The 72,089-nt window shown below is 30.8% G+C and overlaps 3 protein-coding genes across 5 annotated transcripts; 2 read left to right on the forward strand and 1 right to left on the reverse strand.

Moving 5' to 3' along the window:
- Nucleotides 1–7,037: 7,037 nt before the first annotated feature.
- On the forward strand, nt 7,038–14,648 carry SEX4 (dual specificity protein phosphatase (DsPTP1) family protein). The gene is made up of 14 exons (XM_039037270.2): nt 7,038–7,315; nt 7,402–7,471; nt 7,571–7,615; nt 7,902–8,019; nt 8,339–8,415; nt 8,502–8,578; nt 8,770–8,850; nt 10,450–10,582; nt 10,996–11,055; nt 11,748–11,804; nt 12,427–12,522; nt 13,821–13,880; nt 14,060–14,167; nt 14,266–14,648. Exons 1-14 carry the CDS (start codon nt 7,290–7,292, stop codon nt 14,398–14,400), a joined length of 1,143 nt encoding a protein of 380 aa, XP_038893198.1. The 5' UTR covers nt 7,038–7,289; the 3' UTR covers nt 14,401–14,648.
- A 1,187-nt stretch (nt 14,649–15,835) lies between these two features.
- On the reverse strand, nt 15,836–26,363 carry LOC120081305 (uncharacterized). Of its 3 annotated transcripts, none has more exons than XM_090315505.1 (15): nt 25,763–26,363; nt 24,296–24,382; nt 24,005–24,105; nt 23,800–23,850; nt 22,965–23,136; nt 22,499–22,813; nt 21,603–21,806; nt 20,957–21,466; nt 20,660–20,866; nt 19,887–20,075; nt 19,373–19,542; nt 18,760–18,915; nt 18,481–18,562; nt 16,201–16,614; nt 15,836–16,104 (listed from the first exon to the last, which is right to left on the reverse strand). In XM_090315505.1, exons 1-14 carry the CDS (start codon nt 26,213–26,215, stop codon nt 16,561–16,563), a joined length of 2,751 nt encoding a protein of 916 aa, XP_090171631.1. In that variant the 5' UTR covers nt 26,216–26,363; the 3' UTR covers nt 15,836–16,104; nt 16,201–16,560. The 3 variants fall into 3 exon arrangements, with proteins under 3 accessions (XP_090171631.1, XP_038891991.1, XP_038891990.1); XM_039036063.2 differs by having other exon boundaries at nt 15,836–16,092; nt 16,201–16,619; XM_039036062.2 differs by having other exon boundaries at nt 16,201–16,619.
- Nucleotides 26,364–58,038: 31,675 nt separating this feature from the next.
- Nucleotides 58,039–58,590, forward strand: LOC120081916 (uncharacterized). The gene has a single exon (XM_039037097.2). The coding sequence runs from the start codon at nt 58,155–58,157 to the stop codon at nt 58,536–58,538; it is 384 nt and encodes a 127-aa protein (XP_038893025.1). The 5' UTR covers nt 58,039–58,154; the 3' UTR covers nt 58,539–58,590.
- Nucleotides 58,591–72,089: the final 13,499 nt, after the last annotated feature.

Genomic DNA, 72,089 nt, shown 5'->3' on the forward strand with positions numbered 1-72,089 from the left:
CCCTATCAATTTCTAGAGTTTGCGAAGTTCCGAATCCTATAATATAGCCCTCCGATTGGTAAGGTCGCTCCAGGGCAGACATGCAGGCACATTATAGGAATCTCACGGTGCGACATACTTCCTTCTCCCACTTACTGTGAACAACTTCCCCTATTCACCTTGGTATTGACTCATGCAAACACTCTCCGAATGGAGTCCGCTCCCAGGGCGACCCAAAGCCAAGCATGAATATCACGGTGTGAACTCTTAGGGATGCTAGAGCTAAAAGTACATTACTTCTCTCCAGCTGAAGTGTTTTAGACGGTTAGGGTATAAAATACTTAGCTATACATTTCGCTAACTAAATATATCCTAAGTCTAGGTGATTCATCCGAGTATAACTTTTATACTGGATTTTTAACCTACGATGTCTAGGTGATAAACAAATTTTATTACCTCACACCGCTCACGCATGCTCATAAAACAGGTTTAACCTAACTCAGACGCTGGCTCGATCTCCAGGTAGTAGGTGTTCCGTGAACCGTCAACTTAAAAACCTTCAACCTGAGTCATCTTATCTAACTTTTTGCCAAGATCTTGCCAGGTGAGTTTTCTTGTAATTTCGGTTTTACAAGATATTGACCTATTTTCTATGAAAATTGGGATTGCTCGATGGTTAACCCTGAGTGAGCATGCATCTTATCTTTGTCATAGATTTTAGAAGTCTAGGTTATTTTATAACAATTATAAGATAAATTATAATTAACCCTAGAGCATTCATCTATAACATGCTTCCTTCAATCAAACATGCTTTAATATAACACTTATATTAAAATTAAGCATGCATAGTGTATATTTTATAACACTTATAACATATAACAAATGCATGTCACATGCTTTTCCTATGGTGGGGTTTTAAAACTATATGGCATACTATATGCACACATAATCAAACGACATTATACATCACATGCTTAATAGGTAAACAACACTAAAGTGGACCGATTTTGGCATTAAAAACAAATAAATAACTAATTTATTACATAAATCAGCAACCAGCTTCCCAGAACCGGCTTCAAACACTTTGAACCATCTGGAACCGCTCAGAAACCACTGAACTGGCCCAAAAACACCAAAAACCAAAAAACTAAGTTGAACCGGTCAAACCGACTCAACCAGGTCAAACAGACCGGTCCAGACCGTCTGAACCGGCTGGTCAACGTTCGCTGGTGCGGTCAACGGAAGTGCGGGCAGGTCGGCGAATGGAAAGCGGGTCGCAGAGGCAGGAGGCGCACGAGGCTTCTTCGAAGCGGATCGGAGCGCGAAACGGGCCGGACGGAAATTGCGAGCGCGCGGAAAACTGGATCGGTGGGCCGGGCCAGAGAGCTTCATCGACAACTGGCGAGCGCGGGGCTAATCCGAACCGGGTCGGAGCGCTGGTCGGGTCGGGTCTGAGAGTCATTCTCAGGTCTGGAGGCTAAATTCGGGTCTGTAAGCAATTTTTCTCCAAATTTGTTATTGTCCTCTCTCCCGGAATCAAGCAATTACAGCCTAATTTCAACTCTAATGACTCTAAAAAATTTACAGACCATTTTTCACACATTAATTCTCATAAACATGTGAGCAATTATAAATTTCCACAAGAAATTTAAAGAAAAACAATGCCAAAATCATAATAAATCCACTTTAGTTCATATTTCATTCAACACTTGAATAGAAAGGAGAAAACCACCCACCAAAAGTAATTGAGCGTAATTAAAGCATGCTCTGATACCACATGATGGAACACGAGACATACGCAGCGGAAAAAGACCTAATTACACTCTAATTGCTTTAAATCAAAAGGAAATTAGCATGTAAAATGAAGGGAAAACAGTAAATTAACTTACTTTTGAAGCTCCCGAAAATCGCTTTTCCTCGTTGAATCTCGACCCGAACTCTTCCGGACCACCACTAGAGTTGACCTACTATCCTCTGAACTCAGAATCAGGTTGTGGGACCCGGTGGATGAAGAAACCCGAGAGAGAGAAAGAGAAGCTCCCGAAAACCGCTTTTCCTCACTGAATCTCGACCCGAACTCTTCTGAACCACCACTAGAGTTGACCTACTATCCTCTGGACTCAGAACCGGGTTGTGGGACCCGGTGGATGAAGAAACCCGAGAGAGAGAAAGAGTTGGAAATAAAAGATAGATTTTGGGTTGGGTTTGGGTTTTCTTTTTTTTTTTTTGAACTTCACTCAAAGAAAATTGATTTTTCCAACCCAAATTTAGAAAAACAATTTTGGAAAAATGACCAAAAGTTTTTAATCCAAATTCAAAACCCAATTTATAGAAAAAAAAACCATGCAACAATTGCATGAACCAAATCCATAAAAACCCAACACCTATAATCCACTATCTAAGTGGACTTAATGTCACCACTATAAGCCAACACCTAGCCCACTATTTTGTTAGTGGAATTATCCAAGAAAAGTTTGGATTTTCCCACTAACTTTAGTCAAAGGGCAAAATAGTCATTTTGTCAAAGTCAAACTTTGACCAAAAAGTCAACATTTTGACTTTTTATTATTTTTTTTCGTGTTGACTAATTTTGACTTCCCGAGCATGAATCCGCATTCATTTTCTCGAAATTCAAATCACGTTTGAATATAAGGTCGGTCAAAGTTTGACTTTTCAAAGTCAAAAGTCAGCTCTTTGACTTTTTACATCTTTGACCATTTCCATTCTTTCCGAGCTTTCGAATATGAACGTATTCATATTCTTGATATTTAAATCACATTTAAATATTAAAACTATATCTCTAAACTGAAAAACCCGACTACTATATCACATATACTTGTCGGTTTCTCTCTCTTTACCTAATTCGAATAATTTGAATTATTTTATCATACTGTTCTAAGTTTATTCCATATGAGCTAGTAGGGAAATCTAATGGACCTATAGATCATGGGCTCCAACGATTCGAGATTAGCTGGCTAAACTCTTTAGACGGAGCTAATCAACATTCGTTAACTAACGGGTCATTCCACTATAGTCCCATAATTGCATTCCCCTCACTATAGATATATTTGTGTCCATTTGATATAACCATGATTAGTAAGCTAATCCTTCACAGGTTGTTCGTAAGCTCGTCTGGGTCATAAAAAACGTTTTACTCCCAAGACTACATCTTGTTCCTTAAGTTCCACTGATCCTCTAATGAACAATTGGTTTAAGGTCCAACCTATAAACCAAACCCCTTTAGGGCCAAGGAGAGGGTGGGGCCCCTTGTTCAAGACCTGGATTCAGTACTAAAGGGAACAACCTATCTTCTATCCCTATAACGGGTAGGAGTGAATTTTGTCTTGCACTCTATGTTCCCAACTATCCACCTGATCTTACCCCTGAAATGGGAGGCTTATTGGGCTAGCGATAATGAGCTACCCTTACCTATGCAGATCTAAGGATAATTCTGAGTGAACAGGAGTTCATAGTTAGCTCAGGATTAAGATTAAGTTACCTAGGTCATCAATTAACGAAATAGTTAGTTTTATACATAAAACGACATTTAGAACGTAAAAAGTGACTATTTCATGGTTCAGTCTTATGCAAACTCATTGTATAGGATGCCCCCACTCACATAACTCTATATGAACGATTTAGGATCACATCGTTTGTACTAACTACAAAGTAGGCCGCATCCATAGTGTCTCCAGAATAAGGCGCCCAACCTTATTCATATACTGTAGACCATTTTGACTATATATTTGAACTTGATCCATATTTATGTCACTACATAAAGTTCAAACTACATTAAATAGCCTCAGGACCTTAGTTTATTGGATTCAAGGTTACAATTTCAATAACAACTTTATCGAAAAATAAAACATAATATGTTTATTAATTTACAAACTACGAGTTTTAGGACAAAAAATCCAACAGGTTATGGTAACCGACAGGTTAAAGTTTTCATTTTATTATTCAATCGTGCATTCGTATCGGAAGCGCACAAAAGAATCCATGAAAGAGCGATCACAAGAGCCTATACGATAAAAGCTCGTTTGTCTAAACGATCGTCTACTTTATGCGTTCTCTAAACGATCGTATACATCTTTCCTAAACGATCGTGTAGCTCTATATGATAAGCATTTCTGCTAACGATAGCAGAGTTCATCTCCCACTTGCTTATCGTCTACACAACGTCTTTTCCTCCGTCCTCTACCAAACTCACCAGAGCCCACTCTTTGGATTTTTGATGCCGAGAATACTCGGGTTTCTCTCGTGGTGGTGTCGCCGCGACATTGTTCGTGTACGTTTGGATCGTGCTGTTGCGATCGACACACTCGTCGGGTGCTGGTAGATCGGTGGGAGGTTTTCTGCTACTTTGGGTTCACACATACGAAGACGATCTTCATTTGGTATGAACCTTTTCCTTGTGTTTTATTGTATTCTGAGCATGCCGATTATGAGTTTAATATGCATAACTGTTTGTATGGAATGTATATCGTTTATGTTTCGGTCACTATGAAATCGGAACGATATAAGCCCGCTCATGTAACTCTCGGTATGAGATCCTTCAATTAATGCACGCAAACATATACTATAACACTTATATTATATGATGCAAGAGCATGCTATAAAATTAAATAATGCAACTATATATTATAACATTTATAATATAAATAATGATGCATAATCTATAGTGGGATTTTTACTATATGGCATACATTATGAAATATATAAAATTAAAAATAAAGCATATATCAAATGCATAATTAAAAAAAAATTATTGGACCAGGATTGGACTATTTAAAAAAACAATTAATAACACTCATGTTAATTTAATTAATAAAAAAATAACTATCCATTACATAATTAATGGTCAACCGGTTCAAAAAAAGTGAACCAGGTCGAACTACACAAACCGGACCGCCAAACACCCGAACCGGCCAAGAATCGCTCAAACCAACTAAACTGGACACGAACCAGCCAGGGCATGAACTGAACTGGGCGTAAACTAGTTTATTCTTTCCGTCGTGCATCGTTGCAACACTATGACCTAATGTTGCAACACTACGGATAGAACACTCTGTTCGTCTAATCACAATGTTGCAACGTTAGGGCACAACATTGTAACACTACTGTATAGAAGCCACTGCACAGTTGCGATCTTCTACGATTCTCCTCCGATTAAGGCCTCGTCTTCTCCATAATTCGACTGGAATAGCCACGAACGACTCAACAAACATTAAATACAAACTATAGAAGAATAATTATACCCAAAACACGGATCCTTGCAAAAATAAAGGCTATAAAGACTACATCCAATCCCAAAATTATCCAAAATTGTAACCATGCATTCCATTCATTCATCGACTATGAATTAAATACATAATGCAAAAACTCACTAAGAATCTGTAAAATTAATTCCAAAAAATTGAAAAAATTTGGGCTAAAACCCCGCTCTGATACCAATTGAAAGAACCGGTGAAGGTCCTGAGCGGAAGCAAAGACCGGTCCTAAAATCCAATTTTTATAGAACATTCAATTTTACAGAAACATACAAAAATATTATGCATTAAATCAAAATTAAAGCATGCCAATTATAAAATTGAGAAAAGAGATAAGAAGATACTAACCATTGAAGATCGACTTTCTTCACGTGAATCCTTTTCTCCAAAATTGTCGCGAACTGCAACGTGCTTGAAACTCTAATTGGCCACCACCAATCAGAACCTCTTGTATTCTCTAGGATGAGAATCCAAGGAGTTGTGTGGGCTCTTGGTATTTTGGAAGAGAGAAAAATTGAGATTAAGAGGAAAAAGTTAATAGGGAAGCAAAGAGGAGAATTGTTCTTGTAGAGATAAAAAAAACTTCAGTGTTCGTCTCCGTAAAAAATTAAAAAAGAAGACGAAGGTAACCACCCATCTGCACACTCCCCACTTTCATGAACCACTAAGAGAGAAAAGAAAGGAGGGGACCTCATGGACCTGTAGATTGAAGCTCCGATGGTACCTGAATAATTAATAGTTTAATTAAATTATTCAACATCTATTAACTTTCGGACACTCCATTAAAGACCGACAATTGCACTCTTCGCACTACATATATATTTCTATGTCCATTGAATGTAACCAGTCAATAGTGCGATGACCCTTCACAAATTGCTTGTAAGTACAGCTAGGCCAAAATTACTATTTTGCCTATGTAGTTACATCTAACTCCTTAAGTATCACTGATCCCTCTAATGAAAATAAGTCATAGTCCAACTATAATCAAACCCTTCCCCGACTAGGAGAGAGTGTGACACCACATTGTTCAAGTCTCGGAATCAACCCTTAAGGGAGCAATTTATTTACTTACCCCGACGTCGGGGAATGAGTGAATTCCGTTTTGTGTAAATGTATTCCTAACTCCCCAATTAGACGAATCCCCAAAATGGTAGGCTTGTTGAGTCGGCGATCTGGTCACTCTCACCCATGCAAATACGAGGACCGCCTTCATAGGCAGAAGTTCACAACTCACTCAGGATTCAGGTCATGTCACCTATGATCATCCTAATTAAATGTAAGTCTCAATTAAGAATGACGTTATATAATGAGACTAGTCATGTCATGGTCCGGTCATATGCAAACTGAATACTCCCGCTCACATGTCTCCACATGAATGATCAGGATCATATCATTTATAGCACTTTACGACAATTGTAACATCTACAAAGCGGGTCGTACTCGAAGTGTCACCAGGCAGCCTTATCCATCTACTACAAATCATTTAGGTTATCACTTAAACATGATCCACTTGTATGTCTCTACATATATATTTAAGTTACCGATGATAACCTTGGATGTTAGTTTATTAGTTTGTGGGTTTAATGCTACTAAATGTCAAATAAAACATTTCATATTTTATTAAATAAATAAAATGTTTGTACAATATAATTACAAACTACGGAATCTTACGAGATTTAGAGCATCAACCCCAACCTCATGAACTGTTTTTTTAACCATTAAAGAAAAATGCTACCCGTTCTTGTACCATTGAAAAAAATTAAATTCGATTTTACCAAAAAAAAAACCGAAATAAATATAAATTGCCATTTTAATTTAAACATCATATAAATATCAACTCAAAGGAAAGATCCGAGTTGGGGAAGAATATCAATCACGGGAAGGCATATCCTCTGGGATTCACAAGAACGTGATCGAAACTATGCTGTGTTACTACTTAAAGTGAACGAAGGCATTGATCGAATTTCAAAGTTTCAATCCGTGCAGTATAGCTCTGCCAATTTGCTTCATCGTGCACCGGCGAAAGATCGCAATTCGGCCATGAACTGTCTTCAAAACCTTTCAATGTCAGTTATGAAACTGAAATCATCATCTCCTCCTTTCGATTCATTCAAATCTTTTCTTACAATCTTCTTTCCTCTCTGAATTTCAGATCATCTTCTTTTCCGTTCCGGAGCTTCAAATGCCGACAAAGAAAGCCTGAATTCCAGCTCTGTAACCTGGTACTCTCGTTCGCGCCACATTATATTTTTTGCACTTTATATTCAGTCTCACTGTGTTCTTTGCGTCGAACGTTAAACAAATTGTTTCGATTGATACAGGTGATAAGGAACTTTACCGATCTACATCGACGTTCTACCGTGAAGGTAGCTATTGAGGACTTGTGATTATGAGAATTCATGAAAGATTGTTTTATTACGATCAATTTGTTAGTTTTGTGTGAATGATTGCTTTCTCCAATCAGTTTGCCGATTGAAATTTTAGCTATGTTTGAGGCTTAGCATAGTTGTGAATTTTTATATGTTTGTATCATATCTCAATTTTGGAATGTAGAAAGTCTTTTCAGTGTTCAGTCATCTGTAGTTTTGGTGGCTTTAGGTCACTGGTTGTTATAAACAATAAATGTTTGAAATGATTACTTGTTGTCTATAGGCAGCGTCTGGCTCTACATCAAGTGCTGAAATGAGTGGCGCAGAAGTGGATGATGCCGAGGAAAAGGAGGAAAAATCCGAAATATATAGCCATAACATGACAGAAGCTATGGGTGCTGGTAAGAGCCATCATCTTACGACTCCACTTTGAACTGGGAAATAACTGCGATGCTGTGAATATTTAATAAATAAATTTATTCAGATTTCAGAAATCGTTTAGTGAGAAAGTAACTAGAAATTTATTGCCATTTAGAGAAGAAAATTGAATTTTCTATTATGTTCTGCTAAAAATTTGAATTCAGAGATGTGAATGTTTGCTGGTTGATTGGATAATGGATCTAATCTGCCAGTTTCTGTGACCATAAAGCTAGAGCTTCTTGCCAAGTCCTTTTTCATTAGTTATCTAATCTGATTCCCTTTTTGATCTTTATGGTACAGTATTGACATATAGACATGAGCTGGGAATGAACTACAACTTCATTCGTCCAGATTTAATTGTAGGATCATGCCTACAGGTGATAATTGTTTTTGACATTTTTCATTTTGTGCGTTTTTATGCACTAACTCCCTTACAATCTCATTCTAATCCGAAAAATCTCAGACTCCAGAGGATGTTGACAAGCTCCGCAGCATTGGAGTAAAAACAGTTTTCTGCTTGCAGCAAGATCCAGATTTGGAGTATCCAAATTTCATTTCTGTAAATATTTTCCTTAATGTTTCACGTAATAAAATTTCATTGACTCATTTACTCTTTTTCTTTTCTTATTTTGTTACTAAATAATTAATATTTGAGAAATTCCAATCTCTCACAAAAGTAGAGTTTCATCAATAAAGTGAAAACTGCTGAATTCCTTCACTGTACTGGAAAGATATTTTGGGGTTGACATTGGTGCTATAATAGCATATACAAAGACGTTTGATGATATTGAACATTTGCGAGCTCAGATAAGGTCAGTAGGTGTTTGTTATCTTGACCTATCATGTACTGTGATTCGATGGAAAGCTATAAATCTGTAAAGCATATAACTGCAATTGTGAACACTTCCTCGATAAGACTAGAGTATGATGCAACATCATGTTGATACATTTGAAAAGGTTAAGTACAGCAACAGGCAGTTATATTTGTATATTTGGAGACTACCAACCATTAGTCTGATAATTTTAACTGTAGATTAATTATATGTGAATTTTTTTTCACCTTACATGTTGGAGGAAACAAGATTTTCATATACTTCCTGTTTCCCCATTTACCACCATATACCTATACTCTTTAAGGGGCCGTTTGGTTGGAGGGAAAAGAGGGTGGGAATGGGAATGGGTTTACAAAGTCCATGTTTGGTTGGTGGGATTTGTTTATTTATCTTAGAAAAGGCAATTCCTAGGTATCTTTTACCCACACAAATGAAGGAATTGCATACCCATTGAGAAGTGTGGGTCTTCATTTCTTCTTCCGCTTCCTACCACGATTTTGCTTCTTTCCAGCCGTGAAATCGTATATAGTATTTTGTTACTCAGCGACCGTGTAACATTTGGTAAGCGATCGTGTAGCATTTGGTAAGTGATCGTATAACATTTGGTAGGCGATCGTATAGCATTTTGTTACTCAGCTATCGTGTAACAAAACTAAGCGATCGTGTAGCTGAGCTCAGCGATCATGTAGCATTTGGTAAGCGATCGTATAGCATTTGGTAGACGATCGTATAGCATTGAGTAGGCGATCCTATAGCATTTTGTTACTCAGCGATCGTGTAGCAAACCCAAGTGATCGTGTAGCATTTGGTAAGCGATCGTATAGCATTGGGTAGGCGATCGTATAGCATTTTGTTACTCAGCGATCGTGTAGCAAAGCTAAGCGATCGTGTAGCATTTGGTAAGCGATCGTATAGCATTGGGTAGGCGATCATATAGCATTTTGTTACTCAGCGATCGTGTAGATAATTTAAGTGATCGTATAGTATTTTGTAAACGATCGTTTGGACTTGTTTTCACAATCTCATTTTTTTTTTTTTAATTCTCACATACTATTCCCACACATACTATTTCCAGACATTGTTTTCCTATGCACAACCAAACATAATCATCCTTGATTCCCAGTAATTTTATTCCCAGACATATAATTTCCAGACATCCTTAATTCCTGGACATTGAGAAAACCTCAATCCAAACGGCCCCTAAGGTATTTATTGTTTGATCCTCGATCTCCTCTGTGAAGCAATTTCTAGTGTGTGTTTCCAATTAACTTATCACAAAGTTCAAATCAATTCCTCATCTAGCCTGAAAAATTTTCTTATATCATTTCATCAAACGCTTTGACTTGAATATTATCTTGGTTAAATGAAAGAAATATTAAAATCTGATCTACTTAGTACACTTGTGGAGAATTGATATCTTTAGTTAGACTCGGCTTTTTAACCGTTTCTACCTTATTATGCCAAGCAAAATTATTTACACTGCACCAGATGCAAACATGAGCATGCATACATGATTACATTCTTAAGCATGTGGGGATTTTACTTTCTACAATGGCCAGCTAAGGTTTGATGCAACAGGGATTTTGATGCATTCGACCTACGGCTAAGATTACCAGCCGTTGTAAGCAAATTACATAAAGCCATAAATCGAAATGGTGGAGTGACTTACATACACTGCACTGCTGGACTTGGAAGGGCTCCTGCTGTTGCGGTATGTGTATAAGCTTGCTTCTAAAAAATAAATTTCACTACTGTACAAATAATTTGTTTGGAATATAATGAATTTTAACCGAGTATAATAGTGCACGGAAGATAGAGATATCTCCTGAAAAAGGTGGTCCTGATTTTTGTTGCTGTCCCATACCTCGCTTCACTTAAGTTTTTTCTTTTTTGTGTAGATAAACGTACTTGTGCAGTTATTTTTGTCTTTAGTTTTTCGCTTGATTCTTTCATCCCCTATTTGGTTCGTCATGTTAATATTTTGGCTATTGTCTGATATTTCGACATTTTTTCTTTAAATTCCTAAGGATGTATTCTGCCGTGTAACTGGATACGCCTTAAAGCTTGAAATAAATTATGTCGATTAACTTCTTGCCAACTTTTGAAATATCTTATGAACTACAGATGGCGTATATGTACTGGGTTCAAGGCTACAAACTCAATGAGGCTCTAGAATTACTGCTGGTAACACCCATTATACTCGTTTAGTGCAGAAGTGTGAAAAACTTCTGTTGGTTAGATTAACTCTGCGTGTTCCTATTATAGTATTATTATCTATTTGAATTAGAAAAATAGGAGTTCAGAAACACTATACATTATAAAATTACATATTTTTTTGTTATATAAAAAGATTGCATTTTTTAATCAGAAAACGGAGCTCCGATTGAGAAAATAAAAGATTTCAAAAGGGGCATAAAACACACCTTACAAAAGGAGCCAAATACAATCTAAACTAAATATACAACCTAATTTAGTTTGGACCTGATAAACCTTTTTGTTTAATAATTGTATCAACCAAAGTGTCAACTAGTTTCTTAATTGTATCAACCAAAGTGTCAACTAGTTTCTTATTTTTTACAAGTCCTAATTTTTTAATATTGTACTATATCATGATAAGGATAACTGAACAAAACATTTTTGTAGCATCCTAATCCCAAATACTTTGATAGTCCTTTTTCCTTGTCCGCAGCAGATAAAAATGTTATGATGCGATAACATCCTCCCGTTCTCATTCATTACAGAGTAGTGAATGCAATAGTTTATTTAATCTGTCATGACTTGTGACTTAGAATGCTAGGAGGAAGTGTATTGATCTCAAACTATAGGCTCCTAAATTTCTAATGTTGCTGAATGTGCTTGGATTTGCTTTCTTGCAGAGCAAACGCTCATGCTTCCCAAAGATAAATGCTATTAAAAGTGCAACTGCTGACATTGTAAGTATTTATATTTTATGATTTATTTAAATAATTGTTTTGGTCCCTTGGGTTATTTTTATCCCGAATCTTAAGATGCATTGCTTTTCTAATTGAGCTCGGTGGTTAGTTCTTTGGCTGACTATGTAACTTGTCCTGTAATTTTAATTTTGACATATTTTTCAACATATTAATTAAGCCATGGGGGCGCGTTAATTGGTTCAATTGAAAACCTACACAAACAAGGAGAGGAGTTATCAATTTCTGTTAATTTTTTCCCCATCTAAGAGGTCTGAGGAGATCAGTTACTGTGAAGTAGCTCGGGTTTTACAGTAGTGAAGGGAAGAGGCTGATTATGAACTTAAGTTTTATTCCTTGCAAGTTATGACTTCTGCCTTCTAGGTTTATTGGTTTAACGTGATACTGGTATAGTTGTGGTTACCGCAACAGGCAGCACCGAAATAAACTGGAGATGATTTATGATTTATGAATTATGAAGTGTATATATACACACACATATATATATATGCATGCATGTATGTAAATCCATTGCAACATGAAGTCTGAGAAAGGCTGACGTCATATTTTATCTTCTTGCTTTATTGTGTTACAAAAGTGATTCCCCGGTGTATTCTACTTGAAGCTTTCAGGATTTAAAAAGAAGCCTGTCACTTTATCATGGGAAGATGATCAATGCTCAACTGTAGAAGTATCTGGACTTGATATTGGATGGGGCCAGGTAATAACTTTCTTTCTTTCTTTCCGAATAATCTTCTTTATGTTTATCACTTCCTTGAATGTTTGATTTAGTTTTGGAAAATAGTATACGTGTAACACATGTCCTCTGATACTTTTCTTTCTAATGGTTTTCAAAAAATTCGGATTTCTCTCTGATACTTTTCTTTAATCGATCAATAGATATTTGGATGCCCTTAATAGTCCCTAAGTATGCATTTGTGGCAGGAAGTAGTTGGCATTATGATTTCCTCGGGAAAGAAAATAAATTTTATTGGAGAAATGAAATGTAGAATAGAACCTAGATGATTTTCATTTGTCAATAACTACATGTAACTCTGACAAGTACTTGGAAGCTTGATGAGTTTTTTAAATTTTAGGTTTTAATTCTTTAATCCTTTAAAGCTCTAGATAAGATAGAAAATATCAGTGCTGATTTTTAATGGAACTTTTCTTTTCATGCCGTTGGTCGATAGATGTTGTAGTTCAGAACCTGTTTATATCCTACAAAGAATTTGAACCATCTTTCGACATTTTTGTCTGTGGATGGTATGAAATTGTAGAGTTATTTTGATAATTTGGTAAGCTTATAAACCCTACTCTCAAGTTCCAACTAGTTCCTTTGCAAAAAAAAAGCTCCAACTAGTTATTGTTTTTTAAATTAGGCTATGAATTCAAAAGTTTCATTAGGTAAATATATAAACCATGACAAGAAAATGTGCAAAAAGCAAGTACAATTTTCAAAAACCAAATAATTATAAAACAGGCTCACATAAATCACTTTTTCTTTTGTAATCATTGTAGTTAAGGTTCATCTTTGTTCTAGTATCCTATAGATTATGATATTAGTAAGCATTACTGGTCAATAAGTTGGCTTGTCAATACAGTTTATTTGCAGTCAACATGACCTAATTGTATTGGAATAGGTTCAACTTTCGAACCTTTTGTCCTTAACTGTACTGTCTCTTTGCAAAATGCAAAATGCATGATAATTCTGAAGCAAAAGAACTAAAAATTGTTAAAGTCTTCTAAGATCAAAAGATGTGCCGTCTTCGGTTAGAATGTGATGGTAGTAGAATGTTGATTGCGATTGTGTATTAATGCTGAAATACTGAAATAGAAATAGTTTAGAATCATTATTAAAAATAAGCTGAACGATTCAATATCTCCTTTCTGTTGCTTTGCTCGATTGCGCAATCTAATTAATTAGAGACCAAAAATGTTTAGTTTGTGCATACTTATGAATTTTAGAATTATCGACAAGTTGTATTTATTGTTTTATCTGTGGAACTTTTCTTCCAGAGGATTCCATTAAAATTCGACGAGGCACGAGGTGCGTGGATTCTCAATAGGGAGCTGGCGGTATGACAATTATAATTAATTATTTCATTGCTCTAATTTGAAAATTTATGATACAACATAAGTTGGAATTTGTAATTAGTGTTACGTGTTACGTGTTACGTGTTATTCCTTTTCAACAAAAATAAATCTAGTGTGAATTTAAGAATTATGATGGGATTTGTTTGGTTTTGATATAACAGGAAGGACGATATGAATACAAGTATATTATTGATGGTATATGGACGTGCAATGAAAACGAGCCAATCACTCCACCCAACCTAGATGGCCACGTTAATAATTTCATTGAAGTAACAATTAGATAATTTCAGTCTTATAAATGAAATAATACCAACTTGATTTCTCAATTAATAATAAATAAATATTTTCATTTTCTTTTCGTGTTTAGGTTGTTGAAGATGAGGATCCAGGTAGTGATAGAGCAATTCTTCGGGGAAGGTTAACTGGAGATGAACCAGAACTCACGGCCGAAGAAAGAACCAAAATAAGACAATTTCTTGAAGCTTGCCCAGATGAAAATTGAATGAAGATATGTTTGCATTGCAAGCATTGTCTAGATTGTATAGTATTTTAATTTAATCTATTCTGAAAAATATAACATATGGAAAATTAATAAGAGTAGTGTCAATAAAGACCAAGAAATAAAATGGATTTAATACTGTTGCACGATCACCACTGTGATTCGTCACACAACATCGAGAATAATTTGATAACACTGGAGTTTATTCGTAACGTTATTGTTTATAAGTTTAAATCTGATTTTTCCTTGAACTTTCTATACCCTTTTATCTTGTTTTGATATCTAAATATTTAATCCAATCTAAAATATCATTGCTTTCGTTAATTCATTTGATAATTATTTAGATATTGTTTGATAACCATTTTATTTTTTGTTTTTAATTTTTTTTAAATGAAACCTATGAACACTACTTTCACCTCTAAATTTATTCCTTTATTATCTACTTTTCAACAATGATATAAAAAATTAAGCTAAATTTTACGAATTAAAAAAAGTACCTTTTTAAAAGTTATTTTTGTTTTTGAAATTTAACTAAGAATTCAATCATTGTACTTTAAAGATGCAAATCATGGTAAAAAAAATGTGAATAATATAGACTTAATTTTCAAATACAAAAAAACAAAATGATCATCAAACGAGACATAAATGATTATCAAATGGAATCTTAATTTTTAGTTTAATTTTTATAAACTTAAAAATTAAGTTTTAAAAAAGTGTTTTCGAGTTAAAAAAAATGTTTTAAACATTTAAAAAATCGATCCAAAAGGCTTCAAGTATTGCCAAATATCGATGTAAAAATTGCATTAACTCTTGCTTGATGGTTACAAGAAACTAATGATAAAGGAACAAATCGAAAAGAAACATAACAAAGTTTATTTGTCATTTGATACATTCAAATCTACATTCTCACTTCAACATGTAAATTCATGTAATTACTCGCATTACATTTTTCTTTCTAACATTTCCTTTCTACCTAATTTTACAAGAAAAACACAAATAAGTTCTATTATTCTATTTTTCAAAAACTTAAACTAAATATAGTTATCAAACAAACTCTGTCAATCAATAGAAATATTCTATTGTTTTTTTAAGGGAAAATATTCTAGTGTTAAACCATGGCAATTAGAATTTAATATTTATATTTAAAACAAAAAATTCCCAGATACCTAAAAAAAATGTTTTTTTTTTTTTTTAATAATTGTTCGGTGGAATTTTGGGATTAAATACTAGTCTTTCTCTACAAATTTCTTAGTTCTTTTTAAACACGCTTATTCGGTTTTTCTTTTAAGTTAATATATTATAGTAATTTTGGTTAAAAAAACGAACTTGAAAATAACTTACAATAGAAATAATTTTGATAAAACCTAGAGAGATTTTTTAAAGGACATGCAGCAAGCCAGAACCATTATCCTCTCATAAATTCTCGTAAGACTGGGTATAGAAAAATCTAGATGTTTGTGTATCCTTCATTAAGTTTCAGATTCTAAATTGGATGCAAAAAATGTCGATTACAGATATTATATACATCGTCCAAAGAATACATGTAATTGCTAATTGCTGATTGCTACTTTGTCAGAGTCGACGAATTATGGAAAAGAGGTTGAAAGAAAGTAACGTACTTGAATTGACGATTCTTCTGCCAAGCAACTTTCGATCAACTCATTCATATTCACAACATATTCCTCTATCTACGATCTGCAACAAACCCTTAGAAACAAGATAACCAAATATCTCGTCAATTTACGATAAGTAAATTAAGAAAAGAAAAGAGTTGAATTGAAGATAGCCCGAACAAAAACTGACCATTTTACTGCAAGAGATTATTTAGTTGCGTCTCCCATTCTCCAACTGGCTTTTGCTTGTGTTGATGATTAAGGATGTTGTCTACTAAATTTTTCTCTGTGGACATTCTTCCCCTTTTACCTTTTTTTCTCTTCCCTTTCATAAATTCCTTCCCAAAATACCTCTCCTGTTAATGGCCATAGCCATGACTTGTGTCTCAGGGGATCGTCATCGTCGGCAGCTTCAGCCAAATCTGCATCCATGGCTTTCAACAATGTGATGTTGAAGAATTTAGACCACATGAAGGCCTGACGTTCTTCAAGTGGATGCTGCTCTTGAAGTGAACCTGAACGTGGATTTAAGTAAACCATTCTCCGCCCACTATGGTACGCCCACACATTTATCAGGATTCCCAACACCCGGCAATAACACTGCCTTCTCTGCCGATTAAAACAAAAGGACGCAACTGCAAGCTCAGAATTCTAAATTTTTCAAGTGTTTTTTAAACCCCATCTGTCTTTTAAAAAGGTTTATTTAAAAATTTAGATAAAAGTGAAACTTCTTTTTAACTTGAATGGCAAATATAATTAGATTGATTTTTATTGCATTTACTTAAAATTATGAATTTTGTCAAATTTATTGTTCCCATTACCTCTACCTTTAAGGGTCAATATCAAAATTAATAATTTTTCAACTATAACAATAATAATAATGATAGTCATAACAGTAATGATAACGATGAGATGGAATTCTCAAGCACAATTGAGTTGAGGACTCTTTATTCATCAATCAGATTACATTATTTCATTATGGATTTGACAAAATTCATAATTTTAAGTAAATGCAATAAAAATCAATCTAATTCATCAATCAGATCCATGTGAGTAAAAATGCAAAACACAAGTAAACAATACCAAAAGTAATCAAATGGGGTCTCTTATTTTTTACTCTCATTGATCTATTACGTTTTCAGTGGGGTAAAAATGACCTAAGTGTAAACTATAATTTATGGATTGTGCCTATTTCATCTTTAAACTTTCTAGTGTTGGTAAGTTTCTAAACCTTTAATTTTGTATCTAATAGGTTCTTGATATATATATTTTTAAAAAAAAGAATGAATTGATAATTGAGTTTATTAGATATAAAGCTGAATTTTTGTCATGTTAATCCCATTTTATGATTAGAGGATACATAATTTTTTTTAAAAAAAAAGTGTACATACAAATTTGAATAAAAACCTATTAGACACAAAGAGAAGGTAAAGTATCTTTATTAGACATTTTTTAAAGTTTAAAAGCTTAAGAGGTGATTATTTTAAATGGTAAAATTGTTAAAAAAAAAAATTTAAGTTTAGAATGGAAGTTAGTGGAAGAATTGTCATAAATAACACCTTTACATTTTCACTTTACAAAACTAGCACCTTTCTTAAAAATTAGTTCAAGTAGCTTTTCTCGATCGATCTTGCACCGAGATTTAGTTTAAAAAATTAGCTTTTTCTAACTTATCAACTCTTTTGGGCCTTTCTCGGTATATTTCGAAGAGATTACACCGAAATTCTAGTAATTTTTCCAAAATATTATGTCATCTTCCTGCATCTTATATCAAATCCTATATATTTTCAAATTTTTTTTTCCAAAACCGATTATAATTATCAAATATTATATCAAAATTTTACGTGACTTTTTAATCTTTAGCCAATTTTGTAATTTCCATATCAATCCACCAATTATCCAAATACATTTTTTAGATTTTTTGATTTTTGGAAAGATTAAATTTTTCAAAAAAAAAAACAAAACATGAAAAATACATAAAATCTTAGTATGAATCTCGAGCAGATTAACACCGAGATCGGTGAATTCTCGAGCAGGTTAATACCAAGATTTTATACCTTACTTTTTTTTTTTTGCAAAATTTAATCTTTCTCAAAATTTAAAAATCAAAATGCAATCGTCCAAAAAATCTAATTGGTAAATTCATTTGAAAATTTAGAAATTCATAAATATAATATTCCGTAAAAATAACCAAATTTGGAGAAAATTTGAAAATATATAAGATTTGGTATAAGACTTGCATAGATTATCTAATATTTGGAAAAATTACTAAAATCCCGTCGTTTAATCTCTTCAAGATGTAGGGCCAATACCTAAATTTTTAACTAAATCTTGATGGTCGATCTCGTCCGAAATCTATGATAAAAACTAGTTTTAGCGATCTTACAAAATGCGGCGGGGGGGTCCCAAACTCACACCTCAAACTGCACCATAGAAGTAATCTCCTCAAGGATAGAAATAGGATACTTACCTCCAGCCCTGAGGAAGCCAGCAAACATTCGCTGACATTGCCAAGCTTCCCGTTCACGGCATCTATTGAATCAACAAACATCCTGCAGACGCTCAAATACGAACACTTCGGTCATTATTCAAGCCAAAACTACATCCCATTGTAACAGTGCTCAGGGTGGGGAAATTTGAAGAAAATAAAATTAGAGGCTATGTGAGAGTTATACGTTCTTTTTTTTTTTTTCTTCTTCTGAGAAGAGATAAATGGGGTTCTACGTCTGATATAATATAATATGCTTACCGGGAAAACACTATAAATTCCAAAAATGTAGGGGTAGGCATCACCCAGCTGTGCAGAGAAGACCAGAGACCGCCATCATCAGGCATTGGAGGAAGAGCTTCCGAATGTGATGGTGGTAGACCATACATCCGCCTAAAGGCATCTTTAAATGTAGAACTGGATGGATGGATGGATGTAATTTTAAGTGAGACCATCTTCAAATTGCATCCGTTAATGAAAAGTTCTAATATAAATATATATATATATATATATATATGACCAGATTTGGGACTTGATGTAGTATCAATTCAACTCTCTCTGTACATGGGATCGATTCAACTTTCTATATTTCCAATCATATAATACACAAAAGTATAAGGTCAAATTTTATTTAACTGGAATAGAAGAATTTTTTAGACCTTTATAGAGAATTTGAAGTTCTATGACTAGAACATTTATGCCAATTGGAATGTTTTGTTGTAAGCTCCTTCGATTTCTTTGGGGTTTTTTCATCTTTTTAAACCCCTTAAATGAGAACTATTTCAGTTTAAAAAAACAAAAACATGGAAGACTTGATCTATGAACATGAAACAGCTATATTATTACACTAGAATATGTTGAATAACTGATATACCAGCAATGTCCCCGATTGAAGACGTCACATGTGTACCAAAAGGGACCATCATCGCTGTCTATGACTCCAGAATCCACTTCCATGTACGCCCAGAAGTAAATAACTTCTCCTCTAGTATTCTCCTGAATTGCTTCTTCCAAAATCTTTCCAGCCTTTCTAGATAACGAGACCTGCTTTTTAACGGACTGGTTATGAATTGGAAGAATAGAAGTAAATAAATGAAAACAGACTCCTAAGCAGCATAGATATATTGGCATACAGCTTAAAACCCGTTCATTACATATCCTAAGATTGCTTACAGAAGATGATATATACATATATATGTGTGTGTATATATATATATATTCCTAATAGAATGGACGGCCGTTAAGTAAATGGGGTAAAAGTATTCCTTATCTAAGCCTCAACCTCCAAAAATGTCATGGATATCCATCATTTACATCTCTTACAGCCTTGCAGCCATCCAATAATATAACTAACTAAGCTTGAAATAATGTTAGCAAGAATGGATTACCTTCCTCCCATCAGCTTGCCACGATTGGAAACCAATCCAGGGTCTTCTGTGGATTGTATCAATCTTATTTGCTATAGCAAACATTCCTCCAATCTCACAGAGAATGTCCTGATAGAATCTGTTTTTCAAAAGGGGAAGCCGCTGGGGAGCATTGACATCATCTGATTTCAACCTCAGTGCTATCGTAGACTGGAGGGTACAGTGTAAATTACAAACAGTAAACAATGAAAAATCAGCATCTTGAAAGCAAGGAATACATTCATGATTCATCTTTGAGTATAACAAGTCAAGTTCGTAGGATATCCAATTGGTTCATAAAAAGTTTTAAGAATGGGACAAATATGAAGAGTGTAATGTTTAATGCCATTAAAATCAAAGTTTAAATTTAACTTTCTACTTGATGTTTTTTAAGGAAGCAATGGCTGGATATGTGGCAATGCTGTCTTGTTGTCCCTTTTACTTTCTCCTAGGTTTGATGACACAATCTAATTCTTCTTCTCTTTTTTTCCCCAAACAAGTCACTAGATGTTGGGATCAATAGATGCACGGGATATCACAACTAGGTTGACATATCCGTAACATCTAAATTTTAATCTTTCTTATATATGTTCAACATTCAAGACTGAGGATCTAGCAAGAGAGGATGATTGATGGACTAAAATCTATCATACATTGTCGCATGAATGACACAGAAGATAATAGCTAAGAAAAGAGAGACAAAATAAAACAAACAGAAAAATATCAGCAGATAATTTTGGACGGAAGAAGCTCACAAGACTAAGTCCACGAAACAGAGCACCATGATGCAAAAATGGCCAAGCTCCAGGTCCACTGTATATCTCATAAATGCATACTATCTGCCCTGCCCTTTCAAGCTCTTCCTCGTCCTTCGCATTTTCAAGCTTCATCCTTTCAGACTTCCGTGCTCTACGATATATTCGTTCCCATGAACCTAATATACTTTCTGTTCTTTCTTGAAGCTACATAAGAAATCATATATGCCCTTGCTCTCAGGAAAGTGAGTGGCATAAAAATTGCAGACAAGTCAAAACGGAAAAATAGCAACATACCTCCTCCATTTCCACTCTATCATATTCTTCAGTACGTTCTATTTCCCCAATAATATCCCAATCTTGTTGAGTTGGGATATCATGCACCAAAATTCTCTTTCCAGGACTGGAGATGTTTAAGGGACTAACAAGGTCAGAGAACTCCTCTTCGAGTTTAATCACTATGCTAGATTTCTTTTTAACACTCTCATCGCGTTGATCATTGGGAGATACTTGCATTAATTCGTTCCAAAAGAGATCCCATTCCCACACTGCTTCTGCAAGCTGGGTAATGGAACCTGGCCATATAACGTCTGATGGGAAATTGAGGACTTCCTCCAAGAGATTTGCATATCCAGTAATGCACTCTGAAGCAAGAATATTTTTAGCAAGTAATCTTCCAGATGAAGCAATATTGCTAGCAATTCTAGTGAGTCTTCCATCAGAAGTTGAACTAAGATCAGTGAGAGCTCTTATCAAAGCATCCAAACTGAATATGGGAAAAAGTAACCCATGGAACCCCTCAACAACCTGCACGTTTCAAGACACTATTATTATATTTTTCCTTTCTAGTGGAGGAAGTTGGGAGAGAAGTAAAATGGAAACAAAGCAAACTAGAATACTGTTCTGTAGTTAACGGAGTATAGGAGAACTTGAATGAACTTACATATTGGTTAATAATAGGCAAATCAGGTGCCACTATCGGGACTTCAAAGGTCATGGCCCGAATGAGCAAGGGAGGAAAATCTTGTACATTTTGTGAAGATTCATATAGAACAATATCGGCAAAGTACAAAATACCATTTACATCTTGATCAAACCCATAGTGGCTTAAATAACCACGAGGAAGTCCTAAACGTGAAGCAGTTTCCTACATAAGTTAAATGATCAATCATTACTCCAAAGGACTACTTGAATTTATAATACACTATCACAAGAATTCACAAGAAAAATGCAGAAGGTGATCTGGAACTACCAAGCCAGAACCAAGGAAATAACTGAGAAAATTTTTTAATTTGAGATAACTGAGGAAGGAAAAAAGCATGCGGGAACACTTGCCAAACCAGAACCGACTTAATCCCTATCATGATTCATGAATAAAAATTTGAAGGTGGTTTCTCCAAATGCTCATCCCATATGCTATCTGGAACTACCAGTCCATTATTTCTTAAGGTAATCAAATTCTGCCTCCTCAATTTACATTCACCATACAAATTTCCCGAAGAATAGCCTCTGTTTAAAAAGATACCGCAACAACTAAAACAGAAAATTTGAAAATCCAATTACTGATGGAATTTCTCTGTCAAGCTTAGTACAAAATTTTAAAAAAGAACTTTGATTTGAATGTCCCAGCAAGTGTTAGAGCAGAAGAAATAAGAAACTATTTGCTAGTTATACAAAATTTATAGAAAATAAAACCTAACTTTACCTTAATAAACATTTTCTCAATTTGACGTGTCCAATAGTTACACGTCATATCATTTGAAAGAAAGAAAATAGAAGTCATAGGCAAATTGGCACGTAAAGAAAGCTAAAAAAATGGCAAGCATAACAAAAGACTACCTGAAGAACATCATTGCATCCGTTGGTGGAATTACCACACAAGAAAACAAATTTAAACGAAATTCCAGGATTTTTCCTCGGCAATTTGGTCAGTACAGGTCCCAGGCGATTCAAAGCCACAGCATATTCCGGTGATAGCTCATTATAGAAAGAATTTCCAACCACAAGAACTATGATATCTTCTACATCAAATCCAAGTTTCTTTCCAATTTCATACTTGAAGTGAGTCTTCTTATAAATTTCAGCAGTCCAAACATCCACAGGCGAACCATGGATCACATGAAAATTTCCAGTATCAAGCGCACTATATAACATCTGATGGAAAATGGAATAAGAGATGAGCAGTTTCTAAGAGAAACGTCAATGTTTTTTTCTTCTAATGTTGAGGGAAAGAGAAACGTCAATTGTGAGGCCAACCATGCGTCTAAAAGCCACATAATATAAACAGGTAAGTTCATAAACTTACTGGAAGAGCAAAATTGGGAAACACAATAACACTAGCTCTGCTAAAAGTACTTCTCCAATGAGAAACGAGATTCTCCCAGCCTCTGTCCTTATACATCTTAAGACGCATGGCTAGGATATCATCCTGAATGATCCATATAAGTGGTATTGAACAAAAAGGTTCCAGCATAATGCTGCATACGTGAAAAGCTATTAGCTATTTATACCATACGAGAGGGGGGGGAGGGGAAGGGGGAGGAGTCCATATTTCCATACATCAACAGTACTAAAGAAAGGGTCCCTCCAAACAAGCACGAGGGAAATGCATAAGAATTCAGATATTCATAATTCTGTATCAAGTTTCTCCAAACAAGTTTGCTATCATTATTATAGGCTATAGCATTCTAATTTCAACATCTTCCATCAAAATGAAATTCTCATTGCATCCATTTCTCGATTTAAAAGATCAGCACTACCAAAAGGAAAAAAATTAAATCTTTAGATAGTAATTTTATAAAAAATATTAACAAGATAACTCTGTGCTTGTAAACATTAATCGTAAGTTCATAATATACAAGGTTAAAACTTTTGGCATTCCTTTTAAGTTGCTGTATTTTAAATTGGAGGATTCCTGATTCTCCTATTCTTTAAATATATTTTACTTAGTTTGTTAAAAAAAGTACAAAATAGAGTAAATATAATTATTCCACATTATTTAAGAAGTTTTCCTAAAGATGAGCAGTAGTGATTATTTCCACCTATAAGCAGAAAAAACATGACATACCATGGCTCCACATGCGAGAACACTCCATCACTTATAAACTTCCTCTAGAAAATGTAGTATCAAGTAAACCAACCTTGTAATAGCCTCCTTCCCTTCAAAAGAATCGACGATGATGCCTTCAAAACTGCAAGGATAAAAGTTAACCATTCATGCAGATCTGAGTACTAACGGAGATCACCTTGTGCTGGTACAAATAGGAAATGAAAAGGTATAAGTCTATGGTTTATGTACTTATACACGACACATGTATGTGTGTGTATAGAAATGTATGCACTCACAGTAACCAATTGATATGGCCAAACTGCTTTGGGCTTAAAAGAACAAGCCGACCAAGTTCCTGCCACATTTGACGCGCTTCTCCATTGCCAACTGCAAAAATCTGAGACATTTTCCATAAGAGTTAATCATTTAAAATCTGACTGATAATAATTCCCTTCAAATATGTAGGGTTTCAACGACACATCATTACCATGTCTCACAGACTATGCCTAGAGAACCATGCATCGTGTGACTTTTTACCCTATGCTATATCAGCATACCAGTAACAAAAGCAATGTCAAAGATCTCACCTCAAATGCATATCCAAGCTCCTTCATGTTCTTCATTACAGTAATTAACAACAAGGATAGTGAATCTTTCTCCATGTTTCTCAATATCTGATAATTCAGGCAAAAAAAAAAAAAAAAACAGAGAGAATTAGGAATAATTTGCTTATTTATGATAGCTTAATTTGTTGCAATGCATTACGCATTTAAAAAGAGTAGCTTTCATGTGTAGGCTACTGAATTATCCATGCATTTTCGGACCCTCGTGCATGATTGAGTCTACACATGATGGTGCAACATTCACTAACAAATACTGTTATATGCATCCTGGCACCTAAAAACGTGTAAACACATTGATAGGCCAAAAATTCAGAGAAGAAAGAGTTGTTAAGTATTAATACAACAAATTTCTCCAAAAAACCAAGATTCTGCATCCAAAAGAATGGAGTTCAACCTTAAAACTCAGAATGACAGGTGAATTGATAGTGGCTAATAAGCTCTACAAGCCAAGAATATTCAGTAACTATGACGGAATCTTATGGATTTTGAAACTAAATAATGATCCCTGAAGAGGAAGCAATTAATCATCAGCAAGAAGTCGAAAGTGACGAGTTATTCAAGAGCAATACACTGATATCTCGTCAGCTTACAAAATTTATAGGCGCCAAAACATGCTGATTCCAAATTGATGATAACATGATATTATTGGCATGTGATCACAGTAGTTATAGTGCGGCAAGCTCACACTGGAATCCACTGTTCATTTCCATTAACTGTATCTTATCTTGCCATTTAAAGTTTTTCACATTATGTTCTTTCATGCCTAAAAGGTCTTACGTCATGACTATGCATCCTAAAAACAGGATCTCATTTTTAACGCAACTTTACTGCCAAAAAAGATGTTTACAATATTTATATCAGTTAATATTCAATGTATACTCGTGTGTATTTTATAAGCAGCACTTGGAACTCAAAAGGCTTCGGATCTAAAAGTTTTGACAACAATTTTGTCATGTTTTACAGTAGAAATCAACAACAATAGTTTTCTATCTGCCTTGAGATTACAAATTTGAAGCGTCAGTTAGCCTGTTTTGCATTATAGTGATGTGTTAATCACCTCGAAAAGACATACGTTCTTGTGCCTATAGATGCTCGTAACTTCTGGCTCAGTCATTTAAAAGACCAAGACCATCGATAATGTCATAGAGCTCAATCTCACAGTTACTTAGAAGTCTTAAGACAGTGTACATTAATCAAATGAACGTTCCAATTCTCGTTGCTGGACTCCAAAGGGAAAATTGTTGCACTAGAGGTATGAATATCACTCTAATTTAAAATTCGTATAAATAATTTATTTCAGAAAGCGAAAAACTAAGAAACGTAACCTATTGTTCCACACCAAACAGTGAGAGTAGTTTGAATTTGTCCTTGAAATGGGTGATTAAACCATAGCTTAAGAATGTAGGAAAGAATCGAAACTCAGTCACTCACCAGAGCAAGCCTAGGTTTCCGAAAACCAAAACGATCCTCCGAGTGCGATCGATCAACCTTATTACCTTCAATAAACTTCCGAGGAATCCTCTGCGGAACGAACTTAAGCGTCATCCCGAGCTTCAACTCTGAATCGCGCGACCAAGCTTTCTCGCTCCTTTCCAAGAACACCGAAGTCATCAAACTCTCCAGATAAAACGAAACCATGAATAGCAAGAGCAAAGCGAAGCCAGCGCAAACGAAGAAGGACCTCCTACTGAACGCAAACCAGAGGCGGCTATCGGACCGGCCGAGGTTTGATCGAGAACGCGTGACAGGGCGATCAGAGGACACATTGCCTTGTTCCTGATGCTGCTTGAGATTTCGCCTCGAAAGAGAGCGGTCTCTGAACGATAAGAAGCCGATAACACCAGCGCCATCGTCATCGACCGGTGGAAATGATTCCTGCATCATAAAGGAGATTGTACGAATCTTCTTCTGGATAAAAATGGCGGGAAACTGTACCGGTTTGGGAAGGCAAGAGTTTGAAGTTGAAGCTTGGTTGTTAGCGGGAAATGAAAGCGAGAGAGAAGCGCCAAGTGAACGAGTGAAACTGATTCGTTTTTTCTATTCTTTTTCTCCGGTTTGTTGCGTTCCGTTCCGTTTTTATACCCGTCTAGTAACGACCATATCGTTGATAAAATGAGCGATAAAAAGCTATTGCTCGTAGATTTATTTATATTTGCAATGCTACCCATTGCAATTATTCAAAAAAAAAAATAAATAAATAGATATGTAATTGACATTCTCTCTCGAAGTTGAAAATTCGATTTCTATCTTGTTGATGTTGTCTCAATAAAAGAATTTTTTTTGGGATCCTTAAGTCTAAATTTAGTTAACGTATATTTTTTTCAATTTAATAACGGTCGGTGGATATCTTTTTAAAAGTTTCAACAAAGCATTGAGATTCTTTTTACATAATGAGCTATCCACTTTTGAAATAATAATTAGTAGACATCGGATTATGCTTGACTTGACATGATATATATATTTGTGTTAATGATATAATATCTTGCAAATTATTGTAATAACAAAATAATTATATTTTATTTTATTTCAAGATGCACCCTTCTTTATTTAAATCACACAAAAGAAACGATCAAACATATGATATTTTTAAAAAAATGATACATGATAAATTATGATTAGTCAAATGCATCTAAGTATTTTCTTCCTAAGTTTCTTAAAAATACATATATCTTTTATGGGTAAATATGGTGTTTGCGAATCAAGGTCTAACTTAGTAGCGGCCATGGGTTATTTTTTATTTTCTTTTAAACAAAAGTACTATAATTTTTTTATATTTTAATGAGTTGTTTTAAGTAGAATATTTGTAGCTTAGGTTAAGTTGGGTCGAATGACTTTTTTAGACCTACCTCAATTATTCGCATTATAAATTTATTCCATCTGAATAATTCTTATTACAAAATGAACTCAACCTAATCCAACCATCAAAAATTTGGGTTGAATTGGTTCGGATTAGTCGAGTCATTTGTTTAAAATTTTGTTATAAAAAGAGCAAAACGTAAATACGTAAAAATCTAATTTAGATTAACAACTCAATTTCAATTTATATAATAAAAATTTCTTTCTAAAATGTAAAGAAACTATTTTTAAGAGTGGTTGAAGGATAAGCTATTAAACAAATATTAAAATTAAATAAAATTAAAATCAATATATGTATAAATAATCGTGTTATAAGTAACAAAAATATATTTTACAGTTAATAATAAGTTCGATTTGGTTCGGATTGGTTTGAGTTATATTAGGTGAACCCATGAACCAACTCAATTCATAAAATTTTCATTTATTTGAACCTAACCCAACACAAGTTATGAATTGGATTGATCAATTTTTTCGAATCAAATTTTTTAACACAAGCAAGCTTGCATCTATAATTAAGAACAATTTTGAGTTATTATTCAAGATTATTCTCCATTGGGATGAAGGAAATGTTTAATGAATTATTTCGTTAAAAAAATCAATATATTGAGAAATTTTAGAAAGCAAATTTGGACCATTGCTTCTCTTCCCAAACATTTTCTTTAAGAAAAAATAGTCTTCTTATAATACTTTTTGCTTTTGTGATGCTTGCTCTAACTTATGGTTGGACTTGGATAAACTTCAAATGATTAATTTTATAGGACAAAATTCAAATCTCCACAATATTTTTTAGGCATCCACAATTTGTTTGAATTATGTGCATTGTGGAATTATAATTACTATAACACACTAGCTCACTAGCAATAAGATAGATAAGAACAAAAAAAATAAAACGTTTATTTCACAGTCACAATATATTATATGTTTGGAATAATTTTGTTACATGTAAAATTGTTATTATAGATAAATGAAAACAACTTCAAGATTGTTAGTAATCAGTTACATGCAAGTTGTCTTTATATACATTTTGTAATTTCATGTACAAGTAAGAGAGTGGAAAATTACATAGTGATCAAGAAAGCTATCAGACTTACCATGTAATAATCCTTTGTAACTCTCCGAATAGAAAATCATCAGCTTCTCCATGGATGTAGGCTATCTTTGGTTGAACCACGTAATACATCGTATTCATCTCCTTCCCATCTTTTTTACTCTATCGTGTACCTTTTAGCCACCAATCGTGTACCGCAACACCTCCATCGTGTAGACTCTCCTCGACTTCGAACCCCATCGTCTAGACGATCTTTAGTAAAGCCTTCATCGTCTAGACGAATCTTCTCTTATCGTCTAGACGATCTTTAGTAAAGCCTTCGACGAACTTCGGCAGCCGCACCGCTGACGTCCACATCCTTTCCTCCATCAAGTTGCAACTGCATCGCTTCGACCTTTATGTTGCTAGATCTGCTCACTGTTGGTCCTCCTCTTTTCCAGTCGTTGTCCTCTATCGAACGCCGTCGTGAGGTTCGTAGTTTTGGGATAAGATCTAAATGATTTTCATGGTTTTGTTGAGGATATTGAATACCTAATAAATAACGTGTTTAATTATCATTTCAATCGTGATTTTGGAGGTTGAATTTGAAAGTTTGAAGGAGTTTAAAAGGTCGTTAGCGTGCTGTCAAGTAGAGTTAAGATGATCTCGGCAAGAATTTTAGTAAGATTTGGGGCTTTATGATTTGTTTAGTTCGAATGTAATTTATACAAATTAAGTTATTAAGTTTTGTTGCTGATTTTGGCATGATTAAACGCTTAGGTGTGAACCTAAAGGTTAAATTTTATTTTGGTTTATGTACTAGGTTTTAATTCAAAAATTGTGGAGATTAGAAAGGGTTAGTTGCTCAAATATTTGGCTCTATTAAGGATTCAAGAATTTCACAAAGATTCAATTGCTTTTTGGTTCAACCTAATATCAAGGTACGTAATCTTACTACTGGAACTGCCCATGGGTAAGACACTGGATATATGTCAGCATGATAGATGAATATTATGACAGAACGATAACATGATAGATGGATAGTATAGTATGACCAATATCGTTCTTGTATAAGAATCTGAAAGATTTGTTTGTGCACGTAGAGACTTGCATGCTAGTAAGAGGTGATACTTAATTCACTGAGGGTGTATTTAATATGAGGATATAGAGGCATATATACATGTTGTATGCCATGATGTTGAGGTGTATATGTATGTTATAAAACTATATTGTAATAATTGTGATGTTGAGACTGTGATAGTGTATTTACTGATTAGTTAGATGCTCATTAGGTATTGTGTTTCGTTCGGGATTCACCAGACTATGTTTCCTTCGAAATTCACCAGATCGTGTTTCCTTGGGGATTCACCAGATATCGTGTCTCCTTCAGGATTCACTAGAGGTAGTGGTCATACTTAACTACAGTAGGATATAAACCAGTTTTGCATGTATGTATGTGTCCTATGAGGACTAGAGCAATTTTTATGTTCCACCGGAGGTAGTTATCTAAAGGACATAGATTTCTAGCCCGATCTCAGTAGTGGGGTTACTAACTGAGTATTTTATACTCACCCTTTCTCATATTTATGTTTCAGGTAAGGGCAAGGACATACTAGCGAATGACAAGAGGAATCCTTGAACGAGCCACTAAGGACCAGTTTCATGCTTCCGCTCATGATATTTAGATTTCTTTCCATGTTTTTCAACTTTCAATTTGATGTTTGAAACTTACTATTAAGATTTGTTTTTAGACCTATTTATTATCATTTATGATTTATGGGTACCCTATCGTCTGTTTTTAATATCTAAATTTAATGAAGGTCTTTTGAGTTCAACTTATTTATTTAGCATTTATTTCACTATAAAAAGATGTCATTTTAAGTTCCATGCATGCATGTGTTTAGTAACAGCCTAGCTTGAGTCCTAGGGGGTCGGGTCGTTACAATTATTCTTCACATGGATTGTGCTTTCAGCACACTGGTTTGAGTTCAGTATTTTTCCATAGGTGGTACATGGTTTTCACCATCGGGCCTGGTTTCAATAAGCCCAAAATCAAATTCGTTTTTAAGTTTGCAGTGAATTTTCAGTCCAAATTTCATATCAAGCCCAACCAAAATAAATCTATTTTTAAATATTTAGATAGTCATTTCGTTGTCTAAAAACAATCATTTCAAACAAGTTTGCATCTATGCATTTGAAATATTTTGACCTATTATTCAAGATGCTTTCTTCATAGGTGCATAGTTGATATTTTCCCAGCTTAATTTTTTTAAACATTCCTTCATCTCAGTCCGTCGTCATAGTGTGAATGCCTAATAATAATAATAATTAGACGTAAATTAGAGAAATTGTATGTTCCTGATTACCACTACATATAGATGGCATAGATAGTTCTCCCCAATACACGATAAAAAATTGTGATCCAATAATTTCTTCTCTTGGTCACTCTCACCTCTTTGCAAATCTCACTTCATTCTCCTTAACTGATTCTTAGACACTTTTATCTTTTGAGCGTTCAATTAAATAGAAATTACAAAAGTGTCCAATCAAAAGTAGTGAGTCTACAACAAAAAAATAAGAACTAACGATTCGTTTTGATTTTTGATTTTTTGTTTTCATCCCAAAAACTTTTTACAATAATTTTTCTTTATTTTCAATAAGCATTTAGATTGTTTGGTCAATTCTAAAAAAATAATAGCTTATTTCTAAAAATTAATTTACTTTTTCTAAACCTTAACTTAGATTTCAAAATTACTATTAAATAATGAGGACAACGTAACATAAAAATGTCCGTGTAGTATTACAAAAGCAAAAACAGAACTTAAAATAACTCATTTTAATGTGTGATGTGTTTTTCAAGATTAATGTCCGTGAAACCTAATGGACTTACAGATCATGAAGTCCAACGATTCGAGATTAATTGATTAAACTCTTTAAACCGAATTAATCAACATTCGTTAACTACCGGATCACTCCACTAAAGCTCAGTAGTTGCACTTCCTTCACTATAGATAAATTTCTATCCACTTGATTTAACCGTAATCAGTAAGTCAACCCTTCACAGGTTGTTCGTAATAATGGTTGGACCAATTGTTGTTTTACCCCCGAGATTACATCTTATTCCTTAAGTTCCATTGATCCTCTAATGAACAATTTGTTTGTGATCCAATCACCAAACCGAGTCCCTTTCGGGTGAATGAGAGGGGGGACTCCTTATTCAAGACCTGGAATCAGTACTTAAAAGAGCAACTTCTCTCCTAACCCTAAAGGCGGGTAGGTGAGAATTTCATCTTGTACCACATGTCCCCAACTATCTACCCGATTTTATCCCTGAAATGGGAGACTTATTAAGCCAGCCTTCACCTATACAAATCTATGGATAATTCCGAATAAATAGAAGTTCATAGTTAGCTCAAGATTAAGGTCGAGTTACCTAAATCATCTATTCGAAACAATCAGTCTTAAATAGTAAACAACGTTATAAAGTAAGAGTGACTTATTTCTTGGTTTGATCTTATGCAAACTCATTGCATAAGACACTCCCACTTTTCATGTCTCCTACATGAACGATTCAAGTTCACATCGTTTGTACTAAATACAAAATAGGCCGCATTCTATAGTGTTACCAAAGTAAGGTACCCAACCTTATTCGTATAATATAGACCATTTTAGCTATATATTCGAATTTGATCCATCTTTATGTCCCCACATAAAGTCCAAGTTCTCATGTAATAGCTATGGATCTTAGTTTATTGGATTTAGGCTTTTAGAAGTGCAATTTACATCTTTATTGAATAAACTTCAATAACATCTTTATTTCAAATATATCATGTTTAATATTATAAATTACAAGTTTAAGGACATACAACCCAACAACTCCGACTTGGACTAAAACTCTAGTGGATTTACATATATACAAATATATACAATGTTGAGTATGAGATAATGATAAAAACAATAAAATAGGGCAACAGATACTCAGCATTTCTCCTACTTGCCCTAAATTTATCTATCTCGTAGTCATAGCCCTACTAGTGACCCTCTAACACTTTAGTCGTGAGAGCCTAATAAACAGGTTAGCCAGGTTGTTTTCTGAGGCTATCTGCGTGACAGTCACATCTCTTATGTGTACTATCTCCCTAATGAGATGGTATTTATGTTCGTTATGCTTTCCTTTTTTATGGCTTCTTGGTTCTTTTGAGTTGGCAACTGCTTTACTATTACCAAAATATAGGGTGATTAGCAGATGCATATTTGGAACCACTTCCAAATCGGTCAATAACTTTATGAGCCACACTGCTTCTTTAGTTGCTTCACACGCATCTACGTATTCAGCTTCCATGGTAGAGTTAACAATACAACCTTGTTTAATGCTTCTCCATACTATAGCTCATCTGTTTAGAGTTCTTTAACTGCTTCACACGCAGCTACGTATTTAGCTTCTATGGTAGAGTCAACAATACAACCTTGTTTAATGCTTCTCCATACTATAACTCATCCGTTTAGAGTGAATACTGATCTCGAAGTTGATTTCCTTGAATCCATATCAGTCTGAAAAATCAGAATAAGTATATTCAGTTAGGATCAGATCCTTAGAAAGAAGATTCCAATATAGGTCAGGTCACGCACGCGCTTTCTAGGCTAGGATGAGCAGCGTTGTAATGCTTCATCCTAGCGTTGCAACGCTCTAAGGTCAGTGTCATAACGCTGCCTGGCAATGGCTTCAGAAATAGTTTTCTGCTGCTGATCTCCTTTGCTTCTTTCTTCAATTACAACCTAATTACAACTCTATTAACTCTAACAAATTTATAGATTCTTAATCACACATTAAGGCCTATAAACAAAGAGCTAATTACAACGATTAATACTTAATTGAAAATAATTTTAATGCCAAAACTGGAAAAAAAAAATCATATAAGTCCACCATTTTTATATATCCTATGAAAATCACTCACCAAGCTAAAATTAACTCGAATTGAGTGCTTAAATCATACTCTAAGACTAATTGGTAGTGTTAACATGCAATTAACGAAAGAAATCAGGATCAATAAGTACTCTAATTCATCATTTTTAGCAATTAAAACAACATGCTCATAAGGAAAAAAAGGGGTTTCATAAAATACCTTTGTAGAACCTCTTCAATCCGCGAATTCAGCAACGATCTTCAATCCAAATGGATGTAGACCACTACTTGATATTTCCTATTATTCTCTTAGACTTTAGATTGAGTGGTGAAACCCAAAATGGGACGAACTTAAGAGAATTTTAGAGAGATGAGTTGAAAAAACTGCATAAAATTGAAGAACCCTTCTTCTTTACAAAACCAACAATTTTTCACTTTTGTACGAACCTCTTCTGTTTCAAAATTACTCACATATATATGAAACCTTTCATGCAATTTCAATCTCCAAAGAAATTGACACTAAAAACATCACTTATACTATGGAAGTAGGAGTTGGAATTGATAATGGAGAACAAAATTTTGATTAAATTGAAAAATTAAAAAAAAATAACTTGAAATTAAATTTAAAATTATTAAATCAATTTAATTTGCTCCATAATAAAAAAATAATTTTTAACCAATAATTAATTTTGCACAAAACTAATTCTAAAAAATTTGATATCAAATATCAAAATATTCAACCACCAATTCCTAATACATGAATTATTCATGTAATTAATATTTAAAATTTAATCAATTCTCAAATTTTGTTTACTTCGATAATTAAACATGTAATTATATCTGTTGAATGAGAAATTTCGACGAATCACGAGTTGCCACATCATCAATGAAAAGCCTAAGCTTATTGGAAAAATTATAAGTTGGATTGGGCCGAGTAATTAAAGTCGCTGGGGCCCAACCCAATTCAAACGCATGATGAAATTTTAGGCTAAATTAAAGATTAAGCTCAAGCCAGTATTTCGGCCCAACAACAAATGGGCCCAAGCCCAACTTTAGCCCAATGTCCGGGCTCGATAATCGACGTCGTTAATTCGACTTCGAACCGAAGTAAAAGAAAAATTTATAAATGTTGAACTACTCCTATTACTACTAAAACGTAGCAATAGTGGTAAATCCGGGTCGATCCACAGAGAAGCGTGATTGGTTTCGTTAAGTTAATTTTCTAACTAGAGTGATAAATAAGGGGTTTTTATGTGGAATATATAATATGCGTGAAATTCAAATAAAAGGATAAATGTAATCAAGGATAGGAGTCTATCTAATTTCTAGAGCAAGAGAGGGTTCCTATGTAATTTCTTTTATAGACACCAATTAATTACATTGAATCTATCAATCCCTCAACTTATTAGAAAATCTAATAGCCCAATTAGTCAAATTTGATATTAAACCAAATCAGCCCTAATTCAATTTACAACTTTTCCTTCTTAGCGACATCGAAGTTAAAATTGAAAAGCATTAAAAAAATGGTTCAATTGTTGAGACATACTATTGGATCGATATGGAAACCCTAGAGGGGTGAATAGAGTTTAATTAAACTTTTTTTTCTAAATTAACCCAATTAAACTAATTAATACACTTTTTATAAATAATAAGAAAAATTCAAATTATGCAACAAATAAGATGACAAAAAATGTGATAATTTAATTCTATCAAATTTTAGCAAATAAATAAGAACAAACTAAAATATACAATAAATTGCTTAAATTAATTACAAAAATAAAAAGGAAAGGGTTAGAGGAGAAGACACCATAATTTTTATAGTTGTTCGGTCAAACTCGACCTATTCCACTCTCCAAGCGCCTCTTGGGAATTTGAATAAAATCTTTTCGACTCTTTCCACGGATTAGAGCCCAACCGTTACACCACCGCTCCTTTTACAAGTTCAAGAGCAAACCCAATCATTTTCACTGTTTAGGATCAAACCGTTACAAATGTTGAAATTTTTTAAGAACACAATACAACTCTCACTAGAGTGGATTTACAAGTTTAAGCACTCAACAAGTTTATCATCACAATACAATAACACTCTCTCAAGAACAAGATGAAAAGAAAAAAATTGGGAACTTTTGAGTTTTGGAGGATTATAAAATGTACAATTTGTTTGTTTAAAATTTGGAAAGAAAGATGGTTTATAAAGAGATGGAAAAATTTTTAGAAACCACAATTAATTTGGACCACTAGATTTTGGAAAAGAAAAATCAATGGTGGAGATTTTAAACTAAACTAGTCGTTAGATACAAACAAAATATAATATTAAATTCATTTTCTTTTTAAAACCAATCCAAAAAATAAAAAAACATACCATGTGTCAAAAACTAGCCGTTAAACATAAACATAAAATAATATTAAATTCATTTTCCTTTTAATTCATTTTTTTAAAATTCATTCTTTTTTAAAGTCAATCCAAAAATAAAAAACATACCATGTATAAAAAACTAACCGTTAGACACAAACATAAAATAATATTAAATTTATTTTTCTTTTAAATTTCTTTTGTTCAATTTTTTTTTTTAAAATTTTAAATCAATCCAAAAATCAACATCATATATTAATCTCTTAATGATCCACCATTCAACCAATATGCTATCACATGTCTACATGCAAATGGGTTGGTTATGCCACGTCATCCACCACCGTATTTTCTCTATAGATTTGTTTCGGTCATATCGTCTTCGTTTTAGCTCCGATTTGAGTGATTCAAGAGATGTTGGAATCGTCGTTCCAAGCTCTACGTTATGGACATATAAAACATTAGGATTTTCAATAATTAAAAATTGAATTTGTAATCATCAAAATATTAATTAATCAATTAATTAAAATTAATTAATTTGAGATTAAGAGCCAAAAAACCAACAATCTCCCCTTTTTTATGATGACAAACCATTCGAGAAAAATAACTTGAAATACATGTAAACCATATGTAGCACATAATAAAATTCAACATATTACCATAAAGATCATTCTTGAAATTCACTCAAAAAAATAAATTCTCCCCCTAATTAATACAATCAAAATCATAACAAATTTATAGCATATTTTTCTGAAACTTCTCCCCCTTTGGAATCATCAAAAAGAATAATTAAGAAAAATTTAGAACTACATAAATGTTTCTCTTAAAAACATAAACATAAATTTAGCACAACTCCCCATAAGAATATTAACACATGCTTTCCATATCTCCCCCTATCAAAATGCCTTCTAAAAGATTTAACAAGTAAAATTATAAAATCAAAAGGCATCATAACGAAGAATACCGAGCTCAAGCCTATTTTTGTAAAAGTTTTCTTCATTCAAAAGCTTGATAAAAACATCCGCTAATTGATTATTAGAGCCTACAAATTCAAAAGTAATATTATCATTTTGCACATGCTCTCTAATAAAGTGATGCTTAATATCAATATGCTTAGTCCTAGAATGATGTATAAGATTTTTAGTCAAAGTAATAGCACTAGTATTATCACAAAATATAGGCACATTATCAAACTTTAATAAAAAATCACAAAGAGTTTGTTTCATCCAAAGAAGTTGAGCACAACAACTAGCAACTGCAACATATTCCACTTTGGTAGTTGATAAGGCAACCAAATTTTGCTTTTTACTAAACCAAGAAACTAATGAACTACCAAGAAATTGACAAGTCCTACTAGTACTCTTACGGCCAAGTAAACTATCCGCGAAATCCGCATCGGAATATCCTACCAAATTAAATTCAACATTTCTAGGATACCATAAGCCTAAATCAATAGTACCAAGAAAATATTTAAAAATTCTTTTAACGACATGTAAATGTGATTCCTCAGGACAAGATTGAAATCTAGCACAAAGACATACACTAAACATAATATCGGGTCTACTAGCAGTTAAATAAAGTAAAGATTCAATCATATCTCTATAAGTTTTTATATCCACACACTTACCTTTTTCATCATTGTCAAACTTAGTGGATGTGCTCATAGGAGTTTTTGCAATTTTACCTTCATTGAATTTGAACCTTTTGAGCAAATCCCTTGTGTATTTTTCTTGACTTATGAAAATACCATCCTTGAGTTGTTTGATTTGAAGTCCAAGGAAGAAGCTAAGTTCTCCCATCATACTCATCTCAAATTCACTATGCATACACTTAGAAAATTCTTCACACAAAGATGGATTAGTAGAACCAAAAATAATATCATCCACATATATTTGTATTAAAAGCATATCATTTTCTTTAGTCTTAATAAAAAGAGTAGTATCAATTTTACCCATTTTAAATCCATTCTCAAGCAAAAAATTATTAAGTAAGCCATAAAGAGCCTTTTCAACTTATAGACATGATTAGGAAAATCAAAACTTTCAAACCTCGGAGGTTGTTCTACATAAACTTCCTCCATGATATAACCATTTAAAAATGCACTTTTCACATCCATTTGATACGAAATGAAATTCTTATAAGAAGCAAAAGCAAACAACATTCTAATAGCTTTTAATCTAGCAACGGGTGTAAAAGTTTCACCATAATCTATTCCTTGCTCTTGACAATAATCTTGAGCTACAAGTCTAGCTTTATTTCTAATGATATTTTCACTTTCATCCATTTTATTTCTAAAGACCCATTTAGTTCCAATTATAGAAGCATGAGAAGATCTAGGGACTAACTCCCAAACTTTATTCCTTTCAAAATGATTTAATTCTTCTTGCATAACTAAATTCATCATTTTCGGAATCTTTAAAACTTTTTGGTTCAATTTGAGAAACAAAAGCAAGATTTTAAACATATTAAGAGAGAAACAAGTTTTCACACCTATTCGGGATCACCAAGAATTAATTCTTTGGGATGGGAAGGAGCATACCTCCACTCTTTAGACATGGATGAAGAACCAACTTCGTTCTTTTCGATTAAGCTCACCTCTTGCTTACTTGAAACAATTTCCTTGCCTTTGTCACTAACAAGTAAATCTCAAAAATTTCCTTCTAAAACATCACTATAAATAGGCTCATTAGAAATAACATTGCAAGATTCATCAAATACTACATGCATAGATTCCTCAATTACTAAAGTTCTTTTATTGAAAACACTATAAGCTTTACTAGAAGAGAAATAGCCAAGGAAAATACCAACATCCATCTTAGAATCAAATTTTCCAAGTTTTTCTTTGTTATTCGAAATAAAACATTTGCAACCAAAACTTTGAAATACCCAATATTTGGAATTATGTTATGCCAAAGTTCTTAAGGAGTTTTATCCAAAGAAAGTCTAATTAAAACTCTATTTAAAACATGACAAGCAGTGTTAACGACTTTCGCCCAAAAATATTAGAAATTAGTTTATATTTTGTTATAAGTTTTGTTATAAGGGTAGTTAAATGGTTAGTCACTGTGGTATATGCCTATTTATAGGCTTCTTTTGGTTAATAAATGATACAGCAGATTTATTTACTCTGCTTTAATAAATATGTAGGTAAACCATACTCATGCAACATTGATCTAGCAAATTCTTGCAAAGTACGATTTTTCCTTTTAACTACACCGTTTTGTTGAGGAGTTCTTGGAGCGGAGAAATTATGAGAAAAACCATTTTCTTCACAAAAAGTTTCAAAAGCATTGCTATCAAATTCTCCTCCATGATCACTCCTAATTTTAGAAATAAAAAAAAATCTTTTTCATTTTGAACTCTTTTTGTAAAACTAGAAAAGCTTTTCAAACCTTATGTTTCAGCATCAAAACCTAAGTAAATCTTAAAAAATCATCAACTATCACAAAGACATAATAGTTTCCTCCAAAACTAGCAATTCTAAAAGGGTCAAATAAGTCCATGTGTAATAATTGAAGGGGTCTAGTTGTAGAGATTACATTTTTAGATTTGAAAGATGACTTAGTTTGCTTACCCATTTGATAAGCATCACAAACTTTGTCTTTTTCAAATTTAAATTTTGGAAGACCTCTAACCAAATAATTCTTAGAAATATTTGAAATTAAGTGCATGCTAGCATGCCCTAGTCTTCTATGCCATAACCAAGAATCATTATGCAAAGCCGATAAACATTTATTATTAATAGGACAATCATTCAAATTAATAGTATAAACATTTTCATCTCTATTTCCAACAAATATAACTTTTCTATCACTAGCATTTTCAATGATGCAATTCTTTTTATGAAATACAATTCTAAAGCCTTTATCACACAATTGACTAATACTAAGTAAATCATGCTTCAAACCATCAACCAAAAGTACATTTTCAATTAAAATAGAAGATTCATTACCTATACTACCTTTACCAATTATTTTACATTTCTTGTTGTCACCAAAGGTTACAAGACCACCATCCTTTTTGGAGAGAGAGACAAACTTGGATGGGTCTCCGTCATGTGTCTCGAGCAACCACTATCCAAGTACCACTTGTTTTTCTTAGAGGCTTTAAAACAAACCTACAAACACAAATGTTCGAGTTTGATTCTTTGGTACCCACACTTGTTTGGGTCCTAGATGGTTAGCATTGACAAACTTGGAAATCCATTTCATTTTTGCATAGACATTTAAGGCATTGGATTTAGACAAATAAAAAGAATAAGTTGTATGTCTAAACTTGCCACATGAGAAACAAACAACAATATGCAAAGATTTATCTCTTATAACAAATTTATGCACTATACTTTTCTTGGAGAAATTATTCCTTAGAGCATTGTGAAACTTTGCCCTTTGAGAAAAATTTCTTCTTGGAGAAGTAGTATGAGCATATTTCAATTTAAAACACTTAGGTCTAATATGGCCTTTAACACCACAATAATGACATATAGGCACAAAGTTAGATTTAACATGCTTAGACACAACCTTAGGCATATTAAGCTTAGGATATTATGAGATGCTTTAACAAAGATAGTTTTAGAATTTGAAGGAGTAGAACATTCATCAATATAGCCTAAACCTCTTTTATCACCAAAAGGTTTGCCTACTTCAATTATCTTGTCTAATCTTTGAGCACCTATTGTCAGCTTTTTAATAGATTCTTTAGCCTTATCAAGTTCTTGCAAAGCACTAAATTTCTTTTCTTTGAGTAATTTAATCAAATTATCTTTTTCGCAACCATCATGCTCAAGAAATTTAACTTTGTTAAGTAAGGCATTTTTCTCGTCACGATCAAAAGCATGCTTGTCACAAGAGATATTCATTTCATCAATATGCATAGCATCATGCTCATACTCTTTTAAGCAAGTAATTTCTTCAAGTAAAGACTTATTTTTACTAGATAAAACATTGTATTTTCTTTTAAGCACAACATACTTAGAATTAAGTTTTTCTAAATCATTTTGCATATTTTCAAAAGCTTCGAACAATTCATTATAAGAAAGAGGTTCTAGAGTTACCTCATCTTTTTGTTCATTCTCTTTGTCACTATGAGCCATAAAGCAAAAAATGGCCACTTCTTCATTATCACTCCCACTTTCGCTTTTATCGCTATCATCCCAAGTAGCTTTCATTGCTTTCTTCTTGGATTTCTTGGATGATTTGAGAAAAAGACAATCGGTTCTAATATGACCCAGCTTCCTGCATTCATAACATATTACCTCATCCTTTTTGCTATTTTTACCTTTTGACTCTTTTTGGTTGGAGAGATGCTTCTTGAATTGCTTCTTTCTCTTGATGAAATTCTTATACTTACGTGAAAGATAGGCAACATCATCTTCATCAAGGTCATCTTCATCTTGGGAGTCAACTTCTAAAGAGATGGTCTTTAAAGTTATACTCTTTTCTTTTTTTTTCTTCTCATCCCCCATGTTTTTCTTGATATTTATCTCATGCGCCAACAACAAGCCCATGAGTTCATCAATGGAGAGAGATTTAAGATCTTTTGCCTCTTGAATGGCGGTGACTTTAGGCTCCCATTGTTTAGGCAAATACCACAATAGCTTCTTTATCTTCTCAAGATTTGAGTACTTTTTCCCAAGTCCTTCTAAAGCATTGACAATGTTAGTAAATCTAATGAACAGATCGGAAATAGCTTCATTTTCATCAATTTTAAACACTTCATATTGATGAACTAACATGTCAATCTTTGTTTCTTTTACTTGACTAGTTCCTTCATGAGTAATTTCTAATTTATCCCATATCTTTTTAGCAGTTTTGCAAATAGACACTTTATTATACTCAACTTCATTCAAAGCACATAATAAGCAATTAATAGCTTTGGCATTTAAAGAGCATGCTTTATTTTCATTTATTGACCATTCTTCCTTAGGTTTTATAGTGCTAACACCATCAACATCTTTTGTTGGAATTTTAAAACCTTCCTCAACAATATCTCATAAATCATAATCAATAAAAAGCAAGAAAAATCTCATTCTACTTTTTCAATAACTATAATTAGTACCATTAAAGAAAGAAGACTTTGTAATAGCTCAAAAACAATTAAGTTTATCAAGAAATAAATATTTCAAGAAGAGCAATCCGCTTTGATTCCAATTGTTGGATCGATATGGCAACCCTAAAGAGGGGTGAATAGGGTTTAATTAATTTTTTTCTAAATTAACTCAATTAACTAATTAATAAACTTTTTTATAAATAATAAGAAAATTTCAAATTATGCAACAAATAAGATGATGAAAAATGTGATAATTTAATTCTATCAAATTTTAGCAAATAAATAAGAACAAACTAAAACATACAATAAATTGCTTAAATTAATTTTAAAAATAAAAAGAAAAGAGTTAGAGAAGAAGACGCGTAATTTTTATAGTGGTTCGATCAAATTCGACCTACTCCACTCCCCAAGCGCCTATTGGGAATTTAAATAAAATCTTTCTGACTCTTTCCACGGATTAGAGCCCAACCGTTACACCACCGCTCCTTTTACGAGTTCAAGAGCAAACTTGATCCTTTCCACGGTTTAGATCAAACTGTTACAAATGTTGAAATTTTTGAAGAACACAATACAACTCTCACTAGAGTGGATTTACGAGTTTAAGCACTCAATAAGTTTATCTTCACAATACAATAACACTCTCTCAAGAATAAGATGGAAATAAAAAAAAAAAAAAAAAATTGGAAACTTAGAAAGAGCAACAATGGAACTTTTGAGTTTTGGAAGATTATGAAATGTAAAATTTGGAGAGGAAGATGATTTATATAGAGATGGAAAAATTTTTAGAAACTACAATTAATTTGGATCATTGGATTTTGGAAAAGAAAAATCAATGGTGGAAATTTTAAACTAGACTAGTCGTTAGATACAAACAAAATATAATATTAAATTCCTTTTCTTTTGAAATTCATTTTCTTTTTAAAATTAATCCAAAAAAATAAAAAACACATATCATGTGTCAAAAATTAGCCGTTAGACACAAACATAAAATAATATTAAATTCATTTTTCTTTTAATTCATTTTCTTTAAAGTCAATCCAAAAATAAAAAACATACCATGTGCAAAAAACTAGTCGGTAGACACAAACATAAAATAATATTAAATTTATTTAGACACAAACATAAAATAATATTAAATTTATTTTCCTTTTAATTTTTTTTAATTTTAAATCAAGTCAAAAATCAAAAGTACATCATATGTTAATCTCTTAATGATCCACCATTCAACCAATATGCTGCCACACGTTTACATGCAAATGGTCTGGTTATGCCACGTCATCCACCACGGTATTTTCTATATAGACTTGTTTCGGTTCGTCTTTGTTTTAGCTCCGATTTGAGTGATTCAAGAGGTGTTAGAATCGTCGTTCCGAGCTCTACGCTATGGACATATTAAAACACTAAGATTTTCAGTAATTAAAAATTGAGTTTGTTATCATCAAAACATTGATTAATTAATTAATTAAAATTAATTAATTTGGGATTAAGGGCCAAAAGGCCAACACATACAACAAGTCGGAAAGCCATATCTTGTAGCATGATTTATTTGGAAAGATTATACTAGGGTATACATGAGTTTGGCCATAAAAAGTCTAGACCCTGAACATGTGATCCTAATACTTGCAACTAAATCAATCAATGATGCATAGGCTATAATGATTTTGCAAACAAGAATTTCGGAAAATTAATTTGTCTGAAGAATTTATCAAAACTAGTTTAAGATTAAAATAAATCCAACCAAAAAATTCACAAGATTGTAGTTAAATTAATTAAGAAACCTTCAAGAAATTAAACACAAGGCTCTTGCTCAAAGAAACTATATAGAGATTACCTCTCAATTCATAGACAAATATGAGATACACATCCGTTCCATTGATTACAACCCAAAATAAAAAGCAAAACTAACCTAAAGATACCGAAAATTGAAGGGAATGGACGAAGGAACGAGTTTTACTTCGGCCTCCGTCGATTTGGCCTCCCAAAATTCGGCATGACTTGACCTAGGGCCGAATAGGTTATTTATATAATTTGAGGCACGTTGCAACGCTCACTTGCGCGCGCTAATCGTGTCCGTCCGTCTGTCAAAGTTCACAGTGTCGCAACGCTGCACATTCTGTCTTATAGCGTCAGGGTAGAATGTTGCAACGCTATGACAAGTGTAGTGGCAGTTTCGTAATTTTCACTATTTTGAAGCCTAATTGCTCAAATCACCTCCAAATTGCATCAAATCAGTCTCGTTTGACTCTGATTTCTTGGTTCTACCTCTTCGGTGCATGATACCTACAAAATAAGACAATAAACACATAAAATCCATTAGCGAGCCTGAATTAAACTAAGAATAATAACTATTTTAGAGAGCTAACACCCAATAAAGTAATTAGGCCCAATCCCATGTAAGGCCCACGAGAAGTAGAACATGTTTAATATTACAAACTGCGAGTTTAGGGACATATAGCACAACAAAGGCAAAGTGCAAAAAAATACCTTCAACCTTTAAGATTATTACAGGCCCGTTTGGATTGACTTAGGAACAAATATATATATATATATTAAAAAAACTCATTTTTATTTAAACACTTTTGATAAAAATTAATTAAAATACATTTGAAAAGTTATTTTGAATGATTGCCAAATACTCCAATTTCTTCCAAAATGATTTATTTTTTAAATTAAACACTTGAAAATGTAATCCAAACATACCATACTAATTGCACATTTTGACTGTTAATACAATTACTCATCCTTTTAAACTTACTAAAATTTACTATTAAACTTTTAAATGTCGTAAAATGCACAAACTACTCATCGACTATAAAAGATGATATATAATTAAATTTACCTTCATCCATCCATTTAAGTTTTTGGGTCAATTGATGATTTAAGATGGTATTAGAGTTGGTGGTCCAGGGAGATCTCGTTCAATCTTTGTTGTTTTCCTACCAATTAATATCTATTTTCATATTATATAATTAAATTTACATTCATCCAATTATAACAACTATAGACATGTATACTTGTACTATCACCTATTAAAAAAAAAAAAATCACATAATGTGAACGTGTTTCTCGTGTTATTCGAAAATTCGAAATTTTTGTTTATTTTATATACACATTTTATCAAAGCACGACCTCGTGGGCTTCTAAGACTTCAAATGGACTTGCATCTGCAAAAGTAAGCCCAAAACGGACATGAAGCCAGACATTGATTATGATAGTTATCCACACTTTTGATCCTTTTTTTTTTTTCTTTTTTGAAATTATTATTACCATTGGTTTTTATTTCTTAAAATAAAATGAATTCATATTTTTGCATTATGTGCGTATGTGTGTGTTTTTTTAAAAATATATATATTTTTTCCTTTTCTTAGTTTCCAAAATCTAGTTTGACATTTTTTTAAAAAAATCCTAAAAAAAGCAGGTATAATAAATTATTTTCGGATAAAGAAAAATGAATTAACTTATTTACAAATATAGTAAAATGTCATTACTTATCGATGATAGACCGCGATAGACATCTATCATTATTTAGAAAATATTTATTACTGATAGATAATGACATTTGTTATATTTTAAAATATTTTCAACAGTCTTATCATTAAAAACAACTAAGTAATTGAATAAAGAAATTCATTGAGATGGTCTTTATAAACTTCATTTTCGAAACTAAAGACCAAATTTCACGTGATGACTATTTGATTTTGAAAATTATACATTTTTTCTCACAATTTCACTGCAACAATTTTCATTATCTTTAAAGAAACATATATAAAAAAAGCTTATATATATAAAGTTGATTTAGATTTTGTAAACATGTCTAAAATGTAAATAAAAAACATAGAAATTCACAAGTGAAAGTGATATTTATAACTCAAAAGTGGGTATAGTTTATTTGGTATATTGAGTGTGCGTAACTACAAGATCTATCACAGTGTCGTTTATTAAGTTAATTAAAAAAATAATTATGACATGGGATTAACCTATTGATCATTCACAATTTTATTTTTCATTTTGTTATTAGCCCTATTTAGAATAAAAAAAAATTGGTTTTTCTTGCTTTTTTTTAAAAAAAGGAATCAAATATTTAGGTTAGTTGTGTATAAATTCCGAAAGGGACATTATTTTGAGAGACAGCTTGGAGGTTGGAACCACAAATGAAATAACATTAATTCATGTGTGAATTACAGCTGGTCAATATGATAAGTAAGTAAATAAAACTAAATCATTTATGTAAATCTTAAATTTGAAAAAGAAATTGCAGCAATAAATACCAGAAACAATTTATTTTATTTTATTTTATTCATTTTTCTTCTCATATAAATGGTAGCGGTTAATTTAAATACTAAATTTGGGGGAAATACTAAAATTAGAAAAATGGTACAAATGAAGGTTGGGTTGACCGGGTGAAACTTGGAAGAATAAAAAAAAAAAAACAAAAAAAACAAAAAAAAAACAAAAACAAAACAAAACGTGCGTAGCATTATGCAGTGAGTTTTGGGAGCTGTGCGTGCGGCGTGGCTGCGCGGGCACTAGATTTATTAGTTGACTTCTTTTCCATTATTAACCTCCTTAATGCGCGTTTTAGTTTTAGCTTAGCCTCCAAACCCATTGTTTTTAGGCTATCTTTTTTTTCATTTTTTTTTAAATTTAATTAATCATTATTATTATTATTATTTTGTGTGGTCCTTCAAATCTCCTCCCAATATCTAAAGGTTTATTTTCTATATTACCATTTCTTTAAGTTGTTAATTTATGGATACAAATCCAAAGACGTCTATGTTAACTAAAGTGTGTTTTTCAAAATGGGTATAACTCTATTATCAACTTCGAAGTCAGATGTTCGATTCTCTCCTCTCACATGTTGTCAAAATAACAATAATAAAATGAGTTATATATATAGATTTAGAAAGTAACTATTAGAAAGTTTTGTGCTTAAATATATTGAATTTGTTATCTAACCTTATGAATGACCAAATATGGGGTGTCGGTTTAGTTATATACGTTATTTAAGATTTTTTGTATAGGTTTAGAAAGTAACCTAATTTGTATTCATGTTATTTATGTTATTTACGATTTTGATCATAAGATTTAAACGAGTGTGCTAAATAAACTCTCCATCTCTACTGGCACCTCATAATTTGTAATCTTATATTTTATCTATATAAATTGTTCTTTCTCCCTATCCGTGCATGTAACTAACACGTTAATGAAACATGTAAATCTCCGTGTTAGTTTCTTTATATTTTGTGTTTTTTTTTTATTGTCGATTTCTTAAGAATTTATTTTGGTAGGAAATTCTTATCAAGTGAATATTTAGATCATCATATTTGTTTAACAGTAATATCAAATATATCTAGACATGTTGAGATGTCCATAAAAGAGACGTCGATTTATCTTTGAATGCTCTTGCATACAACATAGATTTTTAAGATGTTCATAGTATAGATCAACACCAACGATAACATCTTTGCCTTTCATATTTTTGTTTCATTAGCTTTTTTATTATTATTATTTTAAAGTTGTAGCTTGTAGTTTAGATTTTTTTTTAAAAAAAAAAAACTAAAAAAACTGTATTTTTAGTTTAATCAATTATGCACTCATGGACTAATAGATGACCATATACGTAATTAACTATATGCACGTATATTTTACAGTTAGATATAAAATAAACTCTAGTTAAATTGAATCAAATATTTATTTTTTCCATCAAGATTTTAAGTGCAATGTTTCTTTGTTATACATAATTCCCAAAAAACTTCTATGTTTAGCGAGTTTTTTTCTCTGTACAAGTACAACTGTTGAAATTATTTACTTTTAGTTAGTTTTCTAAATTTTTGAAAACATATATAGTTTTCATGGAAACAAACACTGATGTAAAATTTTCCTACAAAATAAATATATCTACATATCTAAACACGTCGAACACCGATAATTTGGACATCTAAAATTTTTGTAATTACCACGATCTTCAAAAGAAAAATAAATGATCCCTTATAGCCAAATTCAAATATGTAGACTAGGAGTATATAGTATCAACAATTTTAAATACTTGATAGCATTGTCAATGCAATTTTTGTATCAATTAAAAAGAACCACTATATGTTCTTTTTCATTTAAATGTACCATTTAGTTTCTTTAGGGACTTTCATTTCATTAGTTATCTATTTTATCTATTCAAATACAACTTAAAATATATACTCATTTAAAATATGCAGATATTGAAATTTCTACTCTCACAAATTATTGAGCTAAAAAAAGTCACTAATCCTTCTTCACATCCATGTCTTTCTCAATATTAATTTTGAGTAGTTTGAAATTTTACAAACATTTTATTATTATTATTATTATTATTTTTGAGGAAACATTTTGTTAGAATATAACCTAGCACCACAAAGGGTACAATTAGAACAAAAATACTTAGTAAATATAGTTTTAAGTGATTTTATATTTTATAAAAAAAAAAATTTACATTAAACACGATTTTTTTTTTTTGAAAAATAGTTATGATTGGAAACAATTTTTTTTTTTTTTACATTAAACATTTTATGAACATTTTTTTTTTACATTAAACACGATTTGATGTCATCACTCACATAAAAAAAAATTAAAATATTTTCCAAAAAGAGAAAAGACAAAATTTATCATATGGCAAGTTATGATTGAACAAACTGATAGGATGCACAAAGATATGTGATGTTCGAGATGCACTTATATATTTTTCTATTTTTATTTAGTTCTCAAGTAGTCCCCTACAAAATTTCTTAATTAACTGCTGTTTATTGATTTACATTTTCCTTATTTATAGCTATAACCATTCTTGAAAATTTATTACGTTCAAGAAGTTTGTCAGTATTTTCATCTAAAAACTTTCACAGATAGAAAAAAATGTCAAAGTATTTATAGAAAATGGTAAAAAAAAAATTGATAGATATTAATAGACTTCTATCAACGTCTATCACATAGTATGATACACTTCTATCAGTTACTAATAAACTTCTATCCGCCTCAATGAAATAAGATTAAATTTTTTTCATTTTGTGTAGAAAATTTTCCTTATTTTTCTATTTTTGAAAATTCCCTATTTTCATCTTAATTCAAATTGAGTTTAGTTTTAATTGTTGATTTTTTCCCTTTTTGGCTAAGAGTTGTAATTATCTATCTTAATGTAACACATGCTTTAATAAATTATAATAAATACCATTTTGATTATGATTAACTTTATTAAATTATTTGATATATCATATATTTTATAATTGATGTAAATCTGGACCAATCAATTACCATATTTTTTTTTGGAGTTCAGATTACGTTCATGTATTTACTCGTTACAAGTCCATAGCTAGATTTGTATGTACACAGAATCTTGTAAATATTTCATGTAACCAAACATATGGGCCCGTCATATTTAATACAGTGTATTTGCAAATTATCACTATTTTGAAATATAAATATTAATAATTCATAGTGATAATATTATATATTTATTTATTTATTTTTACGGTTGCGTGAAACATCTCAAAAATAAAAATAAAAAATCGGGAAACATATATATTTAACATTGACAATGACATGGTTTTATCTTGTTTTAAAAAATTCAAAAAATTGGTCGAAAACGTGTCTTTAACTTCTGAGGAAAAAAAAGGCACCAAGTTTCAAATTACCCACTGTATATCTAATTATTATGAACTTTACAAAATTCTAAAAATATATATTTTATTATTTTCTTAACTTGAAAATTACGTATTCTGTTTATAAGTTTTTATTTCAACTTTACGTCTAATTTGTTTTTTAATACAATGTTGAACATAAAGCTGCGTGTTGTACAAACAAAAACAATCATAAAGAAAATCCAATAAGTCTCCCATCCTTTTCATATAAGTAATTAATAGAAAAATGTCATTAATTTACATTTTCTTGCATTATATTCTTATTATGTTGCCTTTCAGGTACTTTTTCTTGCATAAAAATTATAATTTCCATAAAAAAAATGGCTTAATATTTTATAAGTGATTGAAAATGATATCTAAAACCACAATTGATGAGGGTTTTATTTTTAATTTACTATTCAACACTTTTCTTTCCCTTTTCACATTTTGATTTAAGAGTACATTGAAATTTGTAGTCGTGAAAACTATTTTTTTCAAAGTTAACAACATTTTTATAATTTCTTTTAACAAATAGAAGATTAAAGAAAAGTTTGAAAGCCATAGATAAACAATAATATCTTCTAAAAAGAGTAGTATATATATAGTTATCAAATGAGAGTTCATATTGTAATTAAATGAGATATAACTTACCCCACTTTTGTTTTTTTATGAACAGACAAAATAAGACACATTAACTCAACAAAATAAAATCATTGCCAAGAAGGAAAAAGTTGAAAGGGAAAAAAAAATCCCCAAGTCCCCACCCCAAATCACCTTCATCTCATCTATGGAAGATCCTCAAACTATAGGGCCTCAATGTCATTCTCCATATATAATTTCCATATTTCCACTAATGGTATAAAATTATTCACTTTTCACTCTAATAATTAATGTGCATTTTACTTTTGATTTCATTTAAAACAATCCATTGTCGTCGTTTCACTTATATATATCTCACGTGTTAAGAATTAGTCGACAATTATCAAAGACGAATAGAAAATGTAAAACAATAGAGAATCGTCTCTAGTTAATTACCTGGGTCACTAATAATGAATTAACTACGTCCACAAAAAGAAGGAGATAAACAATTTTTTATTAGAGAGAGAAATTTCATATTACATAGTACAAATGCGTCAATAGGATTAACGAGTTTAATAGCACACTCTTCTAAATCTTAAGACTAAAAACGTAAATAAGGTAAATAACTTAAACATGAAAACAATTTAGATTTTGGGGGCAGACTCCCATACCTAGTTGTTTGAAGTGCCAAATAACCGATCGTAAACATTCCAACATCGCGATCTTAAATTCATATGTTCTAGCTAACATACAATATATTTACTTTTCCAGCACTGCATATACTGTTGTCTGATTGCAAACAAATAAAATGGATGATTAAAATAATATGTGTGCGTATATATAATACTTTGAATCTCTAATCTTTCATAAAAGTAACGGTTTAAAAAAAAATACACAATGTGGATCAATCGGTACACCCAAATATCTCATCTAAGTTGATAAATCTTAGCACCCTCATCATTTTATGAAAGTAACGATTTAGTCCCTAAACTTAAAAAATTGTAAAATTAAGCCTCATTTGATAATTATTTTATTTTAGTTTTTTGCTTTTGAAACTACAGTTATTTCTTTCAAATTCTCATAACATAGTTTTTACTTTTTATTTTTTTAAAAAAAATTTGAATTCTTAATCAAATTCTTAAAAATCTCTCTCGCTATTTATATAATGAAAACAGAGTTTATAGTCTTAATTTTGAAAAACTAAAAACCAAAAATAAAAAACCAAATAGTTATTAAACAGACTTTACTCATCCTGAAGTTTAACATGTCACAATTTTTTTTTTTACATTTTCAAATTTATAACAATTTAGTTCATATCATAAAAAAAAATCATCAAAATTATGTCACTTTTTTCAATCATGTAATAACTTAATTTTCATAGTTCATAAACACTTCTGGTAGTTAATCAATATATCATTCTTTTTATTATTATTATTATTATTTCTTAAGAATAATCAATTTACCATCCAACTATAAAAAAATTCATTAAATGTTAGTATTAATTTTCACAATAAAGATTTAAGAGAGATGTAAAATGTTAAAAAATTTAAAAATAACAATAAGTAAATTATTTAATTTTTCTATAATATATTAAAGAATCAAACCTCTCAAGACTAATAATATAAATACTCATTTTGGCATTAAGAAGTAAATGGTTAATTTAACAAAAAAACAAAACCGGAATAAAAATAAGAAAGGATATATAGATTATAGGGGATGGTATATGTGTCCACGATGTTTGTCCAAGTTTTGAAATTTGAAAAATTCACCGATTATAGTAATAATTTAAATAACATAAGATAAAAATAAAAATAAAAATAGAGGGCATAAAGCATAAGATAATAATAAGCGGATGATTAATGCTGAAATCCAAGCAGTTGGTACGCTACCAGACACCTCACGTGGAAAGATTCACTTTTGACAATGAGTTGGTATTTGGTAAACCAATCCCATCCAAAATCCTAATCCATTTTTCACCTTTTTTTTTTTTTTTTAATTATTAAAGAATTTTTCACTTACAAAAAAATGTAAAAAAAAATAATAATAAAATAAGACACTAATAAATTTCTATCAATGACTATCACATATAATAGACGATAAACTTCTATAATTTTTTTACAGGTAAAATTTTGTCAGTCTCTATTAAAGAAAATTAAAATTTTAATATTTTGTGTAAATAGTTTATTTTATTTTTTTTATTTTTAAAAATCTCTATTATTATTATTATTATTATTAAAATAAATTGTTTTTATTTATTTTCATAAATTATAATTCTTCCTTGGAGAGATCTGGTACAAGTAGCTGGATAGCCTTATCGAGGACTTTTCCAAGGTATCCGATGCTTCCATACGCACCGTTTTGAGGTTGGATATTAGCGATTCACCTTCATTTCTTCCCGCCGCTACTCCACGCGCGCGTGCTCCACTACCGTCGCCTTTATTATTTTATCACAAAATTTTTACTCTTTAATTCGAATCTCTCTCTATATTATTTTTTTTTTGGTTTTTTTCATTCTTATTTTATGGAATTTGTTTTGAGAAGGAAGAAAAATATACTATCTTTATTTTTCATTTTTTAAGAAAAAAAATTATGATTCTGTTTAAAACAAGGATTGGAGATTATTTTTAATGGTTACATTGATGCAGTGAGATTAAGTATCGGGATAAATTCCAGTTAAGTTGAAAAAAAAAGCTCTCCAAGAATAATATTCTATTAAAAATAATTCAAGTGAAGATGGGCTCTCATGAATTTTTCAAACGAAACATGTAATTATAGTAAAAAAATAATATCTTAAATTGTCATTAGGCTTTATTTTGTGTTATTTTGTTGTCATTAGGCTTTAATTAATAAACTTCAAATAACATGGCTTGTTTTTTTCTTTTTAAAAAATATTAATTGGTCCTATTTAGAAACCGGCCGGCGAGCTTGAAAATGTTGATTAAATAAAAATTTGTTGATTACAAGAAAATTTGTACCTCATACTCTTTAACAAACTTATAAAGGAAAACCAAGCAAATTTCCCTTAAAATTAGACACGTCGTATCAATTTGGAATCTAAACTTTTAATTACATTTAGTTTAATTTTAACTTTAACGACAGTTGCAATTAAATTTTAAACTTAATAAATTGATGCAATTTAAACCATCTAATAAATTTTCACTCCAAATATTGTTTAGTTAATGAATTACATAACATTTATATGAAACGGAATTGATAAATTCAAGAAAAAAATAATATTAGATCTATGTTGAAATTCATGAATTTTTAGAATATTATTCCATGGTTCATTTTTGTGTTAGTCAAACTTATGTTTTTGATAAACTTTATTTTTATTTAAATTAATGAGTTTAGTTAAATTTAGTAGTTAAAATTGTCATACTTAGGTAAGTTTTTAGGATCAAATTGAATGAAATCGAAAGTTTATGATCCAAATGGATATAAATTTAGGATGTAAAAATTAAAGTTTATCCCTTAAAAAAGACATGAATGGTATAAAATAAATTATGAAAATTAAAAACCATATGATTATTATAAGCAAAAGATGGAACAATTAATATTTCACAAAACTTTAAACGTAACACAAAAGTTTGTCTGGATCGAAGCTGTACATGATGCATCCAAATGCAGAAACACAAATTCAAACAATAAAGAAAAACAAAAAGGGAAGAGGGGAATAAATAATTATAATTATCATAATTTGGGATTTGCCACGTCAGATTCATGCCATGTTTGAGCAATATTATGGTAGGTTTGAACAGCAGGTTCCTTTCTTTTGCATGTGCAATCATATGAGTATGTCACGAGAGAGAGACATACGAAAATGTATTTTTTTTTTAGAAAAAAAAAAAAAAGTGGCTGTGATTACACGCGCTGTTGAGCGCGTATGGGTAAAAGTGTGGGTTTTGGCCTTAACGAACTTCTCTGCAGCAGTGTCCACATGTCCATGTCCAAAAAGCAAGAGAGGCCAGATCGGGCAAGGCCATTAATTGACCGGATTGCCCCAATCTTAACATGATCCGTCGAAATGGGTACTTTTACTTCTCTTCTACACTCGACACGTGTTCAACCTTCAATCCTTTGTAAATTCCACATATCAACTCATTAAACCCTAAAATTAGGATAATTAGACCAAGTTTACCCATTCGTAATGAAAAAATTAGTATAATCGTAATCACATTTTCTTGACAGGTGAATTGTAATTGGCCTCAATCGCAAATGTAATTAGATCGATTTTGATTGTATTTACCTAAAATTAAGAATTCTGTGAAATTTACTGTTACCTTTACAACTGAGAGTCAAATTATAACAGTAACGGATAACAGTAAATGTGTCAAAATTCATAGTTTATTCTCTGAAACAGTAATAATAACAGTAACTACAATGGTAACTATACCCATGACGGTAATGGTAACGATATAACGTAGTTTTCAGACACAATTCAATTGATCACTTCACACCCGTCGTTTAGATTACATGATTACAAATTTTCAACTGGGTTCACCTGTCAGTATGAATGTAGATCACCGGTAAATACTAACAAACATTAAAAAAAAAAAAAAAAAAAGTCCTACTTTTCAAACTACCTTTCACTTATTAGGCACGTTGTTCGTAAATGTGACCTTAATGTGTAGGTTTTGGATCGTTTATTTTTATTTTTATATTTTCACTAAATTATAAAATTATTTAGTTAACTTTCTCAAAAGGAAAAAAAAAAGTTTTAAATCCAATTGTGTTTTTTCTTGAAATTTATCGGTGTTATTTTAATTATCTTCCAAACATAAAATATTTTATGATTAATTTCAAGATTTATCAAAATATATAGATTAAATTTAACCATTTGAAAGTACCATACTAAAATTGAATGAGATTGACCATGGATAGACTATAATAATATTATAACCTTGAAATAATTGTCTTCTTTTACATGCTTAGATTTAAGTTCTATTAAATTAAATAATATGAGTTTGATCCAACTTTCTGAGAACAACTTGTGTGTAATAATATCATTTTAAGAAATGTCAAAACAAGTTTTTGAATTTTATTAATATTGAGTCTAATAAGTTTATAAATTTTAGTGTCTAACAATTTTGTAAACAATAGATTATGTGTTTCATATATAATTAAATTTTAGTAAATGTCTCTTAAATTATAGATTTATTAAATTAATAATTTGTTGAAATACAGGAAGCTGTTATTTTAAAAGTTTAAGAATAACATTGAAATTAGTTTTGGAAGCTTGTTAGATAGAAGTTCGATAATGCACTTGTAATTTAATTGTCAAAGTAATTTATGGTGTATGAATTTTATGTTTAATATTTATGCATAAAATCACATCTCACGTGTATAAGGGTCCGTTTGGATTGACTCGAGAAAAAAACTTTTTTTTAAAAAAAAATCATTTTTATTTAAATATTCTCGACAAAAACTGATTAAAATACACTTGAAAAATTATTTTGAGTGGTTACCAAACATTCCAAATTATTCCTTAAATAATTTATTTTTAAAATTTTTAAAACACTTGAAAATGTATTCCAAACACATCCTAAATCTATTTCAAAAATCTATTTTTTAAATTTTTACATCCATGTTTAAATTTTGGAAAAAAAAAAAAGGAAAGAATAAATAATGAACAATATACATCAAATTAAAATAAAATTTTATGTACGGTTCAAAGATTAAGTTTATAGAGGAATGAAAATAGGTTTTCAACCAAAACTTTTATAATTATACTAGCTTAGCTTATTATTATTATTATTATTATTACTATTATTATTTTAGTACAAACGATAGCTTAGCTTATTTAGCATAAAAAGTATAATGACGAAATTGCACTTTTAGGTGAAAAGATAAGTTTGTTTTTTAATAATTAAAACAAGTAGTGATGTAAATAGCAATATATCTCATATTGATACATCAAATCATCGAGACAAACATAATTGATATAAAAAATGCTATCATATGGTTCGTATAAATGAATTTATTTCTCATGCCACGGTTGTCACAAGTTAATGTAATTTATTCGAGATATTTTTGCAATAGAAGAATATATTTATAATAGGAAAAGACTTCAATGTCCCTAAGATTATCCTCTATTTTTCAAGTCATACCGTGCTTTATTACATACAAAATCAGTAACCAAAAGGGCAAGTTTTGTTTAATATTCAAAATATTAGATATGCAAGTTTCGTGAAATAAAATTATATTTATAATTTGAAGAGTCTTATATCCTTAGTTAATTCCATACCAAAAAATAAATATTTTGTTATTATTATTTTTAAAATTTCTTTATAATTTTTCTTATCATTCTCAATTTTCAAAACAAAAGAATATTATATATAAAAAAAACTAGAATGTAAGATTCAGAGATTTATTTATTTTTAGGTTAATAAATACTTTATTAGAAATTGTATTTATCGTATGTAACTGTATAAGTAAAAAATATTCAATGAATTCTCACACAATGTGGATGTTTCTCATACTGACAGTTGGGTCCCCTTATATTTATATACCTCATAGAGATTCAAAATACATTTGGGTGACGATTGCTACAACACAAATTCTCTCTCGATTAATAACTTATCCCCTAATGTTTAGGGTTACTAAAGAAATTTTAGTGCATGTTTGGAAGTGACTTTGAAATGGCTAAAATCACTACAAAATACTTCTTTAATCACTCGTAATTAATTTAATATTTAATTTTACACTTTTAATCGCAATTTTCTACTATTAAAATTGAATTTAAATTATTAAATTTTTTTATGATTTTAAAAATAACGAAAGTAATTTTTACTTCCAAAAACACACTTAACGTCAAGAAAAGTGTAATATTAAAGACCTATTTGATAGACAACTCAAATTTTATTTATATTTTCAAATCACTAAGTTCAACGAATATATATTTGATAGACAGTTTGCATTTTGTTTTCAAAAATTGTTTTTCAGATTATGTGAATCAAACGGTGCAAATTTTTAAAAACAACATTTTTGTATTTCCAGTGTATCTAGATTTTGAATTTCATATAAAAAATGTCGACAAATATAAGATTTCATGTTATAAATTCAATTATCTTGTTAATTTTTTTTAAAAATGTAATATATTATATATTATATGATATTACAAAATAATAATTATACAAAAATTTTAACATAAAACAATTTCATAAATTAATCAGTCATAGTTTATTCAACCTAATATTTAGCAATTAGTCTTATGATTTATAAATATATTATCAAATACATTTTGAAAATTTGTTTAAATTATAATTTAATTTATGAATATGCTACCAAACACATACCTAAAAAAAAGAAATATAATCATATAGGCCATGTTTACTGTTTGTAATGAAAATTGTTGTAATTGTAATAAATTTTTTATTACTCATAATTCACAAAATATTGTTAACTAATTTTTAGGGAACCTATTTAAACGGGCTTCACTTTTCATATTATAATTGATTGATTAATGTAAAAAGTAGTCCCAGTTGATTACAATTATTGTTGTTTATCTGCTTTCCATAATCGTAATGAGATGTAGGGTCTGTTTTGAAATTTGTAATTCAATCATATAACATGATTGAGGAAAAAAGGTGTTCAATTTAATTGTCGTTGAAAATTACATGGGACCCACTAATTTTGTTATAGATATTATTACTGTAACAATATGAAAATTATAAATTTACCACATTTATTATTATCTTTACCATTGCCGTTACTGTTAAGGTCAAACAGTAATAGTAACTGGTAAAATATGATAGATTCGTAATTATAGAAAAACACGATAAAAAGCAATCCAATTGTGGTTGCGATTCAAGTGTATTACGATTCATCCATCAATGAAATGAAATCTCATTCCAATTATACAAATTTTCATTAAGATTTGGTAAACGTGACCTTACTTTAATGAGCATAGCTACAATTCTATTTTCATTAATTAAATTCATTATTTTCAAATTTTCTACCAAACCGGGAGTAATCAAGAAAGTACATGAAAGGGAAGATATTACATGAAAATAGAAAATAGAAAATAGAAGGTTATATGTAAATATTATTTGGAGTAGTAGTAAACCCACAATGTACTAAAACTTTATAAATATTTACACACACTCAATCCCCATCATCAGATTCCTTTCCCCCTTAGCTTGTGGGAATAACAGGAATAAAGACACACACTCTCTCTTTCTCTCTCTCCCTCTTAATTATCTTCTAATGCACGCCATTCTTCAACTCCCATTTTCTTTTTAATCTCATAAAAATAAATAAATAAATATTTAATTTTTCTACCCACATAAATACCCACTCCCCTTAACCCCAAACAAACATTATTCTTCATTTTTCACTCAAATCTCTCTCTCTCTCTCTCTCTCTCTCTCTCCGTGTTCTTCTATTCTTTTATTTAATTGTATCATTCACAGAAAAAAATGTCCACTGACCTCGATCTCCGACGGACATTGCTGGAAATCGTCCGCCGTCCACCGATCAAGCTTCAAATTCCACTCCCGTCGACGTCAATGGCCGGCGATCATGGCGGTGTGATAATTCAGAAAGACAGAATTACCGACGAAGAAGAAGAATTATGTTGCCGTACACCGACGTCGGCAGAGAACAAGATTCCGGCGGTGGTACAATGTCCGCCGGCGCCACGGAAGCGGAAGAGACCGCCGAGTTGTAGAAGAAGATTAATGGAGCTTGAATTCGTGGAGATCGTGAATAGAGAAGAGATCGAACCGTATTTAAGATCGAGTTTCGATCATGAAGACAGAGTAAGAAAATCAGCGAAAAGAAGCTTCTGCGAATGTAAATGAAAATGAATCGATCCATTACTATTTCATCAAATCGCCATTGTTAACCGCCTAATTCTTCTTCTTCTTCTTCTTTTTTCTTTCTTTAATTTATTCTCACACCTTGAATTAATTAATATAATGTACAATTTTCCCTCTCTGAAACTGAAAGCTAATTATGTAAAACGAATTATCACACGTTTTTACGTTGACTTTATGTAAATCGAATTTAATTTCAGATCCGAAATCGGCATTGGATGAATTGAATTGCATTAATAGTTGAGAATTTCAGGGAATTGAGGTAAGATCAAATGAAAGTTTCTGGTAGGTTGTGTAATTTTGTTGTAGTGATATGCTTATTTTCTTACCTATTTTTTCAAGCTCTTTTTTTTTTTTTTTTTTTTTTTAAATAGCAAAATAAACCAAAATATTTATAAATATTACATAATATAGAAAAAAAACAAACTATAATTATGTAAAAAAAGAGAAATTGTTACGGCACCAAATATTTTATAAGTTGGATGAGGAGGATAATGACTGAATTGATCTGTTTGGTTTGTTTTGACATTTTTCGTGTTGAGTGATTGACACGACTTCGGGATCCATAAACTTCCATTGTTTGTTTTACTCTTTTGTAATTTTTGTGAATTTTTTACTCACGATGAGAGAGAAATTAGTACACTGTGTTTTTCTGCATGTACTGAATCAGAATCTGATGGACTAAGAATGAAGAAACCAACCATTTTTCGAGGCAATTGATAAAATATATGTATCATTTATACTCATTACATATAACTTCTTTACTTTTCAAACCTATATTTTTTTATCGACCTCTTTTCAATTACTGATAAATACGGTAGTAAATAATAAAAAAATTATAAATACTATAGCAAATAAAGATTGACTATACTGATGAGAGATTACAAAATAGTATGTAATATAGTAAAAAGTGGTTATTATAGTTTTAGCAAAGTCATTGATATTGTTCCAAATGTTCCTTAATTTACACAAGTAGGCAAAATCTTATGCAGTTAATAAGGTAACCTCATTTTAAATATTAATAATTTAATATTAAAGTAATGTTGGAATTATCAGAATCAGTAAAATTTAAATCTAATAGAAACGATTGCTACAATTTTTAAGGTTGGAAGTTTTGAATTTCCTTGCACCTATTTGTTGTACTAAACAAAAAGGTGTTGAGATTACGATCAAATTAGTTCTATATTAGTTACATAAAAATAAAATTATCGATATATAAGTGATAACAAATATTGATATAAAGTATTTTAGGGTTAAATCAACAACAAATTTATGAGCGCGTTTATGCTTGATGTGGGACAATAATATCGTATTATTATAAAGATTTAGAAAAGGAGATCCTGTGTCAAACTATAAAATAACATGTTTTTTTTAAAAAATAATATTGATTTTTAATAGTCCACCTTCTCCAAATTAATTTTAAGTCAACAGAAAAAAAAAGGTTTATTATTATATTTTGATTTCTTCTACTATATTTATATTGTTCCTCTTTCATATCTTTTGGATAGTGAGATCCCATCTACAGAATCTGCTCGAAGGGAAAGTTCAGAGGAAGACTAAAGAAGAGAGGCAGCTTCCATGCAATAAGGTTTTCATGTGATTGATAAACGGTAATTATTGCATTTAGTTTCAATTTTAACTCCTATAATTTAAGAAACAATATCTTTAATCTTTTTAGTTTAATTTTTTTAACAATATTGTAGTGTATGAGAATCGAACCTATAACTTTAGGTTTGAAATTGAATAAATTGATATTTAATAATGATACAAAATTATGTCAATTTAAATCTAAAAAAATGAGTCAACTTATTTTTAAATATAGCAAAATTATATCATTGTCTATCAAAGATAAACAAACAACATTTTATTATATTTCAAAATATTTTAAACAATTTTACCATTTAAAACAATTATTCGAATATTAAATGATAAGTCAACCTACTTTTACAGACAAATAAAACATAACTATCAAAACATTATTAATAGGTTCTAAAACATCCCTTCTTGTAAGGATGTTCACGATTCGATTCGGTTCGGTTTGAGACTCAAATCGAACCAAACCGCAAATTTTTAAAATTGTACTTTCTGAAATCGGTTTAGTTCGGTTTCAATGTTTTTTTTTTTTTTTAAATTTTTTTTTTTTATGTTTTTCATAATTTCTAAATTATATTTGTTTCGATTTTACCATTTTTTAAAAGCTTTTGTTGTTCTTTCATAATTTTAAATTATACATACATATATTATTTTTAATATATTTATTAAAAAAAGGGTTCGGTTCGGTTCGGTTTCAAACCAAACCGCAATATTTTGATTTAAAAATATATCAAATCGAACCGAACCACATTAATTCGGTTTCAGTTCGATTTAACATTCCATTCAGATTTAGTGGTTTCAATGAATACTCCTACCTTCTTGACTAAATGACAGCATAAAGTATTTGTTATTTTAATATTAAATTCAAAATTCTCTAGAGTAGTAAAAAATTGAGAGCGGGCGAAAGGAAAGGAGAAAAAAAAAATAATATTCAGAAAAATGGTTAATAAATTAGAAAAATAGATCTTGAGATGAATATTAAAAATGAAAATACGGCTGACCAAAGCAAGAAATTGATTTATGCTTGGTATTGCTATTGTTTAAGTTTACCTTTTTACCCTTTTAATAAATAAACGAGTGGATAATTAGAGAACACGATATATTCGTGTATTTTCAATTTCAACCAAAAGAAATTAAAATATAAAAAATAAAACCCAGAAGGAAATTATATTTTTGAAGGAAAAAGAAAAAAGAAAAAAGAAAAGAAAAAGAACCAAAAAGAACAAAAAAGACAGGACTCTCGTTGCCCTGCTCCGCTCCGGACGATCGAACTCTGACATACACCTAAGCCGTCGTCGTTTTGTGAGTTTTTATTTTTATTATTATTTCGTGAGTATTTCATTTTAACAAAGTAGTAGGGGAAAAACTAAAATAAAATAACATACGTGTATTTTTCATTATGTCATTACTTAATTAAGATTTAAAATTAAAGAAACAATCGGGGTAATAATTGGGAAGCTGACCTATTAAGGGTATATTTGGAAGTGAGGGACCAAATCACTTTATGGTATTTGATATGAGCTAAATTGATTTTAGAAATTTTTTAAATAATTTCAAATTGATTTTGGAGGAATTAGTTGATAGTTAATTTTTTTTTAAAAAAAATGATTGGTAGGAGAAATCTGTCCCAAAATGACTATCTAATTTAGTTTTTGTTAAAATATTGTTGGTTAGCTATTTGTGAAATTATCTTTTTAAATTTTAAATACGAGAACAAAAGACGACGGACATTGCCTGTCATTAAGTAGTTAATAAAACAAACAATTATATATATTTTGAATTTTCCTTTAATATATATCATAAACATTCATCTTAAAATATCAACCATGCACATAACAATTTAACAATAAATAAATAGAAATAAATATTTATCATAACTATTTAGTTAAATAATCATTTTTCAAATAGAAAATACAATATCGAATATTTGGGTAACTCTAAATTCACTTTTAAACCAAACATAATAATTCAAAATCACTGTTAAATATTTGAAAATTACTTTAAAAGGTTAGGAACCAAACATAAAATCTTTATTGTTTAAAAATCAATTTTACGAAATTAATTGTATCTAAACATGTATATATATATATATTCTAAAATCACTTCTTCAACTATCACTCCCAATCAGGACAAGGATTATCCTAAACTATAATAATCACATATTGCTACAGTAAATACTATTTTGCATTATCCAATTAGCTACAATCAATACTATTTCAAAACTCTCATTTGCTACAATATTTACTATTTGTTATAGTTTTTACTATTTCACATTTATCATTTTTTTTTAAGTTTTTGCTACAGCGTTTACATTTCCTTCTCAAACAAAAATAGTTTACACCCTAAACACATATTATTATAATCCAAATTAAAATAATCTACACTTCAAACACAAACTATTATAATCCAACTATAATAGTTTAGGATTATAATAACCAACTCTTTACCCCAAACACCCCTTACATCTTCTAGAGAAAAATGAAATAACTATATAGTTTTATTTAATTTTTAATCCGAATTAAATCAAGGTGGTTTTTATATGATAATTATGATAACGCATATTCATTGAGTCAAAGGGAGTAAGTAATCTCCTAAATTAACAGCTTTCCAAACCCTTTTGAAGATTAAAATTTTTCATCTAATCTCCGAAATCAATTTTTTTTTTCTCCAAATTATTCAATCAAATTAACTATTGTATTGGATAATTTTAAATAGTCTTTTAGTACAAGAGTAGGATGGGGTTGAATCAAATAAGTCAATAAATCGGTTTAGAAAAAATAAATATAATTATTAGTTATGAAAATCGTAATTATAAAAAACTTCAAGTATGCCACCTAACACGTTTTATTGTAACCAAAACCTTAGCTCATACTAACTATTTGTGGGTAAATAAAGCAAAATCTTGAAATTCTCGATCTCTAATACCAATCTAAGCACAATTGAATAAATAGTACACTCATTTCAAATTTTGCTTTAATTATTTTCTTTCTTGTTCGTATTTTCTTTTAATAAATATGTACAATAACTCAAAATTTTCGATTTTGTTAAAGAAACCCACTTCGATTATGTTTAAAGTTGTTATTTAACTTCATATTTGGGTCAATCTAAGAGAAATTACCTAAATTTATCTTCATCTATCAACTTAAGTTATTGGGTCAATTGACATTTTAATAAAAATTGATAGGAAAACATAATGAGAGATTTTATTTTACTTTTTCTATATATGCTAAAACTAAAAATGGATTATGGGTCCAAAAAACAATAAATATGGGGAAAGAAAATTGGGAGAGATGATTTGGTATGTACGATATGTAACATACAAGCTTGGGTACAATAATTATAAATAAAAGGAATAATTAAAAATTGAAAAAGAGGTTTTGAGGAAGGGACCAAGTTGCAAAGGAAGGTGCAGTCAATAGCTTCATTTTGACGTGTGGGAATAGGGAGAGGATAATGAGTTAGCGTAAATGAAGAGGAATTAGACTGAAATAGTGAACCAAAAACCAAACACAATCCCATAAATTATGACCAGAAAAGCAAAGTGGCTCCTAACCATATCAAGCCACAAGATTAAAAACCCGTTAATTTATTCATTTAAACATCGCCGTAATTTTTATTTTTTTTTTTAAATTGTGTTTATTTTCTCACGTTGTAGTTCTTATATTTCTTATTTAAACATATTTTTTTAGCTAATTTCTACTGTAAAAAAAAAAAAAAAAAGTCTTTAAAAAAAATATATTTTTTTTTCAAATTTTGGCTGTGATTTAGTACTATTAAAATGAAGACAAAAAATCATAGACACCAATAGATTCGAGTGGTGTTTAATAGGTTTGATTTTAAAAAAATATAAACTAAAAACTGAATGATTACCAAACCAAACGAGATTTTATTGTATGGATAATTACGTTGGACAACACTTTTAGGAATAATAATTAAGTGTATAAAAATATTTTAAAACAATTTCAAATATAGCAAAATCTATATGTGGTAGACTATATCGTTGATAAACTCTTACCATACTATGGTCTATTACTGATAGACCCTTACTTTAGATATAGTCTATCACTAATAAGACTTCGGAAGCAAAATCTAAATTTTGCTATATTTACAAATTCTTTTACATTGTGGTATATCTGCAAATACTTTAGGTGTGGTTGCTATATTTGTAATTGCCCCTTATTAATTAAGTTCAAATTACAACTTCAATTTTTGAACTTTAAAGTTTACATCTATTTAGTCCATGAACGTCATTCTACTAAACACAAAATTGAAAGTTTCATAAAATTCCGAACAACCTTGAAAAACAAGGATTCTCTAACCAACCGAGTTGTACTAGACACGTAGTATAATTCCATGTGAATTAACAAAGACCATTTTGCAAAGCTAAATATTCATATGTGTAATCGATAGCGAAATAGTATTCAAGAGGGAATGATACTAAAAAGAACCTCCTAACGAGTGAGAATTAGAATATGAAACCGTGTAAACTTCCAAACAAAAATACAATCTAAAGTCATATCTAATAAATAAAAAAAATTTAAATTATAATTTATTAAGAATCTATGTGTATTAAATAGTACATAAATCTCAAAATTGACCACAAAACTCGTAATAAATCGACCTATTGAATCACAATAAACATAGATATTTCCTTTTTGTTTTGAATAAAACGTGTGTTTGAAAAGTGAGGGATGATAATGAACTGTTATATTGTGAGAGAAAATAAGAAAGATTTTGTTTCGTAAAGAGTTACGCTATCTCCATGCAAAAATTGTAACGTTCAAGTGATTCTCAAGCCGGCCTCGCCAATGAGAATTTAATGTTTTATTTTTCCGCAAAGTCGCAACTTCAAAAAGGACAGATTGGAGAATTAATTTTTATCCTTTTTGGTCTCTCTCTTTTTCATATTCGTGTGGATTCTAAACAAGCTCTTTCTATTAGTATCATCATCAATTTTAACGTACATATACTGAAAAAAATATTTATAGACCTATTTTTATTAGAAAATCTATGTCTGGAGAATATTCCTAGAAATCAAGAAATTTCTTACAAATTATTTAGATTAATAAATAATTATATTTTTCAACTTCGTAATTTAGTAAAAGATTCTTTTTATTAGTATTTATATCCACGTCAAGAAACTTTGTAGATTTTCTACACATTCTTTAGTTTTTAAGTGTTTAATAAGTCTATAAAGTTTAAATTTTGTAAATAATAAATTTCTGAATTTTAAAAAAATTGTTTAATAGGTCTTTAAATTTTTAAATTTGTGCCAAATTTTGTGGAGTAATTTTGTTTATGATAAGTCATTAACCTGTCCTTTTAAAAAAAAATCCAAGGATTTAATAGAAACAAATTTGAAATATTAGTGTTTTATTAGACATAAAATTCACATTTATATTTGATATAGATAAAGTAATATTTAATAATTTTGAATATGCTAAAGACGTATTAGACACAAAGTTGAATGTTCCTAAAATTATTAGACAGTTTTATAATCAAAGATCTATTAAATATAAAATTGAAAATCAATAACATATATTTTAGACATTTTGAAAGTTTACAAACTAAACTTGTAATTTAACTTTAAAAAAAAAAAAAAAAAAATCCATCATACTTTGACTGTACTCCAACAATTGTAGCCGATTCACTACTTGCATCAACATTAAATTCTTCCAGTTACAAAAAGATCAAATTGGACATTTTCAAATATAGGAAAATAAACTAACTTATTTACGAATATAACAAAATTTTATTACCTATTAGTGATAGACAATAATAAACACTGATAGATGTCCATTAGTGTCTATCACTGTCTATCACTAATAGACAAAGATATTTTACTATATTAACAAATATTTTCAGCAGTTTTGTTATTTAAAACAATTGTTTTTTTCTATTTATTCATTATTTTCATACTCAACAAAAAAAAAAAAAAAAAAATTTAGAAATAGTTGTTAGACTAATGCATAGAAAATATAAGTAAATTTGTTGTAACTCATCACCTTAGAACTTTTAATTAATTAGTTACTTAACATGATATTTTAGGTCATGTGTTGAAACTACTATAATTAATATGTACTTTTAATTGTTTGGCATTCTACAAATTTTCAAGCCAATCTATGGTAAACCATTAACTTAAACTTTTAAATTGATGAGTGGTTAACACAATATTATTGTGAGGTAATTTATAATCAAGAATGGAAAAATTAAAAGGGTGAATTAATAGAGCTTCTAATAATGTTTAAAGCATCCCAGTTTGGAGAGATTATAATTAAGCAAAATAATGGCGTTGAAAAGTAAGAAGTGGTTGAATCAAGATCTAAATGGTAGGCCAAAAAAGTGGTCTAAAACGTGATGTTAAAGCTTACGAATAATAATGTTGCCAAAACCCTTATCTTTTTACTTATTTATTTAGGATCCGATCCAAAGAAAAAAGAAAAAAAGAAAAAAAAAATTGCAAAAAACAGTATTATGTTATACATATTATTAATTATTCCTTTCATCTTCTTCATCACGTATCTTAATATTTATACATCACAAATTTTTGCTTTATTTTTTTTAATCCTAAAGAAATGAGAGAGAGAGAGAGAAACTAACTGAAGTAGTAAAAAGAAAAAGAAAATGACAAAAGAAAAAAAAAATCATGGGAAAGTGAAAGAAAAGCAAATGTTTTAATTGGGAATCCAACCAAAAACCAAACCAAATCTCTGTATTTTTCTGTACTAAAACCTGAAACTTCCTGTTCTTGTTTTTGGATCTCTTTTGTTTTTGTTTTTGTTTTTGTTTTTAGGCCTTCCTTCTCTCTTCACTTTCTTTCTGTCAGTTTAATCATTCCCAAAGCTTCACATTTTGGATCCCTCTATTTTACTCTTTTAGGGTAGCTTCAATGTTAATTCAACTTCTATTTATGTTTCCTCATTTGGCCTATTATGTAAATAATGTAACTTTTTTTTTTGGTTTATCTTACATTTGGCATTGAGTTAGCTGTCTAAAGAAATCATTAAACAAAAAATCTTAACCGTTTTCTACATAAAATAGATTTAAATCAACTCTGTTGAAATTACTTTTAAAAACATGTTAATTTCACGTTAACTTTAAAAAGAGTATTCTTTTAGTTTTTAGATTATCCTAAAGGCCGGTAAAATTTTAATTAATATTTAGTTTTCAATTTTATATTCTGGAAAGAAGATATATTTTATATATTTATCTATTTCTCACCTAACCAAATCTATTTTCTATTTTTCACAAGTTAAATGCATAATTTTAAAAAAATACCATACATTTTTTTAAAAAATAATCTATAACAAACAAATTTATCATACTAAACAATTATATAAAATTTTATATTATAAAAAAAAGTTAATTATAAGTCTATTTTAGTTGTTATATCTAAAATTAGATTTTTTTTTAATTTTATTTACCAAATACTCTAACGTACTTTTTCAAGGTTAAATTGAATTTATCAAACACTATTTTACTGTTTTTCACAACTTATTTTCTAATCGAAAAGCTGTTAAGGAAGAAAAATCTTAAAAAATAAATGTAAGGAGTGGGGCTTGAAATTTGGGTCTAAAAAGGGCTAGAAGTCATATCTAGTGGTACTAGTGCTATATCAAATTTTCATATTTATATTATATAAAGAGCATAAAGTTGGGGAAACTCGAGCCCCTCTGGGTCTATACTAAATATGACAATGGTACCCTCAATTTTTTTTTTTAAAAAAAAAATTTAGAATTAATTTGAAATTGTTCTAGCTTCAATAGATAATTGTTGTTGTAAGTAGGGGTGTTCAAAAAACCCGATGACCCCAAAAAATCGATCAACCTGTGCGGTTTGGGTTGGGTTGGGTTCAAATAAATGAAAATTTTATGGGTTGGGTTCGTTTAACCCAAACCAACTTGAACCAACCCGAATTTATTATTAATTTTAATATATATATATATTTTTTATTAATTATAACACAATTATTATACATATATATTGTTTTTTGTTTTATTTAATTCCAATATTTTATTTAATAATTTATTCTTCAACAACTATTAAAAGTAGTTTCTTTGCACTTTTTTCACTATATAAATTGAAATTGGGTTATTAATCTTAATTTAATATATGAAAATAATTCAATTGGATTTTTACATATTTATGTCTTGCTTATTTTTATAAAAAAATTTTAAGTAAATGACCCGATTAACCCGAACCAACCCAACCCAAATACTTCATGGTTGGGCTGGGTTCATTTTTTAATAAGGGTTATTTAGGGTGAAGAAATTTACAACCCAAACAATTGAGTTGAGTCTAAAAAGTCTTCCAACTCAATCCAACCACTAGAAGAAATTCGGGCTTTAATGTCGATTGGAAAAAGTGAAATCGGATATATAATGTCGGTTTAAAAAAAACGGATCTTTAACGTCAGTTTTAAACCGACATTGAAGATGGGCTTTAATGTCGGTTTTCAACCGACATTAAAGGTGTAATTTCTTTTTCTTATTTTATTAAAAAATTAAACCCTATCCAATATTCGATCTCCTTACTCTTTCACCCTTCGCACGCTGCCTCCATTCTCTCTTACTCAAACCCTATCGCTCGCCTGTCCGTCCATCCCTCCGTCGATTAACTCAAGTTTTTCGTTAGTCTCTATCGGTCTCCGTGGGTAAAAATCTACATGTGGGTCGAACTCCATCCGTTTGGTACAAGATAAACTTCACCGTCCGTCCGTCTGTCGATCTCCAACGATCTCCATCAAGTTTGTCGTCGGTCTCCGTGGGTACAAATCTGCCAGTGGGTCGAACTCCACCGTCCGTCGGTGTAAGATCCATCCGTTTGGTATAAAATAAACTTCACCGTCCGTCCATCGGTCAAACTCCATCCATTTAGTACAAATCTGCCAGTTGTTCTCGACACTATTTTCATGAATTAAGAATTATTTTCATCAATGGATCTTACATTCGAGAGCTTCATCTCATATTTCTTGTTCTCGACATTATTTTCATCAATTAAGAGTTATTTCTGGGGTTTCTGTTTCTCTGCCTAATGGTTCTCATGTCAGGTGGATTTTGTTGGGGATGTTTGTCTCATTACACATATTGTCTTGACTGATGTTTTGTATATTCCCACTTTTGTTTTCAATCTCAGCTTCATCAGTGCATTAACACAACAATTACTATTACTATTAAATTTGATGGTAACAATTGTGTTCTTTAGGACAAGTCGTCTTTGACCATAATTGGCAAGGCTAGCTTATCTCGTGGATGGTATGTTTTGGATAATGTTTCTTATTTTCCAACTACTTGTGATGTATGCCCACTGGCTAGACCAAAAGCATTTGTCGTTTGCATCAAATAAACATGTTGTTGCTTTTGTTTTTGAACTAATACATTGTGATGTCTACTTATGAAGCAAAAAAGATGTTGGGTACTCTTGGAATGAAGTACGAGAAGATTCATGCATGCAGAAATGATTGTTGCTTGTTTAGAAAAGAACTCTCTAATGCAAATGTATGTCCCATTTGCGGTACGCCAAGATGGAAGCTTCAAAAAATTTAAACGAAAGGGCTAAAAATAACCCAGCAAAAGTCATGTGGTATTTCCCCCTAATTCCAAGATTTGAAAGAATGTTTCAAAGTAAAGAAACAACAAGTTTATTGACGTGGGATGCTAGAAAAAAAAAAGAAATAGATGGTTTATTAAAATATCCCAAAGATGCCCTATCATGGGAAAAAATAGACAATTTGTGGCTAGAGTTTGGGTCAGAACCTAGAAATCTTCGTCTTGCTCGTTCGACAGATGGGGTAAATCCACATGGAGATCTCAGTAGTAGATATAGTTGTTGGCCAATGATGTTAATGACGTACAATCTACCTCCATGGTTGTGCATGAAGTAAAATTTTTTTATGTTGATTGCACTAATATCTGGTCCTAAACAACCGGGAAATGACATAGATGTTTATTTAGCTCCGTTAGTAGATGACTTGAAAAAACTTTGGAAAGATGGGGTAAAATGTTACGATACATATGAAGAACAACGTTTCATGCTTAAAGCCATTTTATTATGGACTATTAATGATTTTCCTGTACATGGTAACTTGTGTGGTTGTACGTTTAAAGGATATCATGCATGTCCAATTTATGGAGAGAATACTTCATCCACTTATTTACCAAAAGGGAAGAGGATGGCATATCTCGGGCATCACAAGTTTCTACCCCGCCATCATCCATATAGAAAACAAAAGAAAGCTTTTAATGGCGCACAAGAATTAGAATTTGGTCGAGAACCATTGAGTGGGGAAGAAATTCATGCAGAAACAAGTAAGTATCAATATTCATTTGGTAAGAAAAGTATCAAAGAAAAGAACAGTGGAGATAGCACTTCAACTTATTGGGAAAAAAAATCTATTCTTTTCGAGTTAGAATACTGGAAGTATCTTGATGTGCGACATTGTTTAGACGTGATGCACATTGAAAAGAATATATGTGCAAATATTATTGGCACATTACTTGATATTCCTGATAAACAAAGGATGGAATAAAGACTCGATTAGATTTGGTGGAACTGAACATTAGATCAGAGTTAACCCCTCAAGTAGGAGAGAAAAAAGTCTTTTTACCTCCCGAATGTTATACATTAACACGAGCTGAGAAATTGAACTTTTATAAGGTACTATCAGACATTAAAGTACCTGAAGGCTATTCATCGAACATTCAAAGTTTAGTGTCGCTCACAAATTTGAAACTTTACAGACTTAAGTCGCATGACCATCACGTTCTTACATAACAATTATTACTGGTAGCCATTCGTGATATTTTATCCAAACATGTAAAACTTGCAATTACTCGCCTATGCCTCTTCTTTAATGCTATATATTGCAAGGTGATCGATTCATCTCAATTAAAGGGTATGCAAGAGGATATCGTTGTCACTCTATGCCTCTTAGAGAAGTATTTTCCTCCATCATTTTTCACAATAATGGTATACCTTGTAGTGCATCTCGTAAGAGAAGTTGAGTTTTTTGGACCTATTTATTTGAGGTGGATGTATCCTTTTGAACGATACATGAAAGTGTTGAAAACTTATGTACGAAATAGAAATCGACAAGAAGAATGTGTTGGAGAAAATTATATTGTTCAAGAGACTATAGAGTTTTGTTCTGAATTCGTATTTGGTGTTAATTCTATTGGGCTAAACTCATCAACAAAGAAAGTGAGTTCAAACATTGATAGAGCATTGTCAGCTGCTTCTTTTATCAGATCGAGTAAGGATGAGTTGGATCAAGCTCATCTTTATGTCATTCAAAATGTAAATGATGTGCATCCTTATGTCGAGTATGTAGATCTCCATTTTATTCTCGTTTTAGGTTACTTGATTATTTAATAATCAACTAACTTTGTCATTTATAATTGGCAACATATGGATATTTTGTCTAAGCTGAATTAAGAGCATAATTGTACATTCAGTCGATGGTTGTCCACACGGGTAATCTATAGAGACTTACTATTTAATGTATAATTAAATGTTGACTACTAAAATATTATGAAATATATCGTAGGTTGCACTAGCTCTCGAAGTTTCCAAAAATTCCATATCGCCTTCTTTGAGATGGATAGCTAATGGACCTTGTCCAACTATGGCAAAATATTCTGGTTATGTGGTCAATGGTTACTATTATCACACAAAGAATCGCGATGATGTTAGGAGGGTTCAAAATAGTGGAGTTAGTATGACGACTACCACAATGCAAATCTTTAGTGCTAAGGATAAAAGGCCCGTCATGTCAGATATGACCTTTTATTGTGTAATACAAGAAATATGGGAGCTTGACTATCATGGATTATCATTTATTTTATTCAAATGTAATTGGATTGAGAATAAAACTGGAGTCAAAACAAACAAGTTTGGGTTTACTATTGTGGACCTCAATCGTATTGGACATAAATCAGACCCATT

This window comes from Benincasa hispida, chromosome 7 (assembly GCF_027475165.1).
Source record: "Benincasa hispida cultivar pf3 chromosome 7, pf3_genome.v1.1, whole genome shotgun sequence".
Lineage (NCBI taxonomy): Eukaryota > Viridiplantae > Streptophyta > Magnoliopsida > Cucurbitales > Cucurbitaceae > Benincasa > Benincasa hispida.

What these genes read in the sequence shown, in the direction of transcription:
- SEX4 (XM_039037270.2), top strand. Translation starts at nt 7,290, where the DNA reads ATGAACTGTCTTCAAAACCTTTCAAT. An exon ending in TTGTAGGATCATGCCTACAG is followed by an intron (nt 8,416 to 8,501) that starts GTGATAATTGTT and finishes GAAAAATCTCAG; the next exon opens with ACTCCAGAGGATGTTGACAA. An exon ending in AAAGTGCAACTGCTGACATT is followed by an intron (nt 11,805 to 12,426) that starts GTAAGTATTTAT and finishes TTCTACTTGAAG; the next exon opens with CTTTCAGGATTTAAAAAGAA.
- LOC120081305 (XM_039036063.2), bottom strand. Translation starts at nt 26,215, where the DNA reads ATGATGCAGGAATCATTTCCACCGGTCGATGACGATGGCGCTGGTGTT. An exon ending in GGAAACCTAGGCTTGCTCTG is followed by an intron (nt 24,383 to 25,762) that starts GTGAGTGACTGA and finishes CTGAATTATCAG; the next exon opens with ATATTGAGAAACATGGAGAA. An exon ending in GGGAAGGAGGCTATTACAAG is followed by an intron (nt 23,137 to 23,799) that starts GTTGGTTTACTT and finishes TCACGTATGCAG; the next exon opens with CATTATGCTGGAACCTTTTT.
- LOC120081916 (XM_039037097.2), top strand. Translation starts at nt 58,155, where the DNA reads ATGTCCACTGACCTCGATCTCCGACGGACATTGCTGGAAATCGTCCGC.